This window comes from Juglans regia, chromosome 10, assembly GCF_001411555.2.
Source record: "Juglans regia cultivar Chandler chromosome 10, Walnut 2.0, whole genome shotgun sequence".
NCBI classification, from domain to species: Eukaryota; Viridiplantae; Streptophyta; class Magnoliopsida; order Fagales; family Juglandaceae; genus Juglans; species Juglans regia.
The window spans coordinates 8728680-8799861 of NC_049910.1; the positions used below are offsets into that span (position 1 = coordinate 8728680).

General features: G+C 34.4%; 6 protein-coding genes across 13 annotated transcripts in view; 5 read left to right on the forward strand and 1 right to left on the reverse strand.

Moving 5' to 3' along the window:
* The window catches only part of LOC108989111 (ras-related protein Rab7-like), a 2776-nt gene extending 1913 nt beyond the window's left edge, over positions 1-863 (reverse strand). The window contains exons 1-3 of one of the 2 annotated variants that reach the window (XM_018962618.2): positions 526-863; positions 352-406; positions 97-196 (exon numbers count right to left, since the gene is read on the reverse strand). In XM_018962618.2, coding sequence (XP_018818163.1) covers positions 97-196; positions 352-404 — 153 coding nt within the window. In that variant the 5' untranslated portion in view covers positions 405-406; positions 526-863. The remainder of the gene's footprint in view (positions 1-96; positions 197-351; positions 407-525) is intronic. The other variant, XM_018962617.2, reaches the window with a different exon arrangement.
* Positions 864-9742: 8879 nt separating this feature from the next.
* On the forward strand, positions 9743-12719 carry LOC108989105 (probable WRKY transcription factor 51). 2 transcript variants are annotated; one of them, XM_018962607.2, is made up of 3 exons: positions 9743-10107; positions 10182-10334; positions 12055-12719. In XM_018962607.2, the coding sequence occupies exons 1-3, from the start codon at positions 9854-9856 to the stop codon at positions 12317-12319; spliced, it is 672 nt and encodes a 223-aa protein (XP_018818152.2). In that variant the 5' UTR covers positions 9743-9853; the 3' UTR covers positions 12320-12719. The 2 variants fall into 2 exon arrangements, with proteins under 2 accessions (XP_018818152.2, XP_018818153.2); XM_018962608.2 differs by having other exon boundaries at positions 10188-10334.
* A 14464-nt stretch (positions 12720-27183) lies between these two features.
* LOC108989113 (small GTPase LIP1) lies at positions 27184-40152 on the forward strand. Its single transcript, XM_018962621.2, has 7 exons — positions 27184-27936; positions 34825-34916; positions 35010-35151; positions 36737-37041; positions 38860-38913; positions 39024-39154; positions 39586-40152. Exons 1-7 carry the CDS (start codon positions 27846-27848, stop codon positions 39779-39781), a joined length of 1011 nt encoding a protein of 336 aa, XP_018818166.1. The 5' UTR covers positions 27184-27845; the 3' UTR covers positions 39782-40152.
* A 1181-nt stretch (positions 40153-41333) lies between these two features.
* LOC108989107 (uncharacterized protein At5g64816-like) lies at positions 41334-43793 on the forward strand. 5 transcript variants are annotated; one of them, XR_004802523.1, is made up of 4 exons: positions 41334-41410; positions 42137-42971; positions 43246-43323; positions 43441-43545. XR_004802523.1 is itself a non-coding variant. In XM_035694484.1 (3 exons), the coding sequence occupies exons 2-3, from the start codon at positions 42178-42180 to the stop codon at positions 43604-43606; spliced, it is 414 nt and encodes a 137-aa protein (XP_035550377.1). In that variant the 5' UTR covers positions 41342-41410; positions 42137-42177; the 3' UTR covers positions 43607-43793. The 5 variants fall into 5 exon arrangements, 4 of the variants coding, with proteins under 4 accessions (XP_035550377.1, XP_018818157.1, XP_018818156.1 ...); XM_035694484.1 differs by lacking the exon at positions 43246-43323 and having other exon boundaries at positions 41342-41410; positions 42137-42520; positions 43536-43793; XM_018962612.2 differs by having other exon boundaries at positions 41342-41410; positions 42137-42520; positions 43231-43527.
* Positions 43794-49727: 5934 nt separating this feature from the next.
* Positions 49728-57721, forward strand: LOC108989110 (DNA-directed RNA polymerase II subunit 4). The gene is made up of 7 exons (XM_018962616.2): positions 49728-49854; positions 50146-50243; positions 50725-50833; positions 54962-55039; positions 55818-55851; positions 55951-56019; positions 57422-57721. Exons 2-7 carry the CDS (start codon positions 50195-50197, stop codon positions 57497-57499), a joined length of 417 nt encoding a protein of 138 aa, XP_018818161.1. The 5' UTR covers positions 49728-49854; positions 50146-50194; the 3' UTR covers positions 57500-57721.
* Positions 57722-62169: 4448 nt separating this feature from the next.
* LOC108989108 (programmed cell death protein 2-like) lies at positions 62170-67914 on the forward strand. Of its 2 annotated transcripts, none has more exons than XM_018962614.2 (8): positions 62170-62413; positions 63244-63345; positions 63437-63520; positions 63606-63703; positions 63797-64101; positions 64971-65208; positions 66434-66638; positions 67290-67914. In XM_018962614.2, exons 2-8 carry the CDS (start codon positions 63253-63255, stop codon positions 67413-67415), a joined length of 1149 nt encoding a protein of 382 aa, XP_018818159.1. In that variant the 5' UTR covers positions 62170-62413; positions 63244-63252; the 3' UTR covers positions 67416-67914. The 2 variants fall into 2 exon arrangements, with proteins under 2 accessions (XP_018818159.1, XP_018818160.1); XM_018962615.2 differs by having other exon boundaries at positions 62170-62336.
* Positions 67915-71182: the final 3268 nt, after the last annotated feature.

Genomic DNA, 71182 nt, shown 5'->3' on the forward strand with positions numbered 1-71182 from the left:
ATTGCTTGAAACCAATTTCACAAGAAAGAATTGCTATAATACTCCTTTGAAATGAGAAGAAAAATCAAGGAGAATGTTTCTCTGCACGAAAACTACCTGCAAAGTGACCTGTTTATCATCAATCTGCAGTTCCTTTGTGACAAAATCAGCACCAATGGTAGATTTATAGTGTGGGCTGAACTTTTTATGGACATATCTGATCAAGCAGTTAATGAATCAAACAGCCTGCTAGTGGATTCCAAATGCTGTAATGTAGTGCATGCAGGGGCAGCAGCATATGTGTGTCAAAAAAAACGGTAGAATTTAAACCATACTCAAAGCAAAGACCATGTGTTAAGAGGTAAAGGATACTGATTCATCATAGATGTCTTTCCCACCCTGAATATCGCCAAGAGGAAATTCATCACTTTAGGAAATGTTCATGAAAAGTAATATATATTGCCAAATACGTAATGAAAATCAGTACTCAAACCACCCAAAGAAAATGAGAAAAAGAACGAAAAGAAAGAAATTTCAAAATCATACCCACTATCGCCAAGGACAATGACTTTTAGCAAGGTTCTTCTTGTAGACCCGTCCATTCATTCAATCACTGCAAAATAATTTTCCCAACACAGAGTGCAGATAAAAACGCCCCGATTTGCTAAATTTCTCAAAATTCTGCTCGTGGCTGTTCTTGATCCTTCTAAATTCTCAGTTTCATTTCTGGGTACTGCTTTTAATTCCTCCTCTTCCCCTACGTTTCAATAGTGCTAAGTGGGAACCATGTGAACTTCTGCCAACTAAAACCAACGTTACCCGCCAGCAGAGCTAGTTTTTCCTTTCTCGTCTTTTCTTTTCTTTTCTTTTTTTTGTTTCCCCTGAGAAAATACTAAACTACTGTAACTCTCGTTGTCGTTGACCATTCGCCTAGGACGACTCGTGGATATGTGCTGTCCTCATTCTTTGCTTTGGTTAGAAAGACATGTTTGGCACTACTAGTCTACTTGACAGGTTTGTACAGGTTGTTCTGCATGGTTAACGTTTCCTTGTCGCCTTGTTATTACTATTATTTTGTCCAGTTTCAACATAATTTTCTATTTTTTTTTTTTCCTAATTTCCTGAATTATTGCTTTTCTTATCACATCTGTCTATATTTATGTAATTTGTATGCATGACCATATTATCTCGTTTATTTTCCTCAGTTGTTGATCACAACCAGATATTTTTCTCGTTTTTTGTTGAGACGTTTCTGGCACTCAAAGCTGCCATTCTATTCGTGGATTTATTTATATTTCAATATGTGGCTAAGAGAAAGGCACGTAGCTAGCCTTTTCACTATCATCTTTAATAAGGTTTTAAAAGATAAGAGCCAGAAAGTGCTAAAATGAGAAAAGCAGAGAGAGCATAAGTTTGAATTTGTGGCCCATTTCTTCCATCAATGATCAAATTGAGGTGTTGTAGAGGGAGATTGATTAGTGCATAATGGAAGGGGCATGGTTGGTGATGGTTGGAAGATTAATTTGACCTAATTTTGTGCTTATCTATTAAACCAAAGAAGACATGGTTTGTACTTCATCATCCATCGTTTGATTGGCCTTAGGAATTTCCGCCCAATTGTTGCGTCGAGACATACAATTACGAGTGAGTAATGCTATATGATAGACTATCATCTTATTCGCATCCTATTATGTAATATGTGGCATATTTATAATTATTAAATGATAAAAAATTACCCAATAAAATATTATCTGATGATAATAAATATACCACGTCTTATATAGTAAGATGAAAATAAAATTGTGGTGTGATGTATAGAATTTTTCATTATTAACAGTATTATTTTTTGTTTTGGGTTTTGGGTTTTGCCATTATTAGTCTTGATACAACATACTTTTGAGTAATTTTATAAGTCAATCATTTAAATGAAAAATCATATGAATCCTTATGATTAGAGATTGATGAAATATAAAATGAGGAAAAAAAAAGATTGTAGATCTTAAGAGATTAAATTATGAGACGAATGGCTGTGGACTGTCTGTTGGGTGGATCAATACGAAGGCAAGAATAATATTTTTTTTAATTATTTTCTTTCTTTTGTTTCCGTTGGTAAGGAGGGTACAGTATGCAAAAAGGCAAAGTTGAGAGTTGTCTTTTTTGCTAACAATATAAAATAAAAATACTGCTTTGCCTACTCATTTTATCTCTAATTTTGAGATCTTATGTATTTTAATTTTTTTTTACTTAATAATTAAAAAATAACTATTTATGTATTGATATTTTTTTATATTTTTTAAAAATATTTTAAAATGATAAAAAATGTGAATTAAAATATTAAAATATTAAATTTGACCTAAAGGTCAGATTGAGTGAGCTACTCTAGACTGCAGAGTAGCCAGACTCTATAAGAAAGCCTTTAATGGTAACTTACTTTTGATGATAATGATTGTGATGGGCTTAATAGGTTTCAAGGTCCTGATAGGATTTTTTTTTTTTCAAGGATTTGGGCTCAAATTTCAGAATCAGATAGACTTTGATATGAGTTTAAATTTTACATCTTTGAAATCCTAAAATAAATCACTTGATAAAATCTTTTCAATTTATTAACTTTCATAACAATTCATTAATTTTTACCCTCTCCCTTATTTTCTTTCATAATATAAGGGGAAAGGATATGTGGTCTTGGAATGTTGGAGAAATGTGTGTGACAAGCTGATACAAATGCAACTTTGATAAGCGAATGCGACCGTCTATCTATTCGTGCTTACTTGAACTTGAGTTCATATTACCCTAATTATATGATAATTTTGATCATAATGCGGCTATATATATATATATATGTTACAATAATAGAGTTTTAATTATTTAGCATGATATAGTGGGTGGATCCACCATAAAATTGATATAATTACAGATTCATTTTGCAATAATATGATATGATTTCTTTTTCTCTCCTTCCATTCTCCGCCATTAGTTCTGAGGAGGGCTAGCTTTCTTTAGTATTTTACTTTTTTTAGATCATATGACATAATTAATTATACCATGAAATGAATTGTTGCCATTGGTTCAATTTTAACTCGAGTGACAACAAAATTGCATAAACTAGTTTTTCAATTTTGAAGTTTTTTCACACCGAACTGTTTGTGTTTCTTTTTCCCGACTTAGGTGGTTTGGTTCTTTTTTCTTTTTTATTCTTTATCTTTTTTATAGGAAGAATGAATAAGACTTACAGATTTAAACTTGAAAGAGAAGATTATTCAGTGTCGGTATGTCCTTTCCGTATTTAACGGATAAAGATGCTTATAATTTCCTACATGCATTTGCCCAAGTAGGTGGCCCACAACCCCTCACCCATTCTTCTGCCCAAATCATTTACAATCCATGTCTAGTAGCTAGGGTTGTAAAGAGAAAGCATGCTAATAAAAGCCATGCAAGCACTTTACAAGACCAAGAAGGTTTAATTTATATAGAATATTTCAAGATCAGCTTCAACAAAAATGATGAGAAGAATGCAAACAAAACAATTCAAACTCTGAAATCTTAACAAATTTCTCTTCATCATCTCTAAAAGTGGGACCATTGGAAAGGGATCAATCAAACAAAACAATGTAATATATGTCAGTCAAGCAATGGATCTTGGTATTGCTTTTTTAGCGCAGCATATTATAATGAGAAAAAAGGTGCATGGTTAATGGAATGACCGGAATCAAGCAAACATGGTTTCTGATATCCATTATCAAAGTAGGTACATTAATTTGAAATAAAGGGCCTTAATTCAGAAAAAGTAATCGATTCTCACCGAAAGAGACTCTGATGATGACAATATATAAATATATATATATATATATATATATATATATTGCATAAAAATCACACACGGTAAAAGTCTCTCTAACTAGAAGTGGGAATACATAATTTTAATGCATATTTGATTTTTGGAATAACCGATGATTTCACGTTACATGAAAATTGAGGTCTCGATTCACATTTAACTTTACATGCGGTATTATTTGTTTTTATAATTCCTCTCAACTCATTTCATCTTATATTATTATAATTTTTTTAAATTTTCATATAAAATAAAATAAAAAATTTAATTTTTTTAAAGTTTAAAATAAAATTAATATTAAAAAAATATTTTTTAATAATATTTTTTTTAATTTTTAATTTTAATCGTAATACATCTTATCATTTCATATTTCATACGTGAAAACGACAGAGACTCTGAACAACTTTAAATTTATCTTGCGTTCTCATTTTAGGCCAAACTGTCAAATTTATGGATCCGTACTATTTTTCAAGCACGTGCATTGATCATTTGTCTTACATCTATTGATGGTTTCAGATTATATAAGACGGAATTCCTCAACATTAATCTATGCCGTTGATTGCTATGTTATTGGCACCAATAATTGACAATTATTTTATTTTCTCTGGTTATGCTGTTTTCTATTTATTTCTCGGCTTTTCTGGTCTGCCAAACAAATTAACAAAACAATTGATCATGAACTATCTAAGAAATTATCTGCTTAGAATTAATTAATTTAGGGAGTACGATATATATATATATAATATATATATATATTTAGAGATTTTTTTAGGTATGCAAAGTTAACACTTCTCACTTAGAGCATTCACAATCGCTCGTATTAAATATATTTTTCTATAAAATATAAAAAAAATTGATCAAAAGATTCTTTCAATAGATTTTATATTTTTATTTTTATTTTACATTTTGCTTCAGTAATTCTCTAGATATTGAGAATATTGTTCACAATTCTAAAATATTTTTAATTATTTTATCTTACATTTTTTCTCCGCTGCTTTTATTTACTAATATTTCATTTCAGCCCCCTCTCCTTATTACACATTTTCTCACCCTGGTTTCATATTAGGAAGGATTCACCCTCTCGTCCTTTCTCACTTATCTCTAGACATATACTTATCAAAAATACATATATGAAATATGACATAATTATGTAACATATATAATTATATAATTAAATTTAGATTAATCTGAAATATGAAATAATTATAAAATATTTTATATGAAGAGATATTGCAAATTCATTAGTAGTTAGAAGAAATATTTGAAATGAATAAAAAATATTAAAAAAGAATACTTAAATGATATGGAAAATAAATAAATAAGTTGATGTATGATCTATTATAAAAATTAATATGTAAAATAGAAAAAATAAATTTTGATAATATATTTTGAAGAATAGGATAAATGAACGAACCATTGGGAATGCTCAACAGTTAAAAGTATTGAGTTTTGCAAATTGATCTATCTCTTCAAATTGAAGATCAAAGTAAAGTAGAGATATATATATATATATATATATATATAATAAAATCCTAAAAATTATTAACTTTCATAAACTTAATCTCATTTATTTTCGTAGATGAGATAAAATGAATTGAGATTAATATTAAAAGTTGAATAAAATCTTGTTAGAATATTTTTTTAATATTATTTTTATTTTGATATTTGAAAAAATTAAAAATTGAATTATTTATTTTATTTTATATAAAAATTTTAAAAATATATATATAATGATTAGATGAGAAGAATTGTAAAAGCAAAAGCAAACTAGGATATACGTTGAAAATCTGTGGAAGCTAGCCTCAATCCCATGCAAAGCCTCAACCTATTTTTGTGATCAAATGCGGTTAAACACCCAGATTAGGATTAGGCCGAAATCTCACAATTCTTATAACTATTATTTCTAAAACCAAATAAATTATTTAGATTAATTTATCGCATAATTATTATATATATATATATATATGTTATGCCTAATTTCAAATTTTAAAATATTCTACTAGCTAGCTAGATATATAAAGTTGTACGAAAACTCCAGACAATATTCTCTAGATTTTTTTAAAAATAAAAATTAATCATAAATTACAAATTAAGACTAAATACGAAAACAAATTAAATAATAATAATAATAAAACCCCTTCTTGACTTGACTTGACTTTTGGTGTTGGTGTGAACAAGGGAGTGAATCGCTGTCTTGTGAAGTTTCCTTGCTGTTTACTTCAATAAATTGGAAAGCAGATAAGGGATTGAATCTGGACGTACATGATGAGAAAGGTCAAGCTGCTGTGATATATATATTTCCTTGCAGTTTCTGGCAGCAGTTTCTAGTACTCTCCTGCTTTCGGCCTAATAAAAAGAAGTACGGTCAATGTGGGTCTGCTTCAGAGGATTTCCACCTTCTTGTTACTGATTGCTCTATAAGCTTTGATCGAACCCACCTTGACTCCGTTGACATCATGAATTAATAAAAACTTAATTTTGGGTAATTAATATATATCTCTAATTATTAATTAGTTTTTCTTTGGGGTGAATGAATATAATGAATTTGTTTTCTCCTTGGCCTTATCCATATATTTTTTATTTTATAATTCTTCTTTTCCAAAATATAATAATAATAATAAGAGTAATGCTACATACAGTCGTGGAATGCGCAGTCGCCGTGCAATCGCTTTGAAAAAGAGTGGGGTCTACTATTAAAAAATTAATTTCTTTTCAGGTGGGTCCCTTATTTATTCACTTTTTTCAAAGCGACTGCACGGCGACTGCACGCTCACGACTGCAAGTATCATTTCTCTACAATGTATATATCTCTTTAGTATTAATTATCAGACATATATATATATATATAATCCATTAAAGGCATATATATCTTCCTATATATGATCATGTGCATAGTTATTCAACGACAACTTATATATGGTTGTATTTGGATGTTGAATTGAATTGAATTGAGTTGAGATGATAAAATATTATTAAAATATTATTTTTTAATATTATTATTATTTTGAAATTTAAAAATTTTAAATTTTTTATTATATTTTATATTAGAATTTAAAAAAATTATAATGATGAATTGAAATGAGTTTAGGAACCAAACGAAGTATTCCAATAATGAAAAGGATATCAACCAATAGCTAATTTTCAATTAAAAATAGTACCATGTAATACGGGTGATATTTAAAGTCCACAAAACAAAGAAATATGAAAAAGTTGAAGCCCCACATTGGGAGAGTGCTTGGTTTTCATTTTATAGAAAAAGAAGGTTTATTTACTTGTAAGAATAATGCATAATTGTGATTTTTTGTGCTTCTTTTTTGACTCCAATACTGTTTATTTGAGGCTGATTGATGGGAACTAATTCTACGAAAAGTACATTCATCGACTAGATAACAAATTAGTGAACACATCATAGTCTAAGTATTTATATTTTTTATTTTCTCTATAGTTGAAAATGTAGATCTATAATTTTTTAAGTTGTAATTTACTATTTTCTTACGTATCTCTTACACTTTTTGTCATTTTTTTTGTTTTAGGTTAAAGAAAAAACACATAGTTTCTTAGATTTTATTCATAGAGTGTATCTTGATCTACTCCGTCTTAGACATAATGTAAAGTTGTTTAATTTTGTCTTAAGACAAAATGTAGGATTTGTTAAATCTATCTTAGGATAAAGTATTGTCTCTCAGATAGTTTGTCTGTAAAGAGTTACAGCAATAGACTAAATCATGTCAATCACAAAAAAAATTTGTGTATTGAGAGCCTTAAAATCAGTAGTTGGCTTGTATTTTGTATATCTCATGTCAAAATTGTAATGTCTCGTTTTGAATTAATAAAATTTGTTCTACTTAAAAAAAAAAAAAAAAAAAAAAAGGTGTATACATGATCAATTAACGACCCAAACTGGCCTAGTTTGATTACATAGTTCAAATTATTTCATTTCATCTCATATAATCATGGGTGATGCTACAGCCCCCGCTGGGGGCTCCCGCTGGGAGCCGCTGGGGTGTAGTGTTATTTTATATGTGTTTTATTTAAGTAATTTTTTATATAGATTTTTTATTATTTTAAAAAAATAAAATAAATTTAAAACATCATTTAGAAAATATTTTCTTAATCAGAAAGTAAAAAAATATATATTAAAAAATACTTTCTTAATCATGAAGTAAAATAAAAAATTATAAAAAATATTTTTTAAAAAATAAAATAAATTTAGAACATCATTAAAAATACTTCCTTAATTAGAAAGTAAAAAAAATTCATTAAAATATATTTTTTTAATCACGAACTAAAATAAAAAAATATTTTTTTATGATTTTTTATTTTATTTCGTGATTAAGAAAATATTTTTTAATAATATTTTAAATTTTTTTATTTTTAAAAATATTTAAAATTATTAAAAAAATCTATATAAAAAATAATTTTAAAAAAAACATATAAAAAATACACTAATCTCCAGTGGGAGCTCCAAGCGGGAGCTCCCAGCGGGAGATATAGCATTTCCCTATAATCATTATAATTTTTTCAAACTCTCACATAAAGTTAGTTTGAATTCAAATATGAGATGAGATAATTTTAGATAAAAGATCAAAGTTAAAAAAATATTATTAGAATATTATTTTGAGATTTGAAAAAGTTGAATTGAGATTTGAAAAAAATAAATTCTTTATTATATTTTGTATGGAAATTTAGGAAAATTATAATGATGAGATGTGATGAGATGAAAAACTTTCTGAATCTAAACGGGATCAAAATATAATAAATAATTCAAAATTTTCAAATCTTAAAATAAGATTAATATTAAAAAATTATATTTTAATAATATTTTATTCAACTTTTAATTTTTAATCTTATCTCATTTATATAACTATAATCAAACGAGGCTTATTAAAATTATCAGTAGTTGGAAAAAAAGTTAGTAATTCCGTCGACATAATATATATGATATAGCTGGCGCTCTAGCTAGCTAGCTAGGTCATTAATTTAATTAAAAAATGTAAATTTTTAATTAATTAATTTAAAACTATAAGTTTTCTTGTTTTTCTTCTTCTCCTCTAAAATATTATATAAATATAATGACTTTATCTGGTTGTTTGAAGAAAAAGTAATCTTATGACCATGAAGTTGTTTAATTTGGATATATTAATAAAGGTATTACCTTTAATGAGGGGGCCATTTCCTAAAGTAGAGATTTAGGGTAGGTTTGGGGGATGAGATGAGAATTTTGTGTTTTGTTTTGAAGTTTAAAATATTAAGTTTTAATATTATTATTATTTTGGGATTTGAAAAATGTGTATTGGGATTTGAAAAAGTTGAATTGTTTATTATATTTTGTATGGAGATTTGAAAAATGTGTAATGATGAGATGAGATGAGATGAGAATTTTGTGTTTTGGTTTTGGCCCCAAACCTGCCCTTACGCTTTTCCGATACCAATAAATTAAAAAATGAAGTTTGAAATTGTGTTTTTTTAACTTTTCTATCTCAATCATATCTTATAAATTACGTTAATTTATAAATTTATTTTTATAAAAATATTTTATAATTAAAATATTTCTCTACTTTCAATGAAAAAAAGATACAAAATCATTCTTCATGTAAGTTCGATTAGTGTAGAATATTAAAAGATTGTGAAGATTTTTTGTTATTTATATATCGCATATTTAATAAATAAATAAATAAATATATATAATGCGTAATCATATAAAAATAAATATGAAGTTTTTTATTAATTAATTTACCGGCCGTCCCAGAACACGATAACATAACACGACCTACGTCATCATGCGTACGTCATCAAACATCATCTGATATGACACGGGAAAAAGAACATTCGCTGTATTCGCGACGAAAGTGCGTATGAAGGAGCTGAAACGAATATAAATATATATATACATATATATAGTCATATAATTAATAATAAATAAATCTATATATTGGAAGCATGCCTAACAAACATATCCGATCCTAGTCTTTACGCTTCTTCCATTTCCACGACCATATATCTCTAGCTCTAGCTGTCTCTGGCTCTGGCTCTGGCACTGTAGAAATGGATGATCATTACCCTCATGAAAACCCTAATCTCAAACCTAGTTATAATTACACACATCTAACCGATGGTACTATTACAGATCCTTTGTCCTTGGATTTTGAGTTGTTGCAGTATCTGATGCTTGCTGATCATGGGATTCATGACCACGATTCGACGCCGAAAATTAGAAAGGCATCATCGGAAAATATGATCATGACTGAGGAGGGCTCAGCCGAATCCCTCACCGGTGCAACATCAAGAAACGATAGCATGTAAGTGAAACCCATTTTCTATTTCATTTGAATAAACGTTGTTTTTTTTTTTTTTTCTAAAATTGTTGCGGAAGATGCAGAAATATTGGGGTGAAGAAGGCGGCCGAGAAGATGGGTGTGGGTCATCGAGTTGCATTTAGAACCAAATCGGAGCTGGAGGTGATGAATGATGGGTACAAGTGGAGGAAGTACGGAAAGAAGTCTGTCAAGAGCAGCCCAAACCCGAGGTACGTAATTAATTAATTCCTACATAGATCTAATTATTATTATTAGATCTTTTCTGTTTTGATTTTTGTATTATATTAATGCATAAGATAGTGAAGAATTGGATCAAGAAGATCAATCTCATGGTTTGATGATCTTGTGGTGCATACTGCCTGATTTTGTCTGCTCATTTTAACCTTTAATGTATATAAAAAAAATTATTTTTTATTTATTTAATAATTAAGAGAGTGATTTTAATGTATTGATATATTTTTTTATTTTTTAAAAATATTTAATTATATTAAAAAAAATGAAAATGGAGATTTGTGCTGCCGCTGGTCAGCAGCTAGCACTGTCCTTTATATATATATATATATATATATATATATATATATATTTATATGGTTGTGTGTTTTTGTTATCTAGTGTTTGCATGGAGTTAGAACCTGTGGATGCCATGTCTTTGCTAGTTGATCTATGTCTGCAATTTTGGCTTGTTAGGCTCTGAAACACCCCCCCTCTCTCTCTCTCTCTCTCTCTCTCTCTCTCTCTCTCAAAGCTATCTCTCTCCCACGGTGATCAAATTTGATAATAGAAGATATATACATATATATATATATTACAAAGATGTGCTTTCTTCTTTTATATATACATAATATATGTAATTTCTTAGTTAGTGTGGACAGGAGACATCAGTCACTATAAAAAATAGAGTGAAAGGGCAATAGATATTAGCATTAGTTTTATCAAAATCATCTCTAAAATTTAGTTAAAAGTACATATCTTTGAAATAATATTTATAATTTTTTTTTTCATATTTTACAACTATACTAACTATATGTTAATTTATAATTTAATTTTTACTTAAATTATTATTTTCCAACTAATTTCTTTTCTCAACCTATTTTGCAACTACAACCATGGGTTTGATATTTTAGATTAAAATATCACTTTTAAAGATGAAAATAACATCTTCAAATATGAAGAAACATTTAGAAATAATGTAGCTCATATTTGAAGCTACTTTTATTTGACTATTCCAATATAGATAATTCCATCTCTATTTCTTCAAATTTAAAAGATGAACTGACATTTGACTAAACGAATCCAATGTCTAATAGCGAAGCTCACACATGAGTTTGCTGCTTAAATAATATTACACGTACGCACGGCTAGCTATTTTGGTATTGATCAAGTTGCAAGCCACTCAGCTTACGTACAAATAAATAAAAATAATGAGTGGGGAATTTAATAATGTGAGGGAAATTATATATACATATATATATATTTATATATTGAATGGATCATGAAGGTTGAAACTGAGGATTTCATAATAAGTTTACGAGGCACGACTATATATAATTGAGAAGTAACTACATACACAAAAGAAATCTTATAAATGTTAATTGACAAGCTGGTATGATTTTGTATGATATATTCTACAATAAAAAGAACTTTATAATCTAATGGCCGATACTAATTCCTTTTAGATAAAATATATATTAATTGATCTCTCTCTCTATATATATATATAATTTCATTAAAATATATATCATAATTAATTATATCCATATGTGTGTGTAATAATACTTTTCATTATGCCTAAAGATCATTAATTAATATTTTAATTCGAATATTACAAATGAAATGTGCCTTTTTTTTAGGTCTTGATTTGGGTATTAATTCCGTTATATTTTCCAAATAATTACTAATTAATTGATGAGATTGGTGGTTAAAAAACAGGAATTATTACAAATGTTCAAGCGGAGGATGCAACGTGAAGAAGAGGGTGGAGAGGGAGAGAGAAGACCCAAGCTACGTGATAACTACATACGAGGGAGTTCACAACCATGACACCCCAAGCTGCTCTGATCATCTGCTCTATTACAACCACACGCCTCTTATGCTCTCGTCTGCCTGCAGGACTAATTTGCAACCAACTACTACTACTCATTACAATAATAATAATAATAATAATAATTCCTCTCGCTCTTCTTCTTCTTCCTGATCTCATGATCCATCCCTATATATATTATATATATAAGCCTTTTTCTTGCTTAGTATCATGTGTACGTTCTGATTATAAATCGAAGCGTCTAGCCTGAATAATGACACTTTCTCTGTAGCATTCACGTTGCATAGAATTGAAGAAGTAGTAGCTATAGTACTTATAGATAGATAAAGGGTGGGGGCGGCTCATGTATAGGATCCATTTTGGAGGATTTACATCCATTTTGTACGTTATTGTGTTGGAAGTAGGCTGTCCATATGCATTAATTTGGGCTCCAATCTTATATTAATGAATTGCATGAGATATTGGGCCTCCTCTCAGCTTCAAGTTTGTGGGTATGCCACAGGACTTGGACAGCAGACTCATGTGTCCCTTGCTCAGCATCGTTATTGGTTTCTCATCTCATCACATACATTGAAGTTATGACTCTACACAAACAATTACAAATGTGCTAAACCAGAAGTGGGAAGAGATTAAGGTCTATTTCATTTAATTATTATAATTTTTTTAATTTTTTACGTAAAATAAAATAAAAAATTTAATTTTTACAAATTTTAAAATAAAAATAATATTAAAAATGTATATTCTAATGATATTTTATTTAACTTTTAATTTTAATTTCAGTTTATCTCATTTTATCTGTAAAAACAAGCGAGATCTGACTTTTTTAAGGTTTTTATCTGAATTTGTAAGTATGAAGTGAAAGGGAGCAATATGCGTAAAGTAGATTCTATAACATTTATTATTTATTTAACATTGTTGAAAATATTTATAAAGACAATACTAGATGTTTGTAGGACTCACTTGATGTCTCGTTTTCTCTTCCAGTTGAGGTCCTCAAATTTATTTTTTCTAAGAAAATAAATGCTTTTATTAAAAGCTCCTTATAATAATGAATGAATACAGGGACGGTATTCCTCAATCTCAACTATATCCTACAAGGGTCTTGCTACTCTTACAAAAACTTAAGAAAAACGTACATGAACACGTGAGTGCAATTGACGACAAAATGAAGTAAAAAGTAAATGGAAAAGTAAGAAATGGAAAGCAAATGAAAAGTTAAAGTAACGGAAAATAAAAGAAATGGAAAAGTAAAAGAAACAAAAACGTACAAATGGAAACATGGATAAAATGATGTTAAAATATAATTATTAAATTTGGTTATATCCTTATCAGAAAAAATGATAAGTAGGAAATTGAATCAATTTTAAGAATTTATTATATTCAATAACGATAAAATAAAATTACAGTTAAACCTGATTTGAGTTTATATTCTAAAAAAAGTAATTAACAGTATAATTGGAACTCTTTAAAATCAATACATTAACGTAACATCAATCTGAATTCTCAACAACAAAATCATGCAAAAAATTAGTTCAATTATTGAGTACATGGTACCTTGATAATAACATAACCTGAATCCTCAACACACAAAGTCACTCAAAAATAAGTGCAATTGTTGAGTACATGACACACTAATAATTACAGTAACCTCTACTCAAAATGCATGGCATGACAATTATATATCTAGTATTTTTCGCTACATAACAAGGGCATCATTATGTACCCAAGTGTCCACCACCTTGACTTTAGAAATTACGAGGCCAACCTGTAAATATTACAAAACACACAAGATAAAATAAGTACCAAAATGAGTTGGCCAACTTGAAAATAAGGTGTTTAACAATATTAATGTCAGTCTCATATTATGAATGAAAAAAATTCACGTCTTCACATTTGACTAAAGTGTTTACCAATATTAAGATTTACATCTTCACTGCATCAATGTTGCTCATCATCTTGCATGACAGAAATTGCACCAAGATGTGTACTCGCTTGACTCTAAATATAGTGATCCCAAAAACAAAGAACAATGACATCTTATTAGTGATCCTAAAACTAAATAACAGTGATCCTAAAACCAAAAAATAGTGACCTTAAAACATACTCTGAAAAGACTTAGCTAATGTTGTGTTTGATACATTGCATGTCGCATTGAAGGTGCGTAAATGTTTGCTGCCTCAACGGACTTCGGTTTAGATTGCATAAGCACACAAAGTTATAAATTAAATAGATTATATTAATCTACAGAAAATGAAATACAATGAAAGCGAACTTTTTTTTTTTTGCCTTCAATTTATTAACAACCCTTTCCACGGTGGAGGCTCTTCGTTTAGATCGGGGCCCACCCTTGTAGGGCCCGGCTCAATAGATTTTGAGGCCTAAGGCAATAAGTTAAAATGGGGCCTTTTTCTTATATCAAATTAATTAACTTATATTTAAATATATTTTTATTTAAAAATTATTATTCTTGCTTTTTGAGATGCAAAATTACTAATTAAATTTTTATATTCAAGTTTTTCTAATATCTCATTTTCAATTAATAATATGGCTAGTCCATTTAATCTTTCCTGCGACATTGTTGATCTTAAATAAGATTTTATTAATTTTAATTTTGAAAAATTTCTTTTTGCAGAAGCAACAGTAATAGGTATTGTCAATAAAATTTTATAAGTGATACATGCATTTGGAAAAGAATCAAGTCTTTTTATATAATTTAATATATTAATAGGAGTGCTTTCTACTACTGGTAAAATTTCTTTTAAAACTTTTAATTTAGAAAATAAATCTAAACCATTAATATCATATTTCAAAAAGCTTTCAAGACTAAGACAATTTTTTTGCAAACTACCATCATCAAGTGATTTCAATTTATTTATATCAAATAGAAAATCAAAAATATTTTCATATATTTGAAATTGTTCAAACCTATTTTGAATTGAAGAAATTGTTTGATCTACTATAAATAAGAAATAATTAATTCTAAAAGATTCTTCAGCAGATTGTGTTATCTCCTCATTGACATTTTCATCAAACTGGTTTTTTCTATGAATTATTCGTTTTGCTCTAAATACAGGTTCTATTTTCATACTAATTGCAATCTCTTTCGATGAAATCATAGCAGATTTAAATCTATTTTCTCTATAATCTTGAAAAAAAGAAATAAGACATTCTAACTGATCAATGGTAGCATCTATATGCATATCTTTAGATTGCAAACTTTTACTTACAGTATTGACCACAAAATAATATAGCATACCATATGGTCATGCCTAATATGAATTCAAAGTTCTCAATTTCATATGCTACTAAACAATTAGCTTCACTTTTTGTTTTAGGATCTTCAGTTATTTTTGCTAGTTGTAATAAAGCTTCTCTTATTTGTGGAGTTTAGAATTTTATTGCTTTGATACTTTCAATTCGACTTTCCCACCGTGTTTGTGATAGTGGCTTAAGAGTTAGAATTGACACATTATCTTGTAAAATTTTCCATCGCTTTGTTGATGAAGAAAACAAAGAATAAATACGTTGGACTATTCCAAAAAATGATATAGCTTTAGGACAAGAATTAGCCATGTCACATATAACAAGATTAAGATCATGACAACCACATGGCGTGTAAAATGCTTTGGAGTTTATATCCAGCAATCTTCTTTGCATCCCTTGCTCTTTTCCTTTCATATTAGACCCATTATCATAGCCTTGTCCTCGAACATTATTAATATCAAGTTCAAGACTTTTTATTGCATTTAATAATTCATTGAAAATACATTTTCCACTTGTATCATCTACTTTAATAAATTCTAAAAAATGTTCATCTATTTTTATTGGGCTTGTTCAAATATTAACACATCTTAGTATGAGAGACATTTGTTCTTGATGACTTGCATCTGGGGTACAATCAAATATAATTGAAAAATATTTTGCTTCCTTTATTTTTTTAATAATATGGTTTTTAATTTCAGTTGCTAACAAGTGTATTAATTCATTTTGTATATTATGCCCAAGATAATGATTATGAATTTCACAATCTTGAATGCGTCGAATGTGTTCTTGCATTACTGGATCAAACTCAGAAATCATTTCAATTAAACTTAAAAAATTTCCATTATTTCCTTGGTAGATCTTTTCATTTTGTCCTCGAAATGGTAAATTATTTTTTCCAAGGGTTTTTACTACAACAACAATTCTCATTAACACTTTTTTCCAATGATCTTTTTCTTTGTTAATTTGTTCTTGGATTTTTTTGTCAATCATTTTTTTTCTTAACAATCTCATTTCTAAATCAAGCCAAGCAGTAATGTTAGTAATATGCTCATTGGTTGTTTCATGGCTTTTAAGCTTAGCACTAAGATTTTTCCAATCATCGGTTCTTTCATTAGCTAGTTGGCTTATACTAAGTTTTGAATTAAACAACTTGCAACAAAAGCAGAATACTATATTCAAGTCTTTTGAATATACTAGCCATTTTCTATCATGTTTCTCCCCATTTGATAAGTTTCGTATATAATATTTAGTAGAAAAATGTCTAGAGTTCTCATCCTTAGAAAAGTTTATATCGCTATATCTAATTGGGCCCTTTTCTACTAATAAATCTCTGAATTTTATATCAACGTATTTCCATTAAGCTGGATAATAAATATTTGAAGGAATAGAATCAGATATGTTCTCGGTATTTTTATTTTCTTCTGTACTTTTCCTAAATTCTCCATCAATAATTGTAGCAGTACATGCTTGAGTACTATCCTCATATCCCTTTTGTTGGGTTTGTTGTGTTGTTTCATTATCTCCATATCTTTTTTGTTGTATTTCTTGATTTATTTTGTCATCTTATGGTCCTATTTGGTATGTTTCTTGATCATTTACAAATGTTTCACCTAAATTTTCTACTATATTTTGTTTATTGGTAGTAACAAATTTATTTAAAGATCCTTTTGAGATTCAATCAATTTTTCTATTCTTCTCTTTTTTTTAAGCTTTTCATATCCAGATGCATATTTTCTATTAGACATATTTTCTAGTAGAAAAGAACAATATCCACAATATAAAATCTTATTATGATTATGAATATTCTAGAAAAAATAAATATTAATATAAAACAATAGAACTTGATTTAGCAAACGAGATCCACTTTTATATAACAAATGACCTTCACTTTTATATAAAATTGTTAATCTACACAATAAAATAAAATATCTTAATGTTAATATCTAAAATCAACAAATAAATTATAGACTAAAAAAAATGAAAAGAATAAGAATAAGAGTTTGAAAAGTGATGCATAGGTGCCGTGGCCCATGGGCCATGCAAATTATGATGTATAGATTAATTGAAGAAAAAAAAAAAAACCAGGGGACATGGTCTCATGTTCTGGAAAATTCTTCCGAACAGTAACATTGACGTGGCTGTTTTATTGCCACATATCTTCACAGACTCATTCACCGCATATATAATATAGATAAAACACTCACTCACTTTATACAAAGTAACAAACGTGAAATGGCAAGCTGCAGCTTAAGACTTAGATTAATTAGTGATTGAGCTTCATTTACCTTTCAAAATACAGACTACACAACAGAGTTGCTCAACGTTTGACGGTGCGATTGGAGACAATGGAGAGCCAAAGAGGCTGCTAGTGCATACGAGCAAGATGAACATAGACGCAAGAGAGAGATTAGAGAATGGAGAGTGAAATACAAAAGGTATGAAAAAAGATTTGTTAATTTCAGATATAAAAGTAGAGTTTTTGAGATGTTCCGTTGGATTTTTTGGGATTTCATAGAAGTAGATTGAAACCATTAAATTACAGTCATTATTGTGAATTTTGGTTTCCTAAAGAAAGTTACAGTGTCTGTAATTTAATAAAAATTTATATTTTCTTTTTATAATTATTAACATTTTTTTAATCGTTAGCTTGTTTATTTTAGATATGAGTTTTTAATTTCTTTATTTAGTATAAATAAATTTTTAAAAATTTTTTTTTTATTTAATTATTTATTTAATATTTTTTTAGGCCTTATTTTACTACGAGGCCTTAGGCAACCGCCTAACTCGCCTTATGGGAGAGCCGGCTCTACACCCTTTCTTCGGACAACTAATGAGTTTAGCACTTTATTCCTTCCCCCCAAATCACTAGGGCATGCATCAACGGGGTCACGAGACCTTGTGTTGCCACTGTGTTGATTTCCACTACGTATAAAATCAACTTTCAACGTATCTAAATGTCCCATTAGTCTGTTGCAACTTTCCTCACTTTCCGATGACGATAATGCAATTTCAGAAAATACTTTTGTGAGTCAATCATATTTTTTTACTTCAGGATTATCCACTAGATCCTCATAACTACACTTTACTAGAGTATATCTCATTTTCAAGTCCTTTCTCCAGCAGTCAATAATGTATTTTGGGGGCAACAAAGTCTTGTCAAGCATTGTCTGGACATTCAAGGCATGCCTACACATTATTCCTTGAAATTCAAACAATCTACAATTGCATTCAACAACAAAATCATTCTCAATGTATGAAACTCAAAACACCACTTGTTTAATGTACCCATCCGCCACTTTGCCTTACACCCCACTCCCCTAGTTGGTCTTTGCCTGAGGACATTAGAACTTGTAGATTTTGTATGGCCTTGTCGAACGCAAACTAACGTGAAGTATTTTAATCTCCCATCATCGCTAGGTCTAGAGCTTCGTTTTGACACCCCAAAACCCATCGATCTAGCATATTTTGTATAATATGATCTGACTTCATATTCTGATGAAAATGTCATTCCAACCCTTGGTTCTTCCACCTTTTCATTTTATTTTGTGTTAGTATTTACATCACAACCATTACCATCCATGTTTATCACTTGGTCAATGTTCAATTTCTCTATATGATCAAATATTCAATATAAATATACTACGCAAAAGATTTCAAATAGAGCAACAAATCACAATCTTTCAAGTGATTACAAACAACATTTCATACTACTAATAACATAAAAACAAAAAAATGCAACAATCTTCCAAAAGGTAATTAGTCTTTAATAAAAATAAAATGCATAAAGGTTCATACCACTAATAATATATAAAAATCTATAAAATACACTACTAAATACATATTGTAAAAGTTGGGACAAAGGAAAAATCTCACACACAAAAACTCCCTTTCAGATTTGTTATTAAAAATTAACAATCACCAACACCAACAAGAACAACAATAACATTGTCTAAATCAATTCAGATAAATCCTACAAACAAAAACCTCTTCCAGACTTGCTCAATTTAAGAAATTAATCTAAATAAATGCCTAGACCATGAGAGAAAAAAAAACTCTTACCATCGGTATATACGTTTATGAGTGGAGAGATGAAACCCAAAATGAGAAAAATAGATTACTTGTGTACAACAATTTGCTGAAGAGAAGTGTTGGATTGGAGGCGATGGGTCTATTATTTCTACGTTTGCTTCTTTGCTTTTCTATCACTTTGTTTCTTTGTTTCTTTTTAGCTTTTTTCTATTTGCTTTTATTTCTTCACTTTTCTATTTCTTTTAACCTTGTCGTTTAGTTCCTTCTTTTGTAAACTATCACATGTAGGGTTTTAAGTGTACATTTTTTGTACATTTTCTTCAAGTACAAAAAACATTTCTCATCCTAAAATATTCCTAAAGTATGTTTTGCTAAAACATGAGCTACTTTATTAACAATCCTTGGAACGTGCTGAACAGACCATCGATCAATCTTTGCAAGCATATTTTTAATATCATCGATGATCATCCTTGCACTACTCCATTGCACCTCAGTATTCTTGAAAGCATTGACTACTGTCATAGCATCACCTTCCAATATGATCTGCTTCAATCCCATCTCAGTGCAAATGATTGAAGCTTGGAGTGCAGCAATGGTTAATGCTAGTAACATCTGGGAATAAATCCCTATTTTCTCTTAGAGTTGCTAGAAATTTTCCTTCCCAATCGCGTACTATCACTCAAATTCCAACTTGACAGTTAATTTTGTCAACAACTGCATCCCGGTTTATTTCTTAAAATTCCTTTGGAGGAGCTGTCCATTCTTGTATGAGATTTGTGATCTTGGTTGCACATATAGAATTCTTTTGAACTATACTTCTATAGTCATCAAGGGTTTGTTTGAATTGGTTCACCAGGGTACAATGATGCAAGAACCTTGCATAAAAAAAACAAATGAATTCCTCCTTTGCCAATTCTTCTTAGCTACCATTGCAAATTCTTCAAGTTCCTTATCTATCATGTAAATGAAAAAGTTGTATAACACCTCAATAAAGGATTTCTCTTCAATTTTTCATTTTTGAATCCTCCATGAACATTGGCCCCTGACATCTTGTGCTAATATGCAACTCCAAAGGGCATGCTCTACAGTTTCACTTTGTTAAGATAGATGAGGCAATTTGGGTTGTCGACTGTTGAACCCAAGGTTTTAAGCACCATATAACTCTACATCTACTTATTGATTTTGATGATAACAAACAAGTTCAAGTATAAAGCAGTCTCAAGTTGTCCACAAAATAAAGTCAATGACATCAACAAATCAAGCATGAGCAAGAAAGCGAACAAGTTTACAAATAAAACTTTAAAAGTATTTTGTACATCTCTTTCAAAATTTGAAAAAGGTTTAAGGCTAAAAAAGTATTTTCTCATGAAAAATCAATTTGTATTTTTCATATGTGCATGATATGTTTGAAGGTTTGAAGTCTCAAAATTTGAAGGATGATTAATTAGTATTTTTTATATGTGCATGATATGATTGAAAGTTTGAAATTTAAAAACTGAAAATTTAAAGATGATTAATTGTCATTTTTCACATGTACATGTTATATTTAAAAGTTTGAAAAATTATTCATACTCTATTTAACATATCCAAAAAGTAGAATGTTTTACTTCAAAATTTTATAAAGTGATTGATGTTATTTTTGACATGCAAAAGGTGGAAATCTTTGTTTAAAGATTTTGAAATGTGAATAATTCTTCTTTGGAAATATGTAAAAAGGTATAAGATTTTGTTTGAAAATTTTAAAAAATGAATGATTTTGTCTTTGATAATTACAAAAGGAGAAACTTTTGTTTAAAAATTTTGAAAAACAAATGGTATTCCTCTTTGACATTTAAATCTTTTTAAGTTTGAAAATGAAGTCTTATATGTCTATAAATAACTCATTTGAGATTTTTTAAAATACATAACAACTACAAGCTTTACAACATTCATTTATCAAAAGTTTTCAATCTCTCTTTTCTAACATTGAATCTTAACACTTATTCATTTTGAGAGAGATATAATTTGTGTTGTAGTGTTTTTATTTTACTCTTTGAAGAGTGTACTCTAATAATCTACCTATTATCAGCACTTATATAAACAGTAAAATGGTGTGTATAACCCTTGAGAGTGTAGTAGGAATTCTACACTGGGAATAGTTGAATCACCACTTGTAAGGTGATTGCAAGTGTAAAAAATTGTCTACACGAATTCTTTGAAGCAGTGTCGCTCAAAGGTGTAATAAGTTTATATTTTCACCTAAATGAGGCTAAATAATGAATTTGAGAGTCCTTAAAGGGTTGCTTGAGGCGAGGACATAGGCAATGTGGCTGAACCTCGTTAAAATATCGTGTTTGCATCTCTCTTAACCTTTATCTTTGTATTTACTATTGCTTAGTATTTTGTTCAAATTTTATATCGTGTATTTGATTTATAATTGTTAATTTTAAAAACAAATTCTCCTCTCCTCTTGGGCTAGTCATCTAGGAAACATCAATATCTTTTCTTCTGAAAAGATTTTACTTGGTTGGAAGAGTCTCATGGCATGCTCTCCATAGAAATACTTCAACTGCATTTACAACCCTGAGTCTCCATATCTTTTACCATATCATACTATTGTGATTGTTGCTCAATGATTGTCCATTGCCTCTTTCCTTGTAGCTCTCCCTATAGGTGGTATGCACTTCTTACCAGGAATTTCTTATATGCTGTACATCTCCATTTTAATCTATCAGAACTGTTAAAGGGACCAACTGGAATTCTACAAATTTCGTCAATCTCAAAAGTTGGGAAAGTTTATTTTATCAAGGGAATGCTCCACTACTACTTTGTGTCACTATCAATCAACTCCTTAACTTTAGTCTTCTCATATAGTTCTCTCACATGTGATTGTATCTTGAATGACACTGGTGGTGCAATCTATTTGTCTTTCTAAATCTTAACTAATTCCTCATTCCCAATTCTCCATATCAAACTTTCTTCAATGAGATGTCTTACTGCTAATAAGTTTATCCATATATAGGATGGCTTACAACCCAGCTTGGCCTTAAGAAAATCGGCACTAGGGTAATACTTTGCCTTTAGCACCTTTGCTGCTAAGAATATGAGTTCTACACTAGTATCTGACATTGTTTTGCTAACATAGGAATATTGAAATTTTCCAGATCACTGAAACCAATACTGCTTCCCATATTTGCCTTACCCATTTGTTGCCAACTTGGCCAGTATATCTTATATTTGTCTTCTCTTTGACACCATCAAGATTTTTCAATAATTTTGTTAATTTCATTCAATAAATTCTTTGGTATCTTGAGCATACCCATGTTGTAAGTTGATATGGCTTGTATGACAGACTTGAGAATTTCCTTTGCGGCTTGGGATAGAAACTTTACCTTCCAGTTGCTAATTTTGCTCTTGAAGTTATCCAATATGTTCTTGAAAGCCTTTGATCGAGATTTGCCTACTAGGGTAGGTAACCCCGGTCCTCGGATATTTTTCATAGGAGAGTGATGATCGGATCCATATTGTTGCCAATATGATATCTTTGACTTCTTCTTAGTATTGATGTTGAAAAAAAAAATCAACGTGTTATCCTTGTTTAGCCTTTGAACTAAGGCATTCTCATAGATTTCCAATAGCCTCATTAATCTACTCCACTCTAGAGAATTAGCCTTACAAAATAGAATATAGATTCATGTGATGTGGCCTTGAGCAGCAACATTGTTCAAAATTGAGCTTAGAACTTCAAAATATAGAATAAATAGATTAGGTGATAATAGATTACCCTGTCTAATTCTTCTGGAAGGTTTAAAACCTTTTTTAGGGACACCATTTATAAGAATGGAATAGGAGAAATTTATAAGATCAATCCAATTACTAGCAAACCCCATCTTGTGCATTACAACTTTTAGAAATTCTCATTCAACTCTATAATAAGTCTTGCTCATATAAAGTTTTAAGTTGTGTTTGGATGTTGAGCTGAGTTCAACCGAGTTGAGTTCTTTATAAATAGTCGTGAGTTGAGTAGTGAAGGTAATTATGTGTGGCCCATCTAAATCGAGTTTAAAGTGTGTTTAGATATTAGGATGAGTTTAATACTTTTTAAGAAAAATTAAAAAAGATTGTGGGTCCCTCGTACATTTTGTTGAGCTTCATTTTTTAGGACATTTAGAGTCGAGATACTAACTAAATTCTTTAGTGGGCTTGTCTCATTCTCCAGCGTTAACGTTTGAATTAAGAGCCCCACCCACTCTAAGATTTTGTTGACTTGATCCCAATCCATCCACCCATAATTTCCTACATTAGTAAGATTGTCATATGGATTCTCTGACTTTTTTCTTTTCTTGAGATTGTGGGGACATTTGTAGTCATCTCCGTAATTGTTGTCTTTTGAGTCTCCTTTCATTTTTTGTCTACGTAGGATTGCACCTTGTTGGGACTCCTTTGTCGTTATCTTTTGTTATGTTCCTACCTTGAAGCACCTCCATGTTTTCTATGACCACTAACCTGAGGATTTGAAGTACCCACATGTAGCCAAGGGCCATATTGATCCTTCATATTCTCTGCTAGTCATTTGCCAACCCCCAACTTCGGGCATCCCCTGTTTTTATGTTTGATAGCTCCACAATGGAAGAAAAAAAAAGTTGGGAAGGCGTTCATATTTGGAATGGATCCAAAATTGATTTTCACCTAATGTCAATAGCCAACCTCTCACAAGTTGGTTTGTGGTATCAACCATCACCCTGACTCTTAGGAATCTTTCCCAACGCAAACCACCACCAAATTCATTCAGGCTTACTAGGAATTTATCAAACCTCCATGGTCTCCCCTGGATGACTCTTTCATTTTCTTTTCCCTTTTGAAACTCGAGTAACTAACGATTCTATCCTACTTCTTTGAAAACAATCTGACCCTATACCTTCGACATTGTTGATTGAAAAACTTTCCTGGTTAACTCCTATTTTGCAACAATCAATGCTACGAGACATCTCTTCCCTTTTTCTTGAGACTCTTCTAAAACTCTTGGAGAACTTCATTGAGAATCATGATCTCTTGTTTTTCTTCATCAGTGAGCTTGAATCCCTCCCATAGTTTGGAGAGTTCGTCCTTCATAAAAGCAAATTTACAAATTGATGTCTTAATGTGATGCGTCATGTCTGCTTTACAATAAAAATAAATTTACAATCCAACATTTTATATCAAAACACATTAATTTATAAATTTATTCTTATAAAATCTCATTATAGATCAAACATTTCTCATAATATTAATATGATAAATGAAACATACGCCGATCTTACTTCCACAAAAGACTTGCAACAACCCAAGAGGGCCATAACTAAAAATAACCTAGTCCCTTGGTAAAAAAAATTCATTTATTCATGTTATAGATTAGTATTCTTGGAATGCCACTCAAGACAAAGTGACTTTCGGCAACCATTATCTTGTTATTGTACAATTTTTACTATTTTTGTGAAGCATCAAAATAAAAGAACTTTCGGCAACCATTATCATGTTGTTGCACATCTCCTATTATTTTTGTTAGGTATAATTATCGAATGCATTATTAAGATGCCTATAAAAAGAAGACCGGTAAAAGAGGAAGGGACATTCAGAAAGGAAAATGCTATGCTGCCCAATATATGTGACCGATGCTAGTGACTGATAGACGTGGCATGCCACGTCGCTATTAATTTATATTTAAAAAAAAAAAAGAAACACGAAATGAAACTCGGGCTCACTGATTTTCTCCTCATTAGAAACCCTAAACTTACAAAACTTGGTATTAGTCGCAACTTGCCTCCCTCCAAGAGTATGAGCTTTTGAGAACATTGAACTAGATGTCATTTTCTAAGTTAGGGTACTGAGGCTATTTGCAAAGGAAAAGAATGAACATTATATAGTGGGTGATTGTATGAATGAATGAATATAAAGTAAGGAAAATAATATTTCTTAGAAATCAAAATTAAGGAAGCAAGTAAGAAAAGCTGAAAGGACAAAGATAGTCCGTCAGAGAGGTTTGAAGAGAGTTGAGAGAGAAAGACTTGTAGTGGTGATATGTTCATAGAGATGCCAACTTCTTCTCCTTTTATAAGGAGGAGTGGAGGGGGTTAAGGTGGGGTATTGTCAGTTGGGGCATAAATCTTTCACAAGAATTTTCTCAAATTCTTGTGGAATTTTTATTATATGTAACATTTGGAACCATAGAAGGTTACGTGAGTGATGGAGGGAGGGAGAGGGAGGTTAGAGTTTCGTAGATTAGGGGTATCAGGTTCTCAGACTATTTTTGTTTTTTTAATTATATAAGAAAAAGCTATCGGGCATTACAATCGATTACTATAGCATGACCCGTTCAGAAATCCTGATTGGTATTAATAGATTAAAGTATTAATTTAAGTTTGATTTATTTAAATTTTATTTTATTTTGATGGATTTAGATTTTTTAGAATACTGGTGCTGGTTAAAGTTTAGAAATCCCCCTTTTTATTCTATTAAAAAAAAAAGTTAGCAAAATTTTGAGAAGTGAATGTTATTAGATTTCTCAACTGCTTATATATTATAAATAAAATGTAAATTATTTGAATAATTGTTCAAAAAAGAAGTTTCATCCGATTATGTAAAAAAAATCTAAAATACAATTAACTACACTAACCTGTTACATATAAAATGAACTGTTCATCTATGAAAAAAAAAATTATTCATTATTTCTCTCTCGTTCTCTCTTTTTTTATTTGATGCTTTTTTCTGCTATTTTTTTTTTACTATTCTACTGTGGCATCCTGCATCAATGTTTAAGACCTCGTTTGTATTCGTAACTCATCTCAACCCACCTCACCTCAATTTATATCATCTCATCATTATAATTTTCTCAAATTTTCAGACAAAATATAATAAACAATTCAATTTTTTCAAATTTTAAAACAACTTTCTCAAATTTCCACACAAAATATAATAAATAATTTAATTTTTATTCTACTATTTACAAACCATCTCAACTCATCTCTGAATTCAAATCACTCCTTAGAAGTCAAGTGTGTGAAAAAACTTCTCATTTTGTTTTCATTTTCTGATTTTTATTTTTTATTTAGATTATTTTTATGATTTAGAGTTCGATGGACACGTTACAATCAGGAAACATAGCCTCGTTTGTTTTTAGAAAATATATCATCTCATCTCATCTAATCATTACAACTTTCTCAACTTCCAATACAAAATAAAATAAACAATTTAACTTTTTTAAATTTCAAAACAAAAATAATATTAAAAAATATATTCTAACAATATTTTATTTAACTTTTTAACTTTAATCTCAACTCATCTCCGAAAACAAACGAGCCCTAAAAATATTGGAAGGTGCAAAGATATTGCAACGTGCTAGATAAAATAAATAAGTGTATATAATTTTTTAATATTTTGGTACTATACTTTTTTTTTATATATTTCGATTTTATTTTCAATTTTTGTTTGGCTTATGAATCTTTATTTTGTGTGCATAAGATATAATTATATGGTATGGTATATGAGGAGATATTATAAATTCATTGATAATTAAAGAAAATATTTAAAATAAATAAAAATATTAAAAAATAATATTTGAATGATATAGAAATATATATAAGTTAGTAATGATAGATTGTAAAAGTTATTAAGTAAAATAAAAAAAAAAAGAATTTTAATAATATATTTTAGAGTATAAAATACTAAAAAACCTCTTTTTAAGAGAATTGAACGACACGCACCAATGGGGGGAGCAGACCTTTTCCCTTCAAGCTCTTGCTCCGGAATGACCGGAACCCGCGTTTGATTTGGAGCCCCTACTCCTCACGGACCTCACCGATCCAAACAATTTTACGTACCGTTTGATTTCATTTAGAACAGTTGAACAAACAGAAGTAAAGCCATTTCTTGATTCAATATCCCTCAGATCTTGTTTAATGTCTGATGCTACTGAATACTGAACTCCACCATCAGTTGATTCAGTTTTGAGCAAGACCCGCTTCTTATATTTGTGGTCTTTGAGCTTAAACTTGCATTCGAAGAGACCCACTTCTTATTTTTGGCGATTTTTGTAGCCTAAGCTTGCTTCAACACACACCCTCCAGGTTAAGATTTCAAGCCAGATCTGTTCGTGCTTTCCAGTGCTTTTCTTGTTGAGCATCGCGAGTAATTGTATCGGTTCTCATAGCAGATGTTTTGTAATAGATTATGTAATTGCGGCTTAGATCTTAGCCTATTTCTCATCTAATATGGATTTGAGATTGAAATCCGGGGTATCCATATCGAGAGACTCTCGCTTTTCACGGTGTTTGGGTTTGTTTCGTTCGACTTGGATTGGTGAATACGCGAGGAAGTAAATTAGTGGGTCTTTGTTTGGAGGCGAGTTTGGTTTAAAGTTTCGGGGGAAAACATGTTTTGGAGGGACCGTGAGAGGGACAACAAAGAGCAAAACGGTGGACCGCCTTGTGGGCAGGTTCGGGTACTTGTTGTTGGCGACTCAGGTGCTTGTTATTTTTTCGTTATGAATCTGTTATCTTCTTTCATCGCTGTTCTGTAACGCCATGCTGGTTCTTGCAATTTTTATTGGTTCTGGTATTTATTTGCTTTGTTCACGCTTCTATGCTTATGGTTATGCGTTGGGATGTTGGATGTATAATGATTTCCTTATGCGTTAACTCGATATAGGGAATATGGCTACTGATACTTCAATTCTGCTTAAAATATTAGGATAAAAAGGTGACGGCGTGCTTTTGTTTATGTGCACGCTTATTTGGTTTATTTCAATTGATGAGCTTTGGAACAAGAAGTGCAACTTGAATTGATATTAAACTTTAATAATCTTCTTTAAGAAATGGTATAATATGTCGTGATTCTCTTACTGCAAACTATAACTGTATGTGGCTGCTGTTTCAATCATAAAATTTGATGGGAGGTTTCTGTGCCTCTGTGAATTTGTTTTCCCATATCGGTAAGTTATAGAGCATTCTGTGGCTCTTGAACTTTCAATTTCACTCACTGTCCTATTCTCACAGGGATGCGGTGTCATTTGAGCTAGAGCTCATTGGCATTGATATGATAGATATCTCTCTGGAGCAGTTTCAATAACAGAATTGAAAGTTGAAATGGTCTGAATGTAGAGATTGATTCTTTTGGGCTTTTGTATGTGTATGAAGTTATGAGCACATATGTTGGTTTATGGAACTAAGTTGTACTAGATAGTGCTCATCTCTGTGTTAATTTTATGTAATTGTGATCTAAATGAGAGTTTTTCCATGGGGATTTAGGTGATCTTGGATGTTTTTTATATGTAATACAAATTTCAGTAAAAAAGGCAAAAGCTGAAATCAAAGTATACAGTAAGTAAACAGGAGAAATTAAACCCATTAAAATCTATGGAAGCTATCTAGAGGAAGAGGTTATTGAAAAATTAAGTCTTGTGCTCTTCCATTATCCATTCACAATCCTCAAAACTTCTATCATTCATTTCCCTCCAAATATACCATATGAGGCAAGTAGGAACCATTTTTCACAATGCTGCAATTTGTGGGTTACCACCTAGCCCTCTCCAAGGTCTGCTATCCTTCTGGACATGACCCAAGCCCAACCAATCTGGCTGAAAAAATCACTCCATAAAGCACTATCCATCTTACAACGGAGTTGAAGGCGATCCCTCTTGTTTCACATACAACACTAATCAACTCTTATCTTTTTTTTTTATAGGTAAACAAATTTTATTGATCAAAGAATAGGCAGAGCCATATACTGAGTTCTAAACAATAAAAACAAAGGCATGCCCTAAGCTACATAGGCACATTATAGACAAGAAAATCATGTAGGTCCATGTCATTGAAGTCAACAACAATGGCCCAAGTACAAAGTGTTCTAAAGAATAAATCTTTCAGCTCGACCTGCGATCTCTCCTTATCTTCAAATGTCCTGTCATTACGTTCCTGCCATAAACATCACATAATGCATATAAGGATCATCTTCCAGACAACTTTAATCGAGGTCCAGCTGGCCATCATTGCCACCATTGTCTCCAGCATAACCCAAGACAAGTCTAATCTACTGAACACCTCATTTCATAATACCCGAGCGGTCTCACAATGTAGTAGGAGATGGTTTATAGACTCTCCCATTTCTTTACACATACAACACCAATCTACAATGATTACCCTTCGTTTTCTCAAGTTGTCGGTTGTGAGAATCTTCCCTAACAAGGTTGTCCACATAAAAAAAGCTGTTTTGGGAGGCGCCTTATGTCTCCAAAGCCTTCTCCACAGAAACTGAGTTTTGGGTTCTTGTGTAAGAGCCTTATAAAAAGAACAAACCGAGAATACCCCTTTACCATCGAGTATCCACCACATTAACTCTTCCTGCCAAATGCTTGGTTTTATAGAGTACAAAAGGCTGTAAAAATCTGCAAAGCTGCTCATTTCCTAGTCTTATGCCGCCCTACTAAAGGTGATGTTCCAACGGATCTGCCCCCTGAATATCTCCATGACTTCCACCACTGATACATCTTTAGCACTAGCAATATTGAACAGTGAAGGGAATATCTCTTGTAGAGTACTATTCCTGCACCAAATATCTCTCCAGAATTTAATCTTTGAGCCATCACCTAGAAGCAGTCTAGTGTGTCTAGTCAAGACCTCACATCCTCTTCGAATGTGTTTCCACAAACTCACTCCATACGCCCCTCTTACTTCTTTAGAGCACCATCCCCCCCCCCCCCCCCCCCCCCCAATAAACCTCCATATTTACTCTCAATCAACAATTTTCACACAGCTTCTGGTTCCTTATGATATCTTTTTTTCTGCCAAGTAATGCCCGATGAAAGATCCTCATACTTCTGATGCCCAAACCACCATTAGAAATGGGGCGGCATACCGTCTCCCACTGACTAGGTGAAACTTGAACTCCTCCCCCACTCCACTCCACAAGAAATCACGTTGGAGTTTCTCAATTCGAACCGCCACACTTGTAGGTATAGAAAACAAGGATAAAAAATAAGTTGGTAGGTTAGATAAAGTACTTTTAATCAACGTAATTCTGCCACCTTTTGATAAATACATCATTTTCCATCCCATCAATCTCCTATCTACTTTCTTAACCACTGTGTCCCATAAAGAAGATGCTATGGAAGGAGCCCCTAACTGAAGGCCTAGGTAAGTCATAGGAAGTGAGGTTATCTTACACCCCTAACGTGTTGGCCAACTGTTGTAGAGTGAGAACACCTACATTAGGCACCATCTCTGATTTGTTAAAGTTCACTTTCAACCTGGATGTTGCTTCAAAACAAAGAAGCAAGGCTTTGAGCGCTTGATTCTGATTTTGATCAGCCTCACAAAATATAAGTGTATCATCTGCAAACAACAATGGCGACAACGAATCTCCTTGTCTTAAGCCTTGTGTGCTATGAAAAAAAGGAGTTGGACTGCCATTTATCAACACTAAGAATTTCGCCGTTGATATGCACCAACGGATCCATGACCGCCACCTCTCCCCAAAGCCACACCTCCCAAGAAGGTAGAGAAGGAAATCCCAGTTAACGTGATCATACGCCTTTTCCATGTCTAACTTGCAAATGATCCCTGTTGTGCCAGCCTTCAATCTACTATCCAGGCATTCATTGGCAATAAGAACTGCATCAAGAATCTGTCTCCCTTTTACAAAAGCATTTTGGGGTTTCATAATGATCTTCCTTAAAACCTCACTTGGACGGTTCGCCAGTACTTTGGAAATTATTTTATAAACCCCATTCACTAAGCTTATGGGCCGAAACTCCTTGACCTCCATGGCCCCCACCTTCTTTGGTATCAATGCAAGAAATGTGGTGTAAAAGCTTTTCTCAAATTTTCCCACTGAGAATAGCTCCTGAAAAACCAGCATAAGATCTTCTTTTATCACTTCCCAACAAGTTTGAAAGAAGCCTATAGAGAAACCATCAGGCCCTGGTGCCTTGTCTTTAACCATTTTCCTCACTACATCGTAAACCTCTGTCTTCTCAAAGGCCTTCTCCATCCGAGATACATCATTCGCCTCAATGGCGTCAAAGGCAAGGCCATCGAGGGTAGGTCGCCATCCCTCCTGCTCGGTTAGAAGCTACTCAAAGAAACCTACTACATGATTGTGGATAACCTGCTCTTCCTTGCATTCAACATCATCAATTTTCAGCATCTCAATGTTGTTGTTTCTCCGACAGGAGTTTGCAATTCTATGGAAGTACTTGGTACTTTGATCTCCTTCCCTCAACTACAAGGCTCTCTATTTTTCACGCCATGACGTCTCTTCTAATAATATAATCCTTTCAAGGTCCGTAACCAACATTGTCATTTGTGCTAGCTCGTCCTGTTTAAGAGGCCGCACCTCTTGTAATCTCTCGAACTCCTGGATCTCCATCACCTTGCTTTTCTTACACTCCCTTATATCTCCAAAAGTTTGCATATTCCAAAGCTTCAGATCTTTTTTTAACGCCTTCAATTTACCCGCTAGGATGAAGCTAGGGGTAACCTAAAATTGATACGAGGACCACTATTGTCTCACCCTCTCTACAAAGCCTTTTGCTTTCAGCCACATGTTTTCAAATTTGAAATATCTTTGCTTTCTTTGGAGACCACCACAATCAAGCATGATAGGCCAATGATTCGAACAAAGACGAGATATTCGTTTTTGCCATACATCCGGAAAGTGACTTTCCCATTCTGGTGATATTAAGAAACGATCCAAACGAGATCAAGTCTGATTATTAGACCACGTGGCCGAACACCCTACTAGAGGCAAATCCACAAAGTTCAAATCAAAGATGCACTCCAAAAACTCTATCATTGCTGGCCTTACTCTTCGATTCCCCGAACACTCGCTTGGAAATCTTTTAGCATTAAAGTCTCCCCCAATACATCAAGGGAGATCCCACCAACTATATATTCCAGTTAATTCTTCCCACAATAATCTTTTGTTGTTATCTAAGTTTGGACCATAGACACCTGCAAAAGCCCACAAAAAGTTATCTGATACACTCTTGAAGGAGCATGCCACCAAGTATAACCCCATAAAATTCTCTATTTTCTCCACCACCTTCTATCTCACATCAGCAATACACCTCCTGAAGCCCCAATAGAGGCCATATACACCCAATCCATGTGAATACAACTCCATAAGCTCCGCACAATTTTTCCATCAATTGTTTTCATCTTCATCTCTTGTAAAAAACAATGTCCGCCTTCCACTCATGAAGCAAAGTTTCTTACTTGAAGACACTTATTAGCCTCATTGAGCCCGCGAACATTCCACAATACTATTTTGGGTTTCATTGAGGGAAGGCTAGCCCCTTCCCTTTTGACCTGCCCCTGCTGGAGCTACCCTCAGAATTCATAGACCAAGTCAATCTTTTTAGCTCACGCTGTTTTTTTTATCCAACTTTTCTATCACTTTGGTGCCCCACTTCAATGGCTGTAAGCAAAGCCATAAATTGATCCTCATAGCCTTCACACTCCAACCCCATGCATTTTTGTAGTTCTTTTACCTTATGAAATACCCGATCTGAGACATTATAATGAACTGGCAGCATGTAACTCAGAGGGACTGGATCACCTCCCTTGCAAATTTGCAATCCATCGGCATACCTTGGGTCTCTTCCACCGATGAAATATCCTCTAGCCCAAGCAGTCCACTTAGTGCCTGGGCAAGACTCCTAGAATGTTATGCATCAGAAATAGAGGCTTGCTCACTATCGGGATGATAAGCCATCCAAGCCCATCCCATCCTTTTCATCTATCTCAGATTCATCAGAAGACTGTGCAGGTGAGTTCGCATAAGTGGGGCCTTCACCTATTGTGCTTATCGGCTTTTTTTGCCCCTCTAATGGTATCGGGGACACCGTTATGGGCTCGCCGATCATTTTCTGCCCCTTCAACACCTGCTGACCTTCATCGGAGGCCACCACCATCATCGTCGGCATCTTCTGTGTCGCCGCCAGCACCTTTAGACCACCACCAACACCCCCTGACGGTGTTGGGGAAGCCATTATGGGTTTGCAGGTCTTTTTCTGCAAAATCAACAACTGCTGGCCGTCATCGGTGACCGCCACCGACATTGCCGGCAGATTCTGTGTCGCCGCAGGCTGTACCTCCACCAACGATGTGGTGGATAGTGGGCGAGCTGTGCTCCCGCCGCTGGAAGGAACCCTAGGGCTAACCTTCTTTCAGTAATGGGTTTTAGGCTGAGGCCCAACCCTTGCTTCCGATGTGTTACCATAGGCCTTAGAAGGCTTATGACTCTTCCTGTGGGCCTCATAAAGCCTTTCAACAACAGTTGGCCCCTTTCCCTTATACTCTCCCCCTTCTTTTTCCTTTTTAGTCCCAACACTCCTCAGCACCTCATTTATTTTCTTCTGCAGCTGCCTCAATTGACCCTGCTTGTCCATCAGAGCACGCCACACATCTCCTTCATCCTTGCTGACAAACCTGTCATAGCCCACATTACGTACAAACAAAGGGGCTCGATGCAGCTTTCTGTCCTTAAACCTCACACCACCGTCTCCACCTCCTTGCACATGGAGTGGCACTGCCTACACAAGGGCATCATTGTATGATCAAGTTCCTCCATGCAACCCGCCCCTGTTTCTCCCTTCCAGTGCATAATCCAACAGAGCCTCCCTTAGTCTCCTCTATCCCCTTCCTCCTTCCCATCAGGTACCAACAAAAAACTCCTCCTTCCTCCCTCACAATACTCTGCCAACACCATATATCGCCCTCGACTATTTGAGCACTTCTATGCTATAAAACTACAATATCCTTCCCTAGTTGCCATATAAAAATCCTTATTTTCCCCATTCAAGCATTCCTCCATTGCTCCTCCAAGCCATTGCACTATCTTTGGTCCCAACAATAATGTACTCTCCCCTTTGCACCCTCTCTCTGTGATAATCAACTCTATCTAGGTGGTCTAACTAGAAGAATTTGGAGGGGCTCTTAATCTCTGAATGCATTATAACATAATGAGACTTAACTCTAATTAAGCCGGAAAGCTTTAAAAGAATAAAGTAAAGAATTCAAGTCTTGAATTTCACTGCCATGCTTATTATTTCGTTTATTTTTTTGGGACACTTCTAGCATAGCAAGCTTCCATGCATTAGGGGTGTGCTTTATTGGTATCTATTTCATCTTGGAGGTTTTGTGTCAAATGCTTCTAGGCTCTCCGTCAAGATGGAGTATATTAAAATTTGTGATAGCATATCTAGATATCTTGGAGAATAGTGAATGAAGACGCAATCTGCTTTCACGAAATGAATGTTGCTTTATTATGTCTGTAAAAGTCTTTAGCCTTAACTTATTTGCTATATCTCTTACACTTTAGATACTTATCTTCAATTTTTAATCTTTTGGTAGGTGTTGGGAAAACGTCTCTTGTTCATCTGATTATCAAAGGTTCTTCTGTTGTTCGCCCTCCTCAAACAATTGGGTGTACTGTTGGTGTGAAGGTAAAACATAATATTCTTTGATCCTGCAAGGATTTTCAAAGATACTGCTGAAGTTTAAGATTGCACCAAGTAATTACTGTTTCTTTTATCCAGCACACTACTTACGGAAATACTGGTAGCTCTTCAAGTAGCATAAAAGGTGATTCCGAGAGAGATTTCTTTGTTGAACTTTGGGATGTGTCAGGACATGATCGTTACAAAGACTGTCGGTCGCTTTTCTATTCCCAAATTAATGGTGAGTGCCAATTTTTCTTACTTCCATAAATATATTATTCTCCGGAATGATAATTGTGTATGTCGAATGACTCAAGTCTTACGAATTAAAAGAAGGGTTCCAAAAGAACACGTGTTATCTATTGTATATGCTTGTGCACTAAGATAGCGCATATTTGCTCGTTAAAATAGCTATCTTTTATATATATATATAAAGAAAACCCTTAGGGGTTGGCTCAAGTGGTAAAGACCTTGGGTGCAAACAATCTCTAGGGGCCACAACCCCTAGTGAAAAGCCAGCGATTGAACCAGTTCCGTGTAGGAAAACTTTTGAGGGTGCGGTGCACGGGACCGGGGTTTACTCTGCAAGGGTGGGTCCGAGGGGCCATGCCTTGGAGAGGTTCCCCGACATAAAAAAAAAAAATTATATATATATATATAAAGAAAGAACGCTTAGGTTGAATTTAAAGAAGATTAAAAAAGCCTTTAAAAGAAAAGTAATCTCAAATGTAATTTCCATGCAAGTTAAACGTAGTGATGATCTCTTATAGTGATCCCATATTGGACTTTCTGGCAATGAAAAACAAGAATGAGAACCATGGGTGAGTTGGAACTGTCCCCTAAGTTCCGATGCATGGGCATCTAGGGTAAAACTAATTAATAGTTTCTTGGGAGGCTAAGTTTTGCCACATAGAAGAAAATGTTATGATAGTAATATAAATAGTAATTATTGTACCAATAAAAAGTAGTAATTATCGTGTAATTCAAAGATGATGAATAAAATTTTTTACAGGGAGTGTTTTGGAGCTATCTATACAATTCTTGTTGTCTCACGTCTTTTCTCATAAGTAGGCTTGCTACCTGCCCTATGCAGGCTGGCAACCAAGCATCTCACCACCCGACCCCATCTGGGCAGGGGTCCCCTTTTCCCACCAGTCTCGTCCCCGTCCCGCATATGCTGGTGGCCCTGTTTGGCTGCCGGGTAGGCAGATTCTCAAGCTCACCATCCGGTTGGGCGGGGGTCCCCTTTTCCCATCAGTCTCGTCCCCGTCCCGCATATGCAGGTGGCCTTGTTTGGCTGCCGGGTAGGCGGATTCTCAAGCTCACCATCTGGTTGGCGGGCGTGGATTGCCAAGCATACTCACGGCCACGGCGTGGCCGAATTAAAAAGGAGAAGAAGAGGAGGGGGAGGGGATGGAGAAGAGGAAGGGGTTGAAGAAGAAAAGAAGAGGAGAAGAGGCGGCTGAAGAAGAAGAGTAAAGTTTTAGGGTTTATACTACTACCGGGTGGGTGGGTATCCTACCTGCCCCCCCCTTTAGTATAGCTGTCCGCCCACCTGGCAGTTAATACTGGGAGGATTGGCCACCCGGTACTAGGTGGGTGCGGATGGATGGGCTGGGCGAGCCGGATATGGTGGCCCGGCCAGCTGGCCTACTCTTAAGTGGTATCTTTGTATGCTATTTTCCTGCTATAGTGCTACACTCATCAAACAAACATTCGTTTCCTAATTTTTATTTCCAACTAAACTAATGGTGCCTCAGTGTGTATCATAAACAGGACCATTCTATGATCGCTAATTATGAGTCTGGGTTGAACTTTGAGTGCAGGCATTATTTTTGTTCACGATCTCTCCCAGAGAAGGACGAAAACAAGCTTGCAGAAATGGGCAGCTGAGATTGCTGCAAATGGGACATTTTCAGCTCCCCTAGGATCTGGAGGTCCATTTGGCTTACCTGTACCATATATTGTTATTGGTAATAAAGCTGATATTGCTGCAAAGGAGGGTACAAGAGGAAGCAGTGGCAATCTTGTTGATGTTGCTCGTCAGTGGGTTGAGAAGCAGGGTTTACTTCCATCCAGTGAGGACCTTCCACTGATGGAAAGTTTTCCCGGCAATGGAAGCCTTCTTGCAGTAAGAATTTGGACTTAACCTTTCAATTGGATCATTGTTGGTTGGTATAAGAAAGTCTCTCCTGCACTCTAACAAAAAAAAGAAAAAGAAAAAAATAACAGTTCTGTCATTGCAGAAATGCCCCATGGAAAATGAATTGCTTAGTTGTGACTTAAATAGCATATGAATGAATCTGTTTTGTTCTTGCTATTCAACCAACTCATATGTTCAATCGCTATTAAAAGAAAATTAAATGTTTAATTTTCATGTGTTTGTTTATATGGTCTGTTCCCTGTTTCCGACGTCTGACACCTTGAATCTCCTATACTTGGGATTTATTTACCTCTCGCTCGAGTGGACTTGAAACCACCGTTGTTTATCTTTTGCATTCATTTTAGTAACTGAAATCAATTGCAAAATGGGAAAATTAAATACAGTGAAGCAAAGAGATGCGCTTTCTGTGTTTCAGAAACTTGCTTATGTTGGATCTCTGTTGTAGAATTTTGGTGAGTTGACTAGACACCGTACTTAATGGAATGGGATGCTTCAGCAGTTTGTACATCAGGAGACTTTCATAATCAACCTGGGAGGTTTCTTGCTTTTCTTGCTGGCTAATGCCATCTTAGTGGTTTCAACATGGGCCACATAAGTGAGGTCATGAAAAATATTTATGACCTCAGATGTGGGTTAAGTACTTGTGTAGAAATTTTTCCTTCCAGAAGAGACTCAAGCCTTTCAAAATTATTTTCCTGTTTTGTGAAAGTTTGACTAGGATATTATGTTTCTTGAAGACTTTTAAGGTCTTCACTTGCAGAGGAACTGTTATTTTTTATAGCTTAATTGTTTTGCTGGGTATTGAGTCTATCGAGAGCTTCTGCTGGCTGAAACTTTAAGACTTCCTGCGTGTCAATTTCTTTCAGCAGTTATGAACCAATATTCTCGTTTCCAGCTCTTCCTCTGGTTCATCAACGCAATTTTCAATTTGGAAAATTCTATCTATACTTACAATTTTACTTGCATAATCATATGTGTTGATGCATCAATTACTGAAAATGGTGAAAATTTTAAAATTTGAAATTTGAAATTCAAATTAAAAAAAAAACACTGATAAAATGGGACTGTCACTCGGTACGTATAAAATTGTGCGGACGTGTAGCACCACTCTTTCTATTTTTAGCAATTTCGCTACCAATTTAGTAAGAGATTTTTACACATGGCTATACATATATTGGAAATTTTGAGAGACCTGTTCATTATAGCCCATGAAAAATACCACGTTCCTGGGCTCACTGTACTTTTACATTATCTGCATGTTGGTTTTGTTTTCCTGTTCCTAGGGATTGCTTTTTGTAATTTTTTTAATGCATAATATCATTTTGAGGATTTTACCAGATGATGCCATGCAAATATATTGTTTTTGTTTTTTCTTTCTTTACTGATGGAAAAAAATATATATTGTTTTCTTTTTGGAGTTAATTTCTATTTTCATCTTACAATTTAGGAAGACATGTTGGATAAATTTTTGAAAAATAAGTCCATTTCTGCACGTAGTACACTTAGTTGGGTCAAAGTTTTGAAAGAATACGACCACTTGGTTGGGTTCTATTCTGAGAACAAACTTTGCAGATTTGGAATTGGTTAAGATGTAATAGTCAGTTAATTCTGTAAACCTTTGCATCAAGGGAAGGTGTAGGATATGCTAAAGCTTAAAGAGTAGTATTTGATGCAATGATAATTATCTATATTGGGAATGGATGTTAAATAGAATAGCTGTTGACTTGTATTATATCTTTTGTGATAGTATTTGTATGTCATGTTGGATGTTTCGGGCATATGCAGGCTGCTAAAGAAGCGAGATATGACAAGGAAGCTGTGGTGAAATTTTTTCGTACGGTCTGTATTCTTGTTCTTCTGTATTTTTCCTTCCCCCTTCCCCCAAGTTCATTTTTCCTTTCCCTCCTGTTTGGGACATCATCAAACTTTCTTGAAATCCCTTGTTTCAGCTAATCAGAAGAAGATACTTCTCAGATGACCTACCTGCGACAACTCCGTGGTCTATATCTCCTGTTCAGAGAGCCTCACATCGTCTAGATGAAAATTTGAGTGATGAGGATCAGCCTTACAAGAATATAGGGTACTTTCTGCTCACTCATGATTTCTGGTTTGCTTGTGACCAAGTTTTTTAAACAATGGCAATCTTCATTATTGTTATCATCTTGTGGTGACATACTTGCTTAAAAATGAAGAAGTTAGGATTTGTTAGAATTTGACTGTAAGTAATATTTAGGCTTTACGTACTAATTTGTTTTGCAGTTTATTTTATCACGTCTGTTTAATTACTAACAAGATGGGAGAGGGCAAGATCTTTGAATTTTTTTCTCTGTGGGTGGCTATCAATGGTGTTTGCAAGAAATTTCAGTTGTGTTTTGGTGACACAATTTGAGGTCGTGTGTCTGTGTGTTAGATAATCTCGTCATGAGTTATCATTGGATGTCTTTCTACTTTTATTTTGTTTTCTATCACCCCATTTGCAGCTTTACTGACCACCATCTTTATTGTTTGCAGTTTAGTTGGCGACCCTTATAAATATAACGTGCTCCCTCCCCTTCCAGCACAACGCAATCTCACACCACCTCCCACACTTTATCCCCAGCAGCCAGTTTCGGTTTCTGAAAGTTACAGCCTCCCAAGATTTTCCCTGACTGGCTCTCAAGAGATCAGCCGTAATGCCAGATCAAAGCGCTCAGATATTAATGTATGATTATCATTGAGTCGTGCATGATCCTAGAAAAACGCTAATAAAGATATATGATGATAACGGCCTCTGATTGCTGAGCTACAAAGATAATTCGTGCTTGAATGGGGATCATATTAGTGGTTTTTTGTTCTCTTTGTCATGATTGTTAAATGTTCTGTTGATTCTTTTACACCCACAGTAATTGGTTTTAGTCTTAGCATTAGCTAAATGTGCAATGATTAAGTGTTGAACCTGAAACTGCAGGTTAATTCTTTGTAATCAAACTCTCCTTATTCTTTTCCTTAGAAATTATGTTTGTATAAAAATCATTTTGTAATGAATGTGTGAAAGGTCACTTCGAATATTAAAACCTACCTTTTGGTTTCTTGCTGTTCTTTCTTTCTTCCCTTTTTTCTTTTTCTTTTTTTTTTTTTTGGTGTGTTTTGGTTGTGGGGAGAGGTGGGGTGTCTCTGGAGAACCAGATGAAACAATATAACACACAAGAAACCCTCGTAAAAGAAACAGAAGTGGGTGCTATCTTCAGCAGATGGGATTTTCATGAGTGCAGGTGGGGGGATACGACACATACATCAGAAGCAAGAACTCCCTTGTATGACTATTGTATTGTCTTGGTCGTCTATATAAAGGTTGGTCTAGGAGGTCAAGACAATCCATTAACTTGAATTCAATTTCAAGTTTTTAACAAATTGTATATATCTATATACAATATATTTATATAAATATTGAAAAATATAATTTTTTATATTAAATATGGGAGGGATGCGGAGCGGAGTGCGGGGCGAGGCACTGTTGGGGTTAGCCCGACCGCCCATGCAAGGGCTAGGCAGACGGGGGCGGGATAGCAGGGGACGTGCCTTCGTTGCCCACCTATATTAATTATCTCACACACCACATACTATACATTTTATTTTTTATTTTTTCTCTTACCAAATATATGGTATATGAATGATGAATAGATGGATTTAATTAGTTTAAGAAGAATAAAACTAAAAAAAATAAAAAATAAATAAAAATAGTAAAAAAATGTTGTGTGCGGTGTATGAGAATGATAAGTAGCAAAACTCATAAATTTATGAAAAAGTCTAAGGAACGGCCACGGGTGCATTAGCCCTGGAGTGCACTTGACATGGAATTTAATTTAAGATGAGGAGTACTATTACAAGACGGTGCGCCATTGCACAATTTACAAGACGAGAAAAGAGAGAAAATCGGAAGAAGGGAAATGAACTGATTGAAATACAGAGTTTTTTTATTCTAAAGGCATTTTAAATTTTGAGTACATCAACTCATGGTATGGCTAATTAACCTGGGCTATTCCGTAGCAACACTCCAAATTTATTAACTAAAAATAACTCAATTTGGATGCAACAAGTATTTCATCGTATCACATTTCATTATTATAATTTTTTTAAAATTTTCATCTAAAATATAATGTATAATTTTAAATTTTAAATCATAAAATAATAATAATATTAAAAAATAATATTATAACAATATTTTATTTAATTTTAAAACTTTTATCCACTTATCTCAACCAACCGCTTCTAAAACCTTATTTATTTGCCGGAAAGTTATTTGCCGCTCTTTTTCCACCTTTCCAAGCTCGGCCGTTTGCAGTCTCCTCAGTTCCAGGTCTGACCTCTCTCTCTTTCTCTCTCTGCTTCAACATTGGTGGATTTTGGGTCTTCAAAAACTGAACTACGTAACCGATTAATCTCCTGTTATTTTCGCCCCATTGGATGCTACGGTTTTGTGAAGTTGATCTTCTACGTTTTCTCTATAAGCATATTTATCTTTTCCATTTGTAACAACCCGGAACCCCAATGCCTTATTTGAGTTCCAGTTTATTCTCTGGCACCGACTATGAAAAGGGTGGCCGATTGAACAAGTCAATTTCTCTTTGTTCTAGGGTTTTTTATTCGTTCACTCGTTTTCACAATTAATTTTCTTCAGGACTGTGCTTAAACCCCACAAATTTACACTCTTTGATGAGTTTTATTATTCAATAACTTGGATTTTGGTTTAATTTGTAATAGTTTGTTAGGTTTGGCCGCAGAAATTGTATCACCCTGAATGAACTTAATAAAAAAAAGGTGGAACAATAGGTGTCTAAAGTTTGGAGAACTAGTTATGCGGCTGGGAATACCTTGAAGTCTGCATTGGTTTATTAAACTTTCAAATATGATTTTTCCGCTCGTCTTTATATTTGTATTCTATGCCAAAATCTCTGGTGAATTTTCTTATATTAATGTGTGCGCTGCCGACTTTTTTCTATTAGTGTGCCCTGATGATTAAAACAAAGAGTAGATGAACCCGAAGTTGCCAACTTTTTTCCCTTTGTTTGTTAAATGAATGCAGAAGATTAGAGGAAGAGGAGGAGCTTGACCACTGAATCGGTGATGGTGGAAGTGTGGTGGTCCCTACTGGGGGCTGCTATCCCAGCAGTTATAGCTGGGAACGCTTTTAGATTGAAGAAAAGACATGCTGAAGATCAGAGGTTAAAGAGTGCCAGGGGTAGGGAAAAGAGCCCTGATGACATATTTGTCTGTGAAAGGGTGTGTACATCAAAGAGAATGTTAAAAAAGGTTGGTGCCTTCTCAAAGGACCCAATTCCTGATACTTGTGTTACTGTCTGTGGTGTGTCTGAGCTTGATGCATGTGCTGATGCCTGCGCTCGCACTGTTTGTGTAAACCAACATCAAGTGCCAAACTGGAATGACGCCTGCTTAAGGAGATGCCAGAGTGAATGTCTCAAACTCTCTGATTCCCGTTATTTTTAGTGCATTTTCCCCCTCAGATGGTAAAGTTTGTATATGAAGCAGTGGTATCGTGGGGATTGTTGATCACACTTTCAGACTTTGTTTTTTTGACACAATGTGATTTAATTTGTGATCAATTTCAAGTTCCACGAACTAAAATAGTATTTTCTTGAGGCTTTTTGTGGGGGAACCTGGTAATTGTTGCTTCTTTGAATTGCCAATACACTTGCTATTTTTGTTTGGATCAGCATGTCTTGAATCCATCAAATGCAAGGTGCTATCACATGGTGTCTTGGATCAGAACCATTTAGGTGCATTGTCAAGTTTTTTTTTATGGGTGCGTTGCCTCGTTGACATACATATCAGAGTATAACTTCTCCATCTCTCCCTTTGTGCTTGTGCGCATGGACACATGGTTATGCACTTTTGAAGAAGTGAGTGAACGGGTTCTTCAGACTTTTCTTTTCTTCAGAGTTACTTGCACATTTCAAACCCTTGAACTAGACTGTTGCATTTCATGCTGTTTCTGTTAGTTAGGCCCAAATTAAACCTTCTCTGCACTCATTCTCCTTACCTTGATCGTACAGCATCTAATTCTGTATAAATTCTGTTGTTTCCATTGCTGTTGATTGGATTCAAGAAAGACTATCTCTGCCTATTTAATGCCCTTTACCTCAGTCACATCCTTTTTAGTGGTGATATTTATAGGCGGTTCTTGTACCAAGTTAAGCCAAGGGTAGGACTAAAGCAGGAATGAGCACTTGCTACATTTTTATGCGCAAAAAGGTATGAATGACATTACTAGTGCACTTACATGGGACAACACAAAATTACCAGTATGCTTACATGTGAGCTTATTTTCCTCAATCAGTTTCACAGTTCTTTGAATTGATGCTTTTACAGTATGTATTTTTGTTAGGGATTACCTTGCAGTTGCAAAAAATAGTTGCTCCAAACTCCCCTAGATGTACCGCCATGGATGATAATTTATTTTACAGACATTGCAAGGATTGGACATGGCGAGACGACCTTCGCCGAACTTCTTGTGGTTGATGGTTCGGCAACTTGAGAAACAAGCAACTCATTTTGTTTTTTTCCCTTGGTAATGGTGACTCACATTCAATATCTTATGTCTGCAGTTTGAAAGAATGTTGATAAGAAAAATTCTATATTACACCACTCCACTAGCATATCAGTTCGAAAAACTTTAAAATTAGAATTTGTAAACCTATCTTGCAAATCAACTATTGTCATGTTAGCGGTGCAATGGTATATCTGCATCAGATTCGTCTTCATGGGAGACTCTCTGCATCTTTGGTCACTTCTGCTGCCGATTTAGCAGATACTTCCACTGCTGCGCTTTTGCTTGTTTTAGAGGACTAGCAGTGGTATAGCCATTCTTTGGTCAAATTTTGACTAGGAAATTTACTTTTTCAAATTTAGTTAACCACTTTTCAACATCAAATAACACTCTAAACTATCATTATTCTATTAAAATATTAATTTTGACATTTTCATTTATTTTAATTCTAATGGTAATTGGAATATTTATTCACACATTAATTTTTTGACGGTCAAATTTTTCTAACAGTCATATTTTTCTAACGTATATCTTTTTTTAATGTCTATATTTCTTCACAACAAAACATAAAATATTTTTATCAATTTTATTCACTTCAACTCAAGTTTCACCGTGAAATCTATATTTTGATTGACAAATGTTGTTAAACTGCTAAATTGGAGAAATGAAGTAGAAAGGGAACACCCATTGTGGAAAGAAACATCTTGGATAGTACGTAGGGGTGGGCAGCGAGCCCCGCCCCCGTTTGCCCAGCATCTGGTCCTTTAGCAGGGGTGGGGGGCGGGCAAGGACCAATCCTGCCCCGCCCTGCCCCGCCCTGCCCCCCACTTATACATTTATTGTTTATATATAAATATATATATTTATATTTTATAAATTGTATATATAAAAATATATATTACAATTTGTTAGACTTGTTCACAAAATTGTACATGTATTGCATTGATCTCCTATATAAAGGTTGGCTTAGGAAGCCAATGCAATACAATCTTGTAAATAAATCTGATACTTTTGTGAACAAGTCTAACAAATTTAAACTATGTTATCAATTTTTAAATTATTGTTACATATATAAATTTTAATTTACAATTTAAACTATATAATAACTTTAGAGGTAGAGGTTTTGAAATCTCAACCAAAAAAGTCATATATCAATCAAAAAAATCTCAAATCAACAACCAAAAGCTAACAAGCCATGGGGAAAGGGTTTGGAAAAAAAAGAACAAAAAAAAAAAGAAAAAGGAGAGCCAGTGACGGCGTGGGCTTTCTGGAAGAGATTTGACGACGACGGTTGCAGACGTCAATGGTGGTTGAAGAGATGTTTTGGAGAGATTGGCTACGATTGTTCTGTGTTTTTGGGAGACTTCAGCATATTTGGTCTTTTCCAAGAGATGCTTTGTAAAGAAGAAGAGCCTTTGGCGCGCGATGAACATACAAGTGGGAAAATTTTTTTATTGCCAAAAAATGATTTGGCCAGCAATATGGGATGGCTAGATTTAGCCTATTAAAAACATAATGACCAAAATTACTATAAATATGTTGAGTTTGATGTAGATGTATTTTAAACAAATTAGCTAAATTTTGGCCAAAATCTGACTATGTCTAGCTCACTATTAGTGCTCTAAGTAGTGACCTAGTTAAAATTTGACCAAATTTTGATTAGAAAATCCACATTTATAAATTTAGCTAGCACTTGTTGAGTTTGGTGTATATATAACTTATACAATTTAGTTAAATTTTGACCAAAATTTGACTATAACCATCTCACTACCAGTGCTCTAAGACTTTTTGGACCGCGTCTCTCATGTTTACCCTTGCACTATTGCCACCAACACCAACCTTATAATTTGTATCGTTCGTGCCCCATAAATTGACCAAAGATCTCTGCACCAAGAAATGTGCTTTTAAAATCACATGCGGTTTTTTCATTTTTAATGATGAAAGCAAACAATTGGTACACATAATAAATCTATGAACTTTACTCTAAATTGGAAGAAGAAACATGGTACTGCATTTCCTATTATAGTTTTGATTATCCTAAGAACTTGATGGGATTATAGTCACTATCATTATCTTTGAAAAGGAGGGTTTCTGTATATAGTTTGACTTGTCCTCTTGTGGTTTAGAATATTTCAGTAGAAAAAAACGATGAAAGCATCACAGATGTCCCAAACGTACGTCATCTTTTATGGCCCATAAACATAAAAGTTTGATGTTCAGTAGCTGATCAAGTGTCGATTTCTCTTAATTTCGAGTTGAAATTTCCTTTTATTTAGATTAAAAAAAAACTAATATCTAACTTTGTACCATATCCAATCAAGTATGCTGGGTAAATATTCCCTCAAAGGAAATGGGTTGAACCCTATGGCATGACGGCCCATGAATCCGAAGACAAAAGTATGTTAAGTAGAAACCAAGGCTACGACCACCAAAATGCACTAGTACAAAATTCAAATCCAATCGTCATTAATAGTGATTGAACGACTAAACGGATAAGAAGTAATACTAATAATCTCCAGTGTGATACTCGTCCATGATATTCACCCAACATATTAATCCTCTCAGCACGGTATTCGCCACATAAGTAGATTTGAAGCCCTAACGGCCTGGAGTCCAGCAAGGATTAGAGAGGGTCAAGCCATAAGATAAGCCTTGCTAATTGAACACTGCCTATATAAATAGAGGTCAAAACACACAATAGAGGTAACTTTTAGATGATTTGAGAATTGAAATACTCCACACTTTATTCTGACTTAGACATCGGAGGTAGCTCTCACCATACCAAGCCCTTCTTATTTTATTGGTGCAAGTTGATCGACCCCTTGGGGCATGAAGCCAATTAAGATTATGTAATGGGAAGAAAGATAATACAGCAACTAGAGTAAAAGGGCTTGCCGAAGACCCAAAAAAAAAAAAAAAAACTCCCTAGTCTACATGTGGTATCATGAACTGACTCTTCCATATGGCTATGGGCTCGTGGGTAAGCCCCATAAATAAGACCCAAAGGGGCTAGGTAAACCTTGAAAATTGAGTTCCCCACCAACAAACAAAGGCCTAGAGTAGCTCGCCTGCTCGAAACAATGAGGTACCAAAGCCTGAGGTGATTGTGGAGAGAAGGTGGCGTTGGACGGAATTTCAAGTCTGCCCTCCCCAGGTCATTTAGTATCACCTGAGGGAAGGACCTGGGCCAAACTCTCCTCTAGATTGGTGGGCGGAAAAACTCCCCCACCAAAAGGAAAAGTACTAAAGGGCAAGGAAGGTAAAGATATCCGACTCCTGCTAAGGTCAACACTCAAAGGATCACCACGAGATAATCCACGATGATCAAATGGGAAATCGAGAGTTTCCCCGCCAACAATTGTGGAGGGGGATAGACAACGAAGAGGTATCGCAATCATGTTAAGATAAATCTCCTCACCAACCCCATGCGCTCCAACCTGATCTCCTAGAACCAAAGACATTCCCTTGATATCCTTACAGGGCACCTCGGGAAAGGGACTCATAGAACCCATGGGCACGGACTCTAGAAATGCAGAATGCAGTACCACGTCGATATCTGCCTCATCTTGGTCAAGGGTCTCAACCAGGCGATCATGAGTTGGTGAGGTTTGATGAACTTGTGAGTAGCCTAGCTCATGGGACTTAGCATCCAAAACCAAAGCTAGGTCAGCCTACACCTGCTTAGAATCTCTTCCAAGCTATCAATAGTGGGTAAAACTGGTCGAACCGATCCACTGCCTCAATATGGTGATGAAACCCACCTTTGTTGTTCAACACCATCTGGAGGAATGGAAACCTTGTGATCAATGCTTGACTCATTATTGACTGTCTACTTTGTGAACCGAGTCACTATCCTAGCAAGGCTTCTTACCTTTCTACTTTAGCCGAATGGAAGGGGGCCTTTTCTATCTGCGAGGAGTAGACGGCCCCCTAAAAAAGTGGCAACCAAGGACATGGGAGCGGCTCGGCATAACTAAAAATCCATCAATATTCGCTTGAGTAAAAAAATGTTGCTATGTACCCCTTCAAGATTTTGTTCAATCTAAGCACAAACTTGTTGTAGGCGGGCCTTCTCTCGATTGGAAAGCAAAGCACCACACTAAATTCACGGTCCTCAGCAATAATTCCCTATAGTACCCAAATTGAAACTCTTGGCAGTTGGCTTCACTTGTGGGAAACTCCCAGCTTGTACTAGACACAAAGAAGAGTTTCTTATGCCACTCCTTGGAGTGAGAGTAGCTGGACTCCAAACGCATCGCCTTGTATTTGGTTTGCGAACAGAAACTGCACTGATTCCCAACGTGGCCCCGAACTCATAGCTAAGCTTGTCATGAGCAGTAAGGTTGGGATATTCCTTATCGGCAAGTTCTAAAACTTGATGCAACACAACACAACAAGATAACAAAATCCTCGAGGCGTTAGGAAAAAGTTGTGAATGGAGCTAGGCTAAAAAAATCTAAAGTGTCATGAATAGAGCGACAAAGTGGTAGTCGAAGCCCCATAAAAAAAATGCTTATATAGGGTATAGGGCAACCATGACCTATTTGGAAAATCCTTCCAAATTGATGGCCCCACAACGAGGCCCAGGAACTTCCAAAATTACAGAATTTAGGACCTTGTACAAGTTTCTCACTGAATCCAAGTCTGCTGTAAAATCATTGTAGGCTAACAATGTCCTTCAAAATCATTCTAAAGTTGCAAATCTGCACCCCTAGACTTAGGGCCGTGAGGAATGTGATAGCAAGAAACCTAAAAGAAAAAGCTGAGAGATGGAAGGTTAGGGTTTTGAAAGGAAGAGCAACAATAATAAATGACTAGGGTTTGAAGGAGAATGCAATGGTAGGAAACGAAGAGAGTGAAAAAGAAAGGAACATAAAAAGGAATAGTGACGACTAGACAACTCCCAACAAGGAAATGATCGGTGTCACTGGTAGAGAGGTAAAATAGACAAATCTCGTGATTCGCACTGTTCAAAAGTATGTGGGAGGTAAGCCAACACACACTATACTAAACGTGAGAATGTGTCGCCAAGGTAATTGATTACAAGTGAAGATTGACCATGCCAAGAAGCCTAAACGAAGCACTTATGCCACTTAGGATGTTTAAATGCAAGTGGATGTTGAGCGCCCAAAGATCACTAAAGCGACAAAAGAAGAGGGATGAGAAGAACGAGAAATTACCATCACACTCATGCGACAAGAATTTGCTTAGTAACTACTAGGCTAGATATTCCCTCAAGGGAAATGGGCCAAGTCCCATGTCATAAAGGCCAATGAACCCAGAGACAAAAGCCTACTAAGCATAAACCAAGGTCACGATCACCAAAACACACAAGTATGAAATTCAAACCCAACTGTCATTAATAGTGATTTAATGAAGGAATGGACTAGAAGTAATATTAAAAAATCTCCAGTGTGATACTCGCCCATGATATTCGCCCAACATATTAATTCCTCTCAGCACGGTATACGCCACACAAGCAGGTTTGAAGCCCTAATGGTCTGCAATTCAACAAGGATTAAAGAGGATCAAGTCATAAGATAAGCCTTACCAATTGAACGCCTTGCCTATATAAATAGAGGTCAACACAAAATTCAAAGGTAACTTCTGGATGATTTGAGAATTGAAATACTCTATACACTATTTTGACTTAGGCATCAAAGGTGTCTCTTATTATACCAAGCCTCTCTTATCTTCTTGGTGCAAGTTTCTGGAGGCCATTAGCAGGAGTATGAAATACGTCTGCAAAAAAATCGATCGCTAGTTGAGGATGACATTAAAACTGTAAGTTTGTTTACGTATCAATTATCGAGTCTCAAAAAATAAAATTGAATTTAGTTAAACTGGGGAATGATCAAGATTTTATTTTTATTTATAAAAAAAATTTATAAAAAAAAGACTATTAAGAATTAGAAAACTCTTTTAATCGAATCTCCAAAATGCAATGAGTTGAAAATTCATCATTATTTGAAAAGGAAAATGTTCCTTTATTCCTTAACTACCTTTCATTTTTCAAAATGAGTTATCTCCTTTTTTTTCTTATTAAAAAAATCGAATCGGGGTAATGGGCCATTGCCCATTCGGAAACCATCTATAAATAACATCGTTACTGATTACTCAGCCCTGGACCCAAGGCCACCGTTTGCGGTTCTGTAAGGGCCAAAACCTATTTATCGACTTTGTTCCACCTCGTAGGGCCGAACGAAACCTTCTTCGGCACTGCCTTCAGCCTCCAGGTGCTCTTCCTCCTCCTCATCGCTCTAGCTCACCTTCAACTTTGTATTTGTTGTTTTCCTAGTTCTCTTTTATTTATATCTTATATTACGAAATGCTTAACAGATTTTACTCCGTGAGATATAAACCCTCTGAGATTCTTTTAAGGAAAAAAAAATGGAGTTCAGAATCTTGATCCGGATAATTAGGGTTTTCCTATGTTATGATTGTTCACATGATTTTTAATCTGGACAGGTTTTATTGTAGCGTATGGTCTATTCATTTTTTTTTATAATTTCTCTCCTTGTTGCCAGATTTCTTTATTTTCCATCTATAAGATAAAATTTACCTTTGGTCCTCAAAATGTCTGGGGAAGAGGAAGAAAATGCTGCAGAGCTGAAAATCGGTGACGGTAATTCTCTCTTTCTTTCTTTCTCTCTCTCTCTCTCTCTTCGGGTTGCTTTTTTATCTGGAATTAGTGTTGAGGAATGGAATTATATAGGCATTTTAAAACTACTAGAAGCGCTCGCTTAAGCGGAAGAACACCAATTTTGAATGTCCACTTTATTCTTTTCGTTTGAGTGCGAAAACTTTTCAGATGCTCTACTGCATTGACCTGGTTATGTGTTCGTTGAGATGAATTGAATGTGTTAGTGATGTGTATTTTTGATATGCCAGGATAATATGGTACGCCCAAATAATATGGTATTAGATATAGATAGGACTAGGAAATTGGACCTTTTGGAAGATTATATGTTGCTGGAAATTTAAGTTCATTTTGTGTAGATGATACATATATGTTATTCAGTTACAGTTTGGTTTTTCATGAATGCCCTGTAATGATATTAAAGAGAATACTTCTGAAGTTAGTGCCATTTTCTCTCTCTCTGCAGAGTTTTTAAAGGCCAAGTGTTTAATGAATTGTGAAGTTGCTTTGATTCTCGAACACAAATATGAGCAGCTTCAACAAATGTCTGACGATGCAGCGAATCACGTTTCTCAGTGAGTATCAGACGACTTTTGCTCCCTTATAAACTCACTCTTTTCAATTAACATACAATTTATTTAGGAGTACAGGTTCAGGTTTAAAGATTCTAGCACATTCATCTCTTATTTAAAAATTTGTGTGTGTGTTTTTTTTTAATTTAACTCTAATTTTGTATGGAAATTTTATAACTTATAATATAATATCTCAATTGTTATTTTTTTATTGAGTTGTAGATAATATGTCATCCGGATATCATTCCTGTTTTAGCTGCATATGTCTTCTCCTTATTTTCTTTGATCAATATGTCTTCTCCTTATTACACTTAAATTACACTGTGCTAGTTGGATAAATGAGTTTTTGTGTGCTATCATACTTTATTTGTATGTACCAATATGTTAAATATATTTTTTAAATTTCTCCCTTTGCAGGTAAATCTCATGTTAAAAAATTAGGTATAAAGAAGGGAATGAAAGAAGAAAATCTGCATAAATATCTCTCTTTTCTTTTAACGACAAATGAAATAAATTATGTTTCCAAATTTCTACATTTAGGGCATATATCTTAGGTTATGGAACTAGGTATTGTAGTATGATAAATATTTTAGTCACGAAGAGATTCTACAAAAATAAACCCAAAAACTGACGTGGCTTGATACATTTAGGGCATATATCTTAGGTTATGGAACTAGGTATTGTAGTATGAGAAATACTTTAGCCACAAAGAGATTCTGCAAAAATTAATTCAAAAACTGACGTGGCTTGATGTGATACATTAGATTGTAAAGCTACTTTTATTGTGAAGTAGATTTAACGTATCATATAAAGTCATGTCAGTTTGTGAATTTACTTTTGTGCGATTTCTTTGTGGTTGTAGAACTTCTTTTCTAGTATATATATAGCATGGCACTAGAATTCCTAAATCTCATAATTTCATGGTGTTCCACTGTGGGCGCATGGAAATCCTAAATCTCTTCTCTTCCTCTCTTTTGCAATAATGAGAAAGGTATTCTACAACTATTTTTATCCTATTACTCTCGTATATATGTTTGAGGCCAATCCAATGGGTTCTTGTGTCAGAAATGTATATGTGTGAGGGCTCAATTTCACCTGGCCAAGATGTGATTATGGGGCAGCCTCAAGGTTTTACATGTTCCCCATCATGTTTTAATATAGGGAGCTGCCCTAAACTCGTAATCAGATATATTTATTTATTTAATTTGTGCATTGACGATTTGTCTTTCATTATTTAACATTTCGCTAGTGCATTGTTTTTTTCTTTATCCCAACTGAAAAATGAAATATCTAATTCCCCATAAAAAAAAATGCCGATAATCCCCTAATCTATTTTTTGATATATTTCTCTCCTTTACCTTGGTGGAACCATTGTTTACTTAGCTTTGATCTTTGCTTCATGTTATCTGTAGATGTATTATTATTTGGAGTTATATCTACAATATTGCCTACAATTACTTCAAGTGGTGTGCAATCTATAAACTCCCTTTGACCCATTTTAAGAACAACCTGATTTCACCTGCCATAAGATCTTGTGACCATTATATTGTGATTGCTGAAGAGTATTTTCAATGGCATCAGTGAAGATAACAAAAACATGTAGTTGCTGACAATGGGTGGGTCAATTTGATTTTCTGCAGTCTTAGTCTTTCTGTTTTATGTTCTTTTTAATAGGTCAGTCAAATTTTATTAACAATCAAAGAGAGCATTTTCATGTACACGACCTATACACAAGAAATTCCCAAACAGAAAATGTAAAAAGATTCAGAAAATTCTGAAAAGTAGGACAAGTATTTTTTTTTCCCCTATCAGTGAAGAATTTTATTGATGAGAGAAAAATGTGTAGCTCAAGTACACAGGACGTATACAAGAGCATCGCCTATGCATGATTGTTTGTACAATAAACGTTTAGGGCAGCCATCCAATGGTGAAGAGTGTTTACACAGACAGCCTTTAGATCCGCCACTGTCTTCTCACAACATTTGAGACTACATTTGTTTCTTTTGCTCCAAAGACACCACATTAAGCAAGGTGGGATCATTTTTCACAGATATTCACTCTGCTGGCCACCAAACATTCTTTTCAACTCACAAAGAGTCCACCACACATCAAGGGATGACCCAATCTAGCCCAAAGTGCCGAAGATTGTCCGTTATAAGGAATTTGCTATCTCACAATGAAGTAAAATATGGTCTCTGTCCTCCCTACTCTTCATATGTATACTACACAAAGAAATTGTTATAATATGCTGCCTTTGTGGTTTTCCACAGTAAGAATCTTTCCTAGGCTGCACTCTAGGCAAAAAGTACTAGTGTTGAAGGAGTATACTACGTATATATTCCTCCAGGTAAATGGGGGTACTTTCATGGGGGAAACAGAGCTTTGTAAGAAGACCTTACTTCAAACATCCCTTTCTTATAAGGGAAAGGTATACATCCCCTTTTAACTGTTACTCTCGTATTTGTGTTTGAGGCCATTCCAATGGGTTCTTGCTTCAGTAATGTGTGTGAGGGCTCAATTTCACCTGGCCAAGATGTGATTATGGGGCAGCCTCAAGGTTTTACATGTTCCCCCTCATGTTTCAATACAAGGAACTGCCCTAAATTATGTAATAAAATATATCTGTTTATTTAATTTGTGCATTTATAATGTGTCTTTCATTATGTACCTTAACCCTATTCCATTTGCCGTTGTTAGGTACAAAAGTGGGTTTCGTCTGATTTTTGTTTGAAACTCAAGTTTTTGCTGAGATTTCCCCACAGATATTCCATTATTTTACTGCATTTTTTATTTGGAATGTCTACCATCATATGTTTCAGTGCATGGAGTCTGGCCCATGGCCGACCTCTGAGGCACTCTTCACTTCTGGTTGCTTGTTACTATCCTTGGGACATATTTGCATGTGTATATATATATTCAAACTACTTATAAAATATATATATATATGTATATATATATTCAATTGGATCTTGGTTATTCAATCTAAATAATTTTGCTTGTGAAATAACCTAACAAATGTTGCTGAAATATTTTGGTAAATTTACATGTGCAAGTTGACAGATTCTTCGAGTGGGTGACATAATCTCATACATTTAGTTAAGTCAAAGTAAGTAAGGAGACAGGAAAGACGTTTCTTTCTTTTTCCTGACTGAAAAAGAAATATCTATTTCAGAACTACTGTTAAAAAGAATGCTGATAATCCGCTAAGCTCGTGTTTGATATAATTCTCTCTGTTGTCCTGGTGGAACCATTGGTTATTTGGCTTTGATCTTTGCTTGAGGTTATCTGTAGATGTATTATCATTTATAGTTTTTTATCTCCACAATATATTGACTTGCTGGCAATGGGTGGGACAATATGGTTTTCTGCAGTGTCATTTTCACTGTTTTATGTAGTGTTTTTTTAACAAGTCGGTCAAATTTTATTTTTTTATTTTTGATAGGTAGAGAAAAAACTGCAAAACATGTGGCATCATTTGCTGATCCGTAAGTCACTAAAAACATCATAGGTTCACGAAATGACAATGCAACTCAGTCAAATTTTATTAACAAAAGAAACCCCTAGGGGTTGGCTCAAGTGGTAAAACCCTCGGTCTTGGTGGTATGCTCCTGCCAAGGTCTAAGGTTCGAGTCCCACTGGGTGCAAACAATCTCTAGGAGCCATTGGACTGGGGGATTTTTCCCTTGAATAACCCGAGGTGCACTTGCAGAAACCTCCTTGTTGAGAGGGCCTATGCACCCCCGGGATTAGTCGGGACGTTGTTCTGGACACCCCGTGCCAATAAAAAATAAATAAAGACAATAAAAGAGAGCATTTTAGAGTAAAAGGATTGAGAAAATCCTGAACACTAGGACAATAAAAATTTATAGTAGCAATCCAGTGGTAGAGTATTTTAAAAAGACAGCGTTAAGATCCACGGTCTTCTTAAAACATTCAAAACTAAATTTGTTCCTTTTGCTCCAAGTACACCATGTTAAGCAAGATGGGCCCGACTTGGAATCTTTCTTTGACAGGGCCATATTTGCTTGGTTCCGACTTCTTGAACTCTTTTGATCATTAAATTGGATGTGGGTCTAGATGCTATTATCAATATCCACATTTTTCTTATTTTTTTAATTCTTTCTTTTTCAGAGTATTTGAGAAGTCACAGCAGTATGTGAAGCGCTTTAGCCGGTATAAGAATCCAGATGCTGTTAGACAAGTGCGAGAGTATCCTCCAAACTTACATAATGATGGAATTCCATTTCCTTCTTGTATGTGTGCATGAATACTACCTAAATACACCTAGAATTTCCACCTTTTATTTCTGACTTATTTTAAACACAATATAGCACAGAATTTATGACTGAAATCTTACGGTTCAAAATATAATCTATGATCGACTTTAAAACTAGTGGTTCAGTTCATTTATTCAAATCCCACATTTCAAACCTTAGCAAGATGGCTCGTATTCCATGGTTTCTACTACGGGTGGTAGGTAGGATTAAGATAATAAATATTTGGAAATCATTCTAAATCTTAATGAATAGCCTGCTTTTCTTCCCTTCTTTCAGGTAAGTATTTTTTAATCTAAGTAGAATACATAGAGCTGGGACATCTTTATGAACTTATCATAGCAAGTACTATTCTGTTGGATAACATGCTTCATCTATCCTATGATGGATTTGATTCTGCAATCCCATGGTGCCATTTTATTGTTTTTTCTTGCTAAGTTTGCTCTAGTTATCTATAAAAAAAAAAACTTTGCTCTAGTTTTCTTTTATTATAATGGTGATTCACAGTTGAATATCTCTTATATTTTGCTGTTACAACTAATCCTACTGGTGTTGCTCAAAGAACTGGGTATCACATAACTCCTTAAAGTGCTTGATTGGGGCAATGGGATTGTGGTGGGGAAATGGTGTTTGTTTGTTAGTTAGTAACACAAACTTGTTTTTCAAGCTATCTCTCCCTTGCATTGATTGTGTGAATCTTAACTGACATTCAGAATCCTCAGTAGATATCAATTGGCTGAGTTCGAGGTAATGTATCTCTTTACTTATTGAACTCATATCTAAAAGTTTGTTCTCACCTAAAAAGAGAAGAAAAACTATACATGCTGTATCACCTTTGTTGTGCAGCTTTGTGTTCTTGGCAACCTTTGCCCTGAAACAGTGGAGGAAGCTATTGCCATGGTACCATCTATTAAGGTATTTTTTTATTCGTAGGCTTAAGCCTGATCCCTCTCTCCATGTGAATTGACTGTCCATTCTACCTCCCTATGTGATTTTGTTGGGAGACATGCATGATTATTTAACGCATACACTAGCATGTAAATAGAGTATAAGAGTTGATATAACACCTTCCTCCACACCCACTCCCCCTTTTCTTTCTCTGGTTTACAGCAAGTTAATCTCTCATCAGCATGAACCACCTAGAGTCACGATGTTGGCAATAATATATTGTAATTCATGCTTTATTTATTTGTTTTATTAGTCTCCCATAATGAAGCAATTGGCTGGAGATTAGCTTAGAAAAATAATGAAAGCCTCATACTTCATAGTGTGACAAACTTTTAACTTATTTGTCTGTGCGGGTGGGCAGGTGCCTGTGCACATGTGGGCGTGGGGGTGGGGGTTTTGGGGGTGTTACTGGAGGTTGGCTTATAAAAACAATTAAAATGTCATACTTCATAATGCGACAAACTTTTAACTTAGATCTCTGTGTGTGTGTGTGTGTGTATTAGCACGCAGCTCTGTCATATCAAAAGAAAAAGAACACTTGTAGTTATATTTATTTTTAGAAGCTGGAACACATCAGATACATCCACATGCCCACATTTTGTGCTGATAAATTTTCCCGCTGTTTTGTTCATATCTTCTCCTGCCAATATATGCAGTACATCTTGTTGGATTAGTGCCTAAATGAGAAAGAACATATGATTATTTTGAAAAAAGAAAGCAAACAAAGCTAGTGCATAAATTGAACGGAAGTACCTGTACTCATTTTTTATACGGAAATGGCAGATCTTGGCCAAATCACAACCAAGCCAATTCCAAATGCATATGAATATCTGCTTGGAATTAAATGAAAAGCAACGTTATGAAGATTATGGGCCTTTTAACTTGACGAAAAGTATGTCCAAAAATTGAAAGTGGAAAGAAACAATGGCCTATTCAACTTTAAAGAACACAAATAGATCTTTATAACTCGAGCAGAGTCCATGATTGAAATGTTTTCATACAATTGTAAATTCCAGCAAAATAATAGAGTGCCATGCTCTTTTAAGCTCATGTTTCCAAAGTGAGAGGGAAGAAAATTAGGCTCAATTCTTTTGAAAAAGTCTATAGAGTGGTGCTTATTTGAATTGGGCTTCTTGTTCAACTAGTTTGAATACCTTTGTCAGAACGCCTTGCATGTGACTGCATTTCATTGGCTGCTTCTCCATGTTGTGTTTAGTAGTATCGTGGTTAGTTGAATAGAGCAGCCCTTCTTGTTTGTTAAATATATTATAAGGCATCATCTGAACTAGGAATATATTTTGAACTGTCATATTATACCTTATTTGATCCTGAATGATATCTGCTTATCAAATCTTCTTTTTAATGCCAGACCAAAGGACGGGCTCACGACGATGAGGCAATTGAGAAAATGTTGAATGATCTGTCGCTCATCAAGAAATTTGAGTAGTGGCTTGTGCACTTTGATGTTTTGAAGTGTCTGTCAATTTGTATTTACCGTATCACGATCCTCCTAATGTTTCCTAATGATGTGGTGTTGTAATATAATCATCCTATATACATGGCAACATGCCCAAATGATCAGAGTAGGTAACTGTCCTCATGATTTTGCATATACTCTCGGATTGTTTTGGTAAAAGTATTGATGAGATTTATACTATTAAAACTCAAATGCATTTTATTCCAAACCTAAACCCTGAGGTCATTTGCAAATTACTTTTAATTAATCACATCCTATTTTACAAATGAAACCTTAATTAAAACTCAATTTGCAATGTTAATACCGACTTACAGGTAAGTATCAATTAACTTGTTAGTGGGGTGGGTTTGGACATTGCAAATAAATCTGTTAGTTTTCATAAAATTAGTGTACGCTTTCACCCTACATGTTCACCTCAGCTATGCGCATTGGTTTTAGGCCCTTTGGTCACTGAAAAACTCTTCTAACCAATGCGCATGGCTGAGGTGAGGAGTCTGGACTCTGGATCTTGTCTTGCATGTGGTGCAGTAATCCAGATTGCTAGATTTACTGACCAGTGTACTTTAGAGTACTAACTAGAGAAAAATATTGATTCAAGAATGAGAGAGCTAGAATGCAAGGCAGAGCTTGAGGAGAGAGCTCCTGAAGTGTCGAAGGTAAATGCATCATTTATTAGTAATTACTAGTATCCTCAAACAGGAAAGTCAATGACATGGGTTAATGCTCTAGCAACTGGAGCCAAGATCTCTGTATCTTGTTCCTCTAACTGGCTGAGAAGGAAGCTCTGAAAAAGCAGAAAAGGCAAGCATTCCAGCAGGCAAAACGAAATTCAATAGGGCTGAAGAATGCTGGGGTGGAATTGGCCATTACACACGGAGAACTTCATTCAAGATTCATGCATTCCTATACTAATTGTGTTTATCTTTTTTTATAAAGTTAATCGAAAAGGTCATTATTCATGATCGGTGTTGACGTCGTGTTTTGCGGGCCTGGGTAAATCCACGCAGACAATGCTGCGATGCGAATTATTATTGTCTGCGATGCAAATTATTTGGAGCTCTTGGTAATGTTCCGGTGCGGCTGTACAGTGGCAGTTTGTATGTCTATGGCAGTTAATGGAAAATAAGTGCAGGAAAAGTAAAAAGAGATGACACTAAGATTTACGTGATTCAGCAATATACTTACGTCCATGAAGGTTTGGGGGAGAAATCTCCAATATAATATGTCTGTTTACAAACTCATGTATCCTCATATATCACTGTATAGGAGAAGGCCGAAGCTCTTCTTGTTGAGAGCGCTGTCTTCCTTGAAAGGATGCTTGAAGAGGAAGATCTGATTAAGGGAGAGCTCGATCCATCTGAGAAGTAGAAGTCGTGTATTCGTCCATCTCCTTTCATCTGGCTGTATGCTTTATATATGTACCCATTTGTTGCATGTATCAGCTTCCTTCCTTGGCTTACTTTCTTTCTGACATATTCTGAAACTCCCTGTCATGATATGACTTGCCCCTTTGGCGTGTCTGACTTGCTCTCCTTGATCCATTCTTATTTCTTCCTTGTTTTCCTTTGTCTTTAGTGATTGCTTGGTGGGTTGGACCCAATTTATGAGCTATGGGTATTTTTCTCCTTCACAATCAGGTGCTAGAAATTTTGTTGCTTTTCCCCATATGTTGCGGATAGAATCACTTATGGTGGATCTTTCCTGTCGAGAAACCAAAATACAGCCAAAAAAAAAAAAAAAAAGGAAAAACCCCTCAGGGCTGGTATTTTGTACTCTAATTATACAGTTTCCTTTTATAACATGTTTGTGCTACTTGTTACTGTTAGATCTGAAACTTCGCAATCTCATTTATTACTAAAAAGATATAACGAATTATAAGGACTAAAATTCACAATTTTATTCTCCTTTGTTACTGTAAAGGCCTCGATATATGAATTAAGCCACAACTCAAACTGATGGTACAACTAGATTCAGCAAATATTTGTAAATTAAAGGGCCTACAGCCAGACATGATGTGGTGTAAAAGTGACTTTAGAGCACCAGTGAAGTGATATGCTTGATATTACATAAATTTTTTTTTGCGTTGGATTAGCCGATTTAACACAATGGTAGCTTTTTTTTTTTTTTTTTGAAAAGGAGCTTATAGCTCATTCATTCATTAAGCAAGAGATCCGAAATACATACGGGAGGATCTTCAATGTCTACAATAATTTCAGATGAACAAAGAGCCTTTCTAGCTAACACATGCTTAACAGACCAGACCTCATAAAGAGAGAGTAGTTTTTGTGCTTCTTGTGTAACCATATCCCTTAGTGATTCATTCTTGTCCTTTGTCAAAAGAGCCGACACAATCTGTTGGGAATCACCCTCTACAACAACCTTGGCGAGCCCCAGCTGTAGACCAAACTTTGCTGCCTCATACGCCCCACAAGCTTCAGCTAAAGAAGGATCTGGATACAGGGGTCTGCTCATTCTCAGTGCAGCAGTCATGAGCCCTTTATGGTCCCTAATGATAACCCCTATTCCAATTCTGCCTCCATCTTTGTCCACCGAAGCATCCCAGTTCATTTTGAACAATCCTTCAGGGGGGGGAGACCACCTATCCTTATGGTCTTCTTTTGGTTGAGTGCTTCTTGTGATCCTGCAGGTTTCCATCTCGATCAAGGCTTCTGATGCTTGTCTAATAACCTCATTGGGATGTAGGAAAACTTGTTGGAAAATAAACTTGTTCCTTCTATTCCATATAAGCCTCGACATAGTAGCAAATTCTTCTAGGATCTTCATCTCAGCATCTTGACATATCAGGTTCCATAACTCTCTAAAGGACATGAGGTGAAAGGATCTCTTTTGAAGAAACCTTGAGCACTGGCCCCATACGTCCTGAGCTGCTGGGCAGTTCCATGCCATATGAAATACAGTTTCCTTTTCATTGAGACAGATTGGACACCAAGGATTCTCAGTAATCCTCTTTTTGTACAAGTTGCTTAAAGTGGGAAGACCATTGCTACATGCTTTCCAGAGAAAGTTCTTGGTAGCTGGTGGCACATTAAGCTTCCATAAGACCTTCCAACCCTCTGAGCTCTGCTCTCTATTAGAAGACTGACCCTGACCTTGAGCCCGTAGTTCCTTGTGGAGATGGTATGCCCTTCGAACTGTGAATAGACCATCTATAGCTTTCCTCCATATAAGTTTATCAGGAATTTGTGATGTACTCAGAGGGATCTGCATAACGAGCTTAGCTTCCTCTTCTCCTAGCACCTCTTCAATCTTAGGCAGGTTCCAAGTTCTAGAATCTGGATCAATCAAGCTGCTGACTTGAGCTTGGATATCACTATCCTGTCTTGCACTTACCACTTTACCTGAGGCAGTCTGTGGAAGCCACTTATCCACCCATATTTTAATGCTGCAGCCATTTCCCACCCTCCACATTGAGCCCTTTTCAATCAGAGACTTAGTAGCTATAACACTCCTCCAGATGTAGGATGGTCTGTGGCCAACTTTTGCTTCCCCGAAAGAAAAGTGAGGGAAGTATTTCAGCTTTAATACCCTAGCAACTAGGGATTGTGGATGTTGGATGATCCGCCAAGCTTGTTTAGCCAGCATGGCAAGGTTGAAGCTTTCAATGTCTCTGAATCCCAAGCCCCCCTTAGATCTAGCTTTGAGCTACACTAGATCGGAGTCGGGGTTATATTTGGCTAGTTACTATAGCAAGGTCAATAACTTTGTAGCTATAATAAAAAAAGTTGACAAAAAAATATAGGCAGTTTTAAGAATTGTAGATATAATTATTGGATAGAAAAATGGTTGGCAAAAGAAGATAGTTAGTTTCAAGAATTATAGATATGATTATTAGATAGAAAAATAGTTGACAAAAGAGGATAGTTGGTTTCAAGAATTGTACATATGATTATTGAATAGAAAAAAAGTTGGCAAGAGAGGATGTTGGATGGAAAATGTAGATAGTAAGTTGAGATATTTATATGAAATTTTAGATAAGTATAATCAAATAATTTTAAATATTACCGTTAAATGACTATTAAAAATATAATTGTTGAAATTATAATTTGATTAGAATATGATTACAAATTAACATATGATTTGTAGAATTGTAAAATATGACAAAAATAAATCATATAAAAATAATAATAAATGTGAAATTAATAATATTTGATTATTATAAAAAGTTTAAATGAATAATCCAATGTGAGATTAGTGGAATAGATAAAAAGTAAAATATATGATGTTAGGGCAAAATTTGACTAATTGGATGGTCAATCCTAAATTCCTAATACTCTTAACACCCTCAAATCACAAAATGCCTTGAAGAGAATATACAAATTTTTTTTTAAAAAAAATGCACCAAACGTGATTATTTAGATCTAAGCTAAAACGCTAAAATACAAAAAACAAACCCTAAAATCCTAACGATGGCAGTTAACAGCTAATGACTGAAGACCACCGGAATCTAGTGGACTCCAACTACCCTATATCGGAATCCAAACCCTTCCCGGTGGTTGGGCATCCTTTTTTAAACAAATAAATAATTCCGTTTCTTATAAATTTGTATTTTTAATTTAAATTTGTATTATTATAATAAGTCTATCTAATTAATTATTATGAAAACAAATAAATCCAATTAACAAACGTAAAACGGAGTGGTTTCGTCTTCGTTCCTTTGAGCAAAAATAGCCGTCGCCGCCACTGCCACTGCCACTGCCACTGCCACTGCCACTGGGGACACAGAGAGACTGCCCGGGAAGCTTTCCCTTCAACTTCACCAAACCTAAATCTGAAGCCTTTGAAAACTGTAAGATATTCGTAGAAGGAGGCAGTTTCTGAATAGGTTATATAACTTGTTTTGAGAAATCGAAGTGTTCCTTGAAGGTACGTTATAGGTTCTGGAATAAACTAGTTTTTTCCTAGGCCATGGCGCTAAGATTTAGTGGGTATTCTTTTCTTCCGCTTCCGAATCTTATTCTCATTTTTTTTATAATATATTTTTTTGCACGTTGTTCCGTTTGGTTTCATGGAAAAGTTTTAATTGGAAACGGCTAAATTACAGATGTAAAAGCCCTTTATTCTCCGTGTTTTTGAGCTTAGATGAGTTTAGTAGAAACAATACATTTGAAATAAATGGAGCTTGGCAGACAGAAAGCAAAATAAAACGTAAAATTTGGAGTAAATTTATTGGGTATGCTTTCGTAGCATGTGTGGGAGGATGGGTAGACCAAGAAGCAAAAAGGTAGAAGAGAATCAAGAGATGTTCACGTAACATGTTGTTAGCGTTTGGTTTTCAACAGCAAATTATTGTTGCTTATATAGTTATTGTGATGAAATAATGTGTACTGTCATTTTGTTTAATAGGTAAATGCATACTGTCATTTTTCCTTCTTAAGAAAGAAGAAACTCTCAATAACAAATCTCATCCAAATAATTATAATAGGCATATTTGAGTGGAAGTGACTATAAATAATGAAAAATGTTAAAATGGAGGGCAAGATTGAATTCAGGCTTCTAGATATATTTACGGCTTAATTCCTTTTTTCTTTTTTGAGATTCGTAATTCTACACATTTGTGCCACTTTTGGATTCTAAAGTTGTTTTTCACCATCCATTTGGTGTGGAATTATGAATGTTTATATTTTCAGTTTTGTGATCCATGGATGATACATAAATCATGAATGTATTAATTGCCCCTGTTTCCATTCTAGCAGAATACGTGAATGGGTGAAGTTATTCTAGGGATGCCAGGGCCATGGGCCGATGATCATTGTGAACCATCTGATTATTATACATCAAAAATTGGAGGACTGCCTGTAAGTTATTTCTGCTGGTCTGCTTGCGCAACTTTTATTTGGTGTTATTGAAATATAATCTCTTCTCCCTTTTCCCCTTTCTCCTTAACAGGACTGGCCTCTTCAAGAAGAGGCTATAAGACCCAGCCTGCTTGAGTGTGGTGCATGTGGTAGTAAACTCTGTCTTATTGCACAGGTTTAACATTCAACATCTTATAAATTTTTTCGAGAGTATATCATTTGATGTGTGCAAAAGCTAAAATTATTTTGTTTCTTCCCAGGTTTATGCCCCAATTCCATGTAAGAGTCTAGAGATCGAAGATCGTGTTCTTTTTGTTTTTGGTTGTGTGATGCCGAAATGTGGGAGCAATCCCCTTAGGTCTTCTTCAACATTCTTTTTCTATATTACTGTTAGTACAACAATTGATATCCATGTTTTTCTTTTTCTCCTTCTAATTCTGTTGGCATGCAGTTGGCGAGCTCTTCGCGTTCAGAGGTCACCTGATGTAGATAAACCACAAACTGCCTCTGTGGATGTGGCCTCTTCACCTGCGCCCTCTGTGTTATCACCGAATACCAGCTGGTCGGAGGGTTTTGATGATGACACTGGTGATGACATGGATCTGGAGGAATTGGGTAAAGCACTCTCCGAAGCTGCAACCTTTGCTTCTCAATGTTCTCATTCCAAGAAACCACAGAGAAATCACCATTCTGAGACTTTCATGACGCCCGCATCTGCAAGTACAAGAACAAGACTGATGGATGCCAACACATCAGGTCTGGTTATGGCGTGGGAGACAACTTAAAACATACCTATCCACCTCTGTGTTGTGTTTCCAGTTTTTCATATCATAGCATATGTGATGCCCAATCCGCTCCCTCATCCATTTTGTACCCAAATTCTGTAGTACAGCACTGTTTTTCATGAGAAAGTTTAAACTCCTCTCCTGTGTTCAATTTTCAAATACAATTACTCATTTGACCGAGAACAACCCATGTACAATAATTCACATCACGTGGAAAAGAAAAGAAAAATAAGGATGTGGGTGAAAGAATTTGAATCAATTTCCTTTACATTAAAAAGAAGTGAACTGGGTTAGTAGAATCAAGATGATTTATTTATTGTTCTACTTGAAACCCCTAGAGGTTGACTTAAGTGGTAGGAGTCTTGGTTTTGGTTATATGCTAATCCAAGTCTAAAGTTCAAACCCTTGGGTGTAAACAACTTCTAGGGGCCATTGGATTGGGGGAATTTCCCCTTGAATTATCTGAGGTGCACTTGAGGTAAACTCCTTGCCAAGGGCCTGTGCACCCCCGTGATTAGTTGAGACTTTGTTCCTGACACCCGGTGTCAATAAAAAAGAAAATCATTGGTCCACTTATGTAATGTAAAGAAGTATGTTGTTATACTATTTATGGATTTAATAGTCTTAAATTTTGTTGTTGTATTTACTGGACATCAGTACGACTATGAGTAATCAAGAGTGCGTCTGCGAAACTTGATTTCTCATATTTATGTGAGAGATTGTCACAAGATTTTATCCCCACTCAAACACCAAAATGCAAGAATATTAATTTTATATCCTTCTTAAGATATAAATTGTGTTGGAAGTGTTGTACTTGATTTACATGTTTGTTGATTGCAGTGGTACCTTGCTTTTATATTTATTCTCAGAAAGAGCCATCCTCGAGGGAATCCCGTACTTCAATTTGCTCGAATTACTCGACACTTTCCATTAAGGAGAATGGTAGTGATGCTGAGGGTCATGTACCAGGAGAAACTTGGGCAGAGGAACGTTATGAACATGATAAAGCATTGACTGCTGATAGGACTTACCTTAAATTCAAGCGTCAACTGGATGCATTTCCAGAGCAATGTTTCAGGTACAAATCTAACTATTTTATGACCCGAATAACATGCGTGTGATTCAACTGTTAGCTTGTTATGGCGGTCAGATGAGAGAGCACTTCTCTACCATTTTTTATTGTATAAACCCGTTCCACATTGGGTACAGGTCATGGAGCTTATGTCATCCCACCTGGGCTTCGTTAATAAACAATGATTATAGAGGCAACTAGACAGTGAGAAGGGGTCTATGTCTGAATTAGGGGTCATTATTATAAAAAAAAAGTAAAAAAAAGAAGAGGAAATGAACTTATGTTTTCAAGCTTCATTTTACTTGGCTGAGTTGAATTGGCTGGAGAAAATATCAGTTCTTCAACTATAGTTATTTTGGTGTTTCCTTTGTGACAACTTGAAAATCAACAGATGACATGCTTAACTATCCAATCGCCCGCCAAGAAGTACCATTCGAGAAGAACCCGATAAAATAATAACTATCCAGCTTCTAGTTCAACCTAAAAATTGCATACTCCTAGATAGTTCTTTCCCAATGCAGTTATGTGTTTCTAGCATTTTTAACTTAGAAGAAAAAATATGCCTTGCAACCCCAAAGCTGTCACCCCCTTTGTAAAGTGGTCCCCACAATACCATTTTTGATTTATTGCACTTTCATACCAAAACTTTTAGCTAATTACACCCTATTTCCAATTTTGAGTGTCAAGATATATGAAAATAGGTGACATGTTACAATCTTGATAGCTGAATCTTAAAGAAGGGTTCGCATTACAACTTTTTTTTTTTTTTTTTGATAGGTAAAAAGAAGATTTATTGATCCACGTAAATAGGCAAAGCCTGAGTACAAAGCATTACAACTTTTTCATAGTTTAAGAATGCATTGTGTAAAAAATGATAGCGTCAGATCTTAAAGGAGGGTGCACATTGCAACTTTTTGGTAGTTTGAGAATTAATGTGTCAAAAGTGTTAGTTTTAATACTTGCACGCATGGGCAATGCTCTTGTATATATTGGACTTTTGCCTATTCTTATGATCAATAAAATTTTGTTTATTGATAAAAAAAATGCTAGTTTGAATACTACATTTCAAAAGGGGTGATAGTTTAGAGGTGAAAAGTGGATTTTACCCTTAAACTTTATATATATTTTTGTATGTAGGTGATGCATATATCGACGGTAGAATTAGAGAATTATATCCTTTAACCTTCCATTTTTTCTTTTTAATAGTTTTCTCGATTTGCTGTGTACTCAGATATTCATATGGTGGGAAACCACTTCTGGCTACAGCAGATGAAGGAGAACCTGGGAGGTGCAGGCTATGTGGTGAATCAAGGCTCTTTGAAATGCAGCTAATGCCACCATTATTGTACTTTCTACATGAAGCAGTTGATGATCATCAACGAGTTTTGTTGGAGAATTGGGACTGGATGACACTCATTGTATACACTTGTTCCAAGGTGAATTTTCAACTCTTCTGTACTTAGTCTAGATTACAAACCTTTCTCTCTTTCTATCTACAAGTTTCACAAGTATTGGAGTGGCTTACGAAACAAATCAGTTTGTTGCTTTAGTGGTATCTTAAAGGTGTCCTTAGCGAATTGGACTTTTCATGTTTGGCAACCGAAAAGTTGAGTGAATTTCACTCCACTTCTCATCTTTTTTTTTTCCAACTTCATTCTCAAACATACAAACTTAAAAATATCTCATTCAAAAACTTTTCACTCTCCATCTCACAAATTTATTGTTCATACGTATTTTTAAGATGGGACCCACAACTTTCACAAAAAACCATAAAACTTTATCTCAACTTCATTTCTTCACTATTCATCAAAGACTTCTCAAGATTTTTGCATCCAAATATCACCTAAGCCACTGGCTAGTGAGTTAGGAAGGAGAGGGGATTGGTTTGGATCTGGTTGCTTGTGAAGTTTTGATTTATTTTGTTCCCATTGCACCCTAGCCCCTTTTCACATTAGCAACTCTCCTTAGTGAAGCAGATGCGTGCATTTGTTGCCACCCTTTTAAGCTTGTATATATAAACTTTGATACCCTCGATTTTAATGAAATTTGGTCTTCTAAAACTTTTGATTCTGTTCTTTTTTTGTTAGAACTGTTCTCAATCGTTTGATCAAGAAAAACCCAACTCAGGAGGCTGGACAGTGGCAGAGGAAGCTGTTGTGGTACAATGTGAGAAACCCTTGGATGAGTCGGCTCGACTTAGCTATTTCTCGTGATCTGTAATATCAGTTTGCAGAATTAGCAAAAACCTACCTCTCACATGGTAGTAAATCTTATACACTGTCTGTGAACTGGTCGTCATATATTCAGAATCATCGAGGAGATCTTAACATTGCTGCTGATGGGGTTATTCTATAGTAGTTTAATTGCAGAAATGAAGGAACTTCTTATGTATTGATCAAGGAAAAAGAGCTAATACTGCCTGCAGGAGTACTTGGTCATTTGGGGACAACAGAGATTGTGGTTTCACATGGTGGAGTACGATCTTCTCGTTTGAAGTGGATTACATCCATTTTGATACTTCTTATAAACACAGGCTTAAATACCTAGTGGTTTACTTAAAAAAAAAAAAAAAAATTACCTAGTGTTTTACATAATGAATTACTATTAAGTTGAAGTGAAATAAAGAGGATGATTGTCCTTAATGAGTTGGCTTTAGGTTGATATTTGATAGGGACAATACAATCAAGCTTTCATTTACCTATAGCAATGGCTGACCCTATCTTGACATAAGCGTGGAAAATCTTATTTGCATGTATAAGAAAATAGAAATTGCCAAACACCTTGTAGCAGCACCCTTTATGGGGAAAAGATCCCTTCTATGTGGTTCCATTTTTTGGGTTTGATTCTCTATATACTCCTAGTTGCCTTGGAGAATAATAATAATAAGATAATTTTTAGCTTAGGTATGGAAAGACAAGGAAAGATTGGTATATTATTTATCTAGTCATCTTATCAATTGGGACACCTGGCAGGAAAGTTGTAGACGCTGCAACAATGTAGGCGTTTCTTCAATATGAACTAAATTATTCGTTGACCTCGAGATCTAAACAGAACATAAAAGAATTAGCCTTGCCCAAAACGTGTAGAACAGTTCTAAACTCAAATTTTCATCTTTAGGTGAATAGAAACTTCTTTTGTTTTCTAGAGTAATTGGCATAAAACAACTTGAAATAAACATACGAAATAGGTCGCATAATATTTATTAAAAATTTAATATTATCCAAAATTCACTCAGATAATTATAAATATTGCAGATTCCACCTTATGTATTTGAGTGCTTCTACTCAGTCTTATGGATATGTTCTCTCAAAATTATCATTAGTATAAATTGTATTTTTTTTATATATTTTTTAAACATCTTTAATTATTAAGAGAAAAAAAAAATCACAATTTTAGTAATATTCATTTTTTTAACTATTAAAAAAGAAATTAAAATATCCTAACAATAACTTTAATGAGACAAATCCATAAAACTAAGTTTCATTTTTTTATATATTGAGTAATACTAGAGAGAAGTCACTATAACAGTACATACTTTACACTCACTGCGTATCTGTTTCTAGTTGATTGTTTTCAACACTCAACTTGAGAAGATATGTAGTCTAGATGATATCACATCATATATACAAAATGAATATTCTTAATAATAATTTCAATCTATATTTATTCTTATATATTTATCTTTTCCACACTCTAAGGCACTATAGTCCCAAAAAATTTAGGAGATTCAATCCACAACTCTGACACGCACTTGACACATTCGGGACACGCCAGTTCCTAGGTTAACTGGAAACAGAGCATGACCGAGTCCCACCACGACGCGCAGACGCAGACGCAGTCTTGCTTACCTTTCGCAGTTAGGAACCATTCGTTTGGCCTTTTACAGTTAGAAGCAGAAGGAGGACAGCTAGCTTAGCCATAATTAAAAGGTCCAGTTGAGGGGGCGGCGGTGGTTCTGGCACCCACCTCAAAGAAAAGGAAACATCATGAAAATATAGCTAAAACACGTCACACCTTTTTATCTCTAATCTAAACCAAATCCGCGTTGGCATTGTTGCGTGGCTTGCTTGTATGCCTTCCAGCTTTAAAATGTTTCTGTTCAATTTTCTACGTACCTGTACATTCGACACTTATTTTATACTCAATTTAAGGCATTTAATCTATAATATTTAGGATTTATCCTGATCTTAATCGGATCATCTTTGTGTAGACCAATCTTTCTCGATACAATGAAATAATATTTAATAAAACGCATAACTTATATTGATTCGTATTTCTTAGATTAAAAAACTATACACACTCGTATATACAATTATTAAACACTGTCCTCTTCCATAGAAAAAATTATTAAACACTGTCACCTCACTTGATTGCGGGCTAATTTTTAGACTTATTCTATCAAATTATAAAAAAGAAAAAAAATTTATTTTTATATAAAAACTACCACGATTTTCCTTTGTATTCTTACAATTCATTTTGATACCTGAATTTAGAATTTAGAATGATATGTAGGTTGTGTTTAGATATTGAAGTGAATTGAGTTGAGATGATAAAATATTATTAGAATATTATATTTTAATATTATTATTATTTTAAGATTTGAAAAAGTTGAATTGTTTATTATATTTTATATTGGAATTTGAAAAAATTATAATGATAAATTGAGATGAATTAAGAAACCAAACGAACCCGTAATCTCCAGATATCTAGTTGTAACTACAGTTTTACTACATCAGAAATGAGGCAATCAAGAAAATTGAAGTTCCGTCCTTTTTTTTTTTTTTTTTAATTAAAGAGTACATTATGCACCACTACAATGAAGAGGGTTATTTTGTAAGAAAAATTTTTAATTTGATATTTCATATGCATCATGTGCATGTTCTCCCCACCAACTTATCAGTATAATTTTTTTCAAAAATTTTTTAGACGCTCCTAAAATAGGAATAAGGTGGATCTTAATACAAAATAATGTCATGCTGTTAAAACTATTTAAATAAATATTAATTTATAATGACATGATATATTAATATAAGATGATAGAATGCTTGTAATCCGAAATTACTTAATAATTAGCTCCGAATTATGCACTTTCTAACGTTATTTAAAAGGTAGAAATTTATTTTTGAGTAGGGTTATTGACACACTAAATATATCATTAAAATAAAAAAAAAATTTTACATCAACTTACTACTAATATTTTGGAAAATTTTAATTTGCAAGTTAATTTAGGAAGATATCTTGTAAATATCATAGAGTCGGGCTACTCTGCCGCCCAAAATATCCTGCTCAACTTGACCGATAAGTAAAATGTGTATTTTTATTTTTTTCTCATTTTTCTTTTCATATTCTTTTAATATATTTTAATATTTTTAAAAAATAAAAAAATAAATTAATACACTTAAAATTACTTTCTTAATCATTAAATAAATAAAAAAAATTTAACCACCAGTCAAACTAGGTGGCAAAGAAGATTTTCCCAATATCATAATTATTTTAGAATAAAAAAAGAAATTGCCCGTTTCATAGGGGTAGTTGCGTAATTAACTACGATCAAGAGGCCCACTCTCGTAAAGCTGGAGAGTATATATAGCCGAAAGTTCCATAGGACAGGGTATATCACTTGCGGAGTTGTGCTGTCGTGACCCGTGCTTCGCTTTGCTCTTTTTCACACAGCTCCTCCAAACACAAACAAAAGCCTCTTCCTTCTTTAGTGGTGAAATTCATCTATACAATACAGTATTTGTTTCTTTGAAGAAGTCGTATCAATCTCATGGAGGATCGTAAGGAGGTCTCTCTCTCTCTCTCTCTCTCTCTCTCTCTCTCTCTGCTTTTGTGTGTATCTCTGATTGTTTTATGTTCTTGTTGTGGTTCTATGTTATTTCGTTTGTTTGCCGAGAAAGGCGATGGAAACACGAAGAAAGTAATTGACGGAGTATATGAGAGTTTTAGAAAAAATTGAAGGCTTTCTTCTTGGTGTTGT

What these genes read in the sequence shown, in the direction of transcription:
- LOC108989110 (XM_018962616.2), top strand. Translation starts at nt 50,195, where the DNA reads ATGTCTGGGGAAGAGGAAGAAAATGCTGCAGAGCTGAAAATCGGTGAC. An exon ending in AGAGCTGAAAATCGGTGACG is followed by an intron (nt 50,244 to 50,724) that starts GTAATTCTCTCT and finishes CTCTCTCTGCAG; the next exon opens with AGTTTTTAAAGGCCAAGTGT. An exon ending in CCATGGTACCATCTATTAAG is followed by an intron (nt 56,020 to 57,421) that starts GTATTTTTTTAT and finishes TTTTAATGCCAG; the next exon opens with ACCAAAGGACGGGCTCACGA.
- LOC108989105 (XM_018962607.2), top strand. Translation starts at nt 9,854, where the DNA reads ATGGATGATCATTACCCTCATGAAAACCCTAATCTCAAACCTAGTTAT. An exon ending in ACATCAAGAAACGATAGCAT is followed by an intron (nt 10,108 to 10,181) that starts GTAAGTGAAACC and finishes TTGTTGCGGAAG; the next exon opens with ATGCAGAAATATTGGGGTGA. An exon ending in AAGAGCAGCCCAAACCCGAG is followed by an intron (nt 10,335 to 12,054) that starts GTACGTAATTAA and finishes GTTAAAAAACAG; the next exon opens with GAATTATTACAAATGTTCAA.
- LOC108989108 (XM_018962614.2), top strand. Translation starts at nt 63,253, where the DNA reads ATGGGTGAAGTTATTCTAGGGATGCCAGGGCCATGGGCCGATGATCAT. An exon ending in TTTCCAGAGCAATGTTTCAG is followed by an intron (nt 65,209 to 66,433) that starts GTACAAATCTAA and finishes CTGTGTACTCAG; the next exon opens with ATATTCATATGGTGGGAAAC. An exon ending in TTGTATACACTTGTTCCAAG is followed by an intron (nt 66,639 to 67,289) that starts GTGAATTTTCAA and finishes TTTTTTTGTTAG; the next exon opens with AACTGTTCTCAATCGTTTGA.
- LOC108989113 (XM_018962621.2), top strand. Translation starts at nt 27,846, where the DNA reads ATGTTTTGGAGGGACCGTGAGAGGGACAACAAAGAGCAAAACGGTGGA. An exon ending in TGGTGAAATTTTTTCGTACG is followed by an intron (nt 38,914 to 39,023) that starts GTCTGTATTCTT and finishes CCCTTGTTTCAG; the next exon opens with CTAATCAGAAGAAGATACTT. An exon ending in CAGCCTTACAAGAATATAGG is followed by an intron (nt 39,155 to 39,585) that starts GTACTTTCTGCT and finishes TATTGTTTGCAG; the next exon opens with TTTAGTTGGCGACCCTTATA.
- LOC108989107 (XM_018962611.2), top strand. Translation starts at nt 42,178, where the DNA reads ATGGTGGAAGTGTGGTGGTCCCTACTGGGGGCTGCTATCCCAGCAGTT. An exon ending in CTGCTTAAGGAGATGCCAGA is followed by an intron (nt 42,521 to 42,785) that starts GTGAATGTCTCA and finishes TGTTTGGATCAG; the next exon opens with CATGTCTTGAATCCATCAAA.